Genomic DNA, 69,359 nt, shown 5'->3' on the forward strand with positions numbered 1-69,359 from the left:
TAATTTGAGGTTGTCGCTGCCTGCATATCAGTTTGTGTCATGGAAAGGAATAATAATCATGTTTCTGATTATTTTAAGTATCAGATAATTACTCTATTATTCTTTAAATCACCAACTAATTAACAGTATAGAATTAAGCCAAAGAGAGAGTTGTCGACAATCATGAAAAGATTTACGTCTATAATTTCCCCACCTAGCCACTTATTACAAGAGCAGTTAGGGCAACTGAGCCGTTTCATTTCTTTATAGTACAAATATATTAGGTGTTCTTCGAGAATAAAATGATCAACAACTGATTCGACGTCGACCGAATCGAACCCCAGAAGCTTAATGCCGTAAACCTAGCTAGGCCGATTAAGGTTTCTATCTCCGGGCTCACAGTGGTCCCGGATTCATTCAGTGTAAGAAAAATCCCGGCGACTACAAGCCTGCAGTTGTCTTGAGACGTGAAGAAGAAGATAGATTGTTCCTTGTGAAGAAGCAAAGTGGAACCACATCCTCGTCTTCTCATTCTAACAATTTCGTTATTTTGTCATTGTCGTTTAGTGAAACAATAAGTTTGTAGGTGGGATTTTTAAAATATACTTTAAATTATTTCTAAAGCAACCTAATCAGCTATTATTGGAGACCTCCTTTTTCCCTCCTATCAAACGATGCAAACCAAAATTTTTTGTATGTTCTTTCTATATATTTTTTTAATTTTTTTAGTGGTTACCCTGCTTTCCACCTCCCACAGAGTTGTACTGCACAAATTTTTAGTTCTCTTTATTAAATTGAATGAGAAGATTACTTCAATTACTTATATTACGAGTTTAATTCTTTTTTTTTAGACATATAAAAGGTCATCCCTCACATAAAATTCTATCCTTCTCCAAGGCTATGTGACAGAATTCCATGATATTGTTTTGGCACACCACACAATTAACATTGGATGGATAGTATTTTTGTTTTTTTGCATTGTATGGATAGTTCAACATTAAACTTTAAACTAGAAACATTTCAAACATTACTTGGTTGCTTTAAAGTGGGTATTAGATTGGATAATTCGTAGATATGTTGAACATAGCGGGGAATAAATTTTTTATTTTGATGAGGTGATAAGGGATTAGACACGACTAGACATAAAGTAGACTTATGTGGAACTACTCATGCGGAACTCACTATTAAAAATTAAAAATTACCTCTTGAAAATTACAATAACCCTTTTTCTTTTCAACAAACGTCATTATGGAAGATGGTGAGCTTAACCTCACAATGAGTTAGTAATAATGTGATCCAACTTTGTTTTTGATGAGAATCGAACCTAAGACCTCTCACTTAAAGTGAAGAGAAATGTCACTGGATCGTAGTCTTAAGTAGATACTATAATATTTGTTCGACACCCTTTCTCCAAGCATTTGCTAACGAATTTGTCATCAACATCTAGCATCAACAAAGTTTTTTTTTTTTTTTGAATTATAATTTTCTCCCATGAATGATATGAAGACCACATTTTTCTTTACCTATGAGTGGTATCATACGATAGGACATTGTATTTGATTGTCACAGTATTTCAAGACAGTTGGTTAGATCAATGTTTCTGTCTCCAAAAGCCCGAGTTCAAAGGAATTGAACATTGTCCCAGGATTTGAAAGGTTGTCAAAAAGGAACAAGTGGAGACTGAGATAAATTTTGGTAAGAGATTATAGTACAAATGGATTTCAATAGGGGCTCCAAGTTTTATTGTACAAATGGCAAAAGTCCTCAGTGGTGACTGATTTAGTTAAGAAATTCATGGGACAAACTTCATAGTTTTCGCAGACTGTTATGCTCGCTTATCGAACGAGCAATTTGATCTCAGAAATGATCATGATAGACAGAAATCACATGAGAAACCGAGGGAAACAGAGAATCAGAGAGGTTGCCGAGCCATAAGAGAAGAGCTGGCGAGGGGTACACAACAAGGATCGGGAAAAAACAAGGATGATAAGTCAATTGGCGCGGATTACACAAAAGAACTGGCAAACAGAGCAATAAAAACTTGGTTGCAAACAGGATTATTGTGTGCAAATGTCAACAAGTAGTCTATCTTCGAACAGTTGATAGGATGCCCGAAGTTACAGCAGCCAAAGTTTCACTGAGCTCTTACCAAAGCAGCAGGGACGAAGCTTGGATCTAATTGGCAAGCCGAAGTTTAAACTGATGATTGCTGGTACGGTTTTTTACTAGGAGATGGGGCAGCTCTAAAGAGGCTCATCTAATCGGAAGTACGATGTTGTGATCAACTGAGCAACAGGCATTCATTGGTCAAATTGTGAGCCTAACTCGTATGCAAAAGGGAAGGTTACAGACATAATTGCATCATCTCCGATTACTCACAAAATGGCCTTTTAAAGTATAAGCAGGATGCAAAAGCTTAAATAACAAATGAAATGCAATGTTATACTCAGCATTGATATACTCAGTTGCTAGATTACTAAATACACCTAGATCAAACAATCGTATTGAATTCATACTAAACTAAATGTGACATGAAAGAAAGTTGGAACCTTTGAATTGTGTACGAGGAAGAACGAAAACCTGGTCATACACTTTCGATTGTGTAAACCACCAGTTGCATTGCATCCTTCCTCTCCCCATGTATTCCTATACACCCCAATGCTTAGTTGTTCAATTTCACCTAGTTGTATCAAATTTCCATATCAAAAAAACCCATCTTCCTCATCTGAATCCTCATTCTCACTATCAAGCAGATACTCCTCACTATCCGAATCGTCTTCCACCCAGTCTCCTCCTTCCAGTTCCCCTTCCGAAAAGGCGGAAATCCTCAGTCCACCAGACTGAGAACTTCTCACTAGTTCATCAACCGCATTGTCTAATCCACTCCCACCATCAAAACCGAAATCCGAAAACAGCCCATCACCATTTTCCTCCTCATCCCCATCAAAGAACTCACTTATCCTCCTTCTCGGTACCAAATCTTTCTCCGAAACCTCCCCATTTTCGACACCAACCCACGGCACCCAAACATCAGCATGCCTTCCCAAAGCTCTATCCATGTCCCCAACCACCACAGTCCCCAACTTGGCCTCCCTAGCCTTCCTCAACATATCCGAAAAGTCCGAATCGTCCGAAACCAAGAACAGCCAATCAATCCCTCGGCTCATAGAATGCTGCATTTGCCTCTTCAACGCCCAATCCGCCGCCTGCGGCTTATCCTCCACCGTCTTCACAAAAACCCCCGCCCTCCTCAACTCCGACGCCAATCCGTACCCAACCTTCGGCTTGATCAAAGACCTCGCCGCCTCATTGTACTTGTGATTCCCAGAAACAAACCTCTCCTTAAAACGCTGGCGTTTCTTCCCTTTCAAAGACCCCATCCGATTCAGCTTCTTCTGCCTCTCCCTCTCGTGCAGCTGCTTGAAATGTTTCTTTAAATCCAAATTTGTCTTGCACTTCCGCCCGCAGACGCCGCAGACGTACGGATCCGGCGGCGAAACCACACCCTTGCGCTCCAAAATGTCCAGTTGCTTCCGGTCGCGGCGCTCCTCGATGACCCACTGCGGCAAATGAACAAACGCGTGGCGGTTGGCGTATGCCGACGCGTCGACCACCTCACCGAAGCGCTGGGCGAGCTGTTTCAGCGCCATGGCCGCCTGGTACGGCGGCCCGCGAGGGGGTTTGTTGTCCAGGTCCCACAAGATCACAACTTTCTTCTGCTTCGGCGTGTATATTCCCTGCTTGTTTTGCACCATGTCAATTTCGGAGCTTGCGGATGACTTGATGACAACGCGGCGGCAATTCCTGGTGGTTGAGGTTGCGGCGGTGGTGATGATGGGTTGGGATAGAAGCGCGCGTTTTGAATGAAAGAAAGGGGAGCGGGAGGAGTGGAGAGAAATTGGAAGGAAGGGTTTATAGGGGAAGGTGTGGATTGGGTTGCAGAGGAGCTTCATGGTTCATTTATGGCGGCAAATCTGTCACTCTGTGAGTGAGTGAGTGCGCCTTCTGCTTCGTTGCTAGGATTGTTTGAATGCTTTCTGTGAATTTATCGTGGATAGAATACTTCAGAAAGCTCAGATGATCCGTTTGGGATTTATGGGTATATCCGAATTTGATCCAATGAGATTCCAACTTAGCATGAAAAATGAAGCCCACATAGATAACAATGGGCTTTCCTTCAGTTTGCGGCCCATTAGATATTATGGCTTTTAAAAATAAATAAAATAAAAAACTCTCTTTAAACCACAAACGCAATATTACTTCTCAAAACGACAACAGAAGACACGAAAGATTTGACCCGAGACAGTAGGGCCTTGTAGTCTCCACCAGGATAATCAACGACTTTCAAGGGCATTTTTTTTTTTCATCTTTTTATTTATTTATATAAGCGATAACGAGAGAGTGAGCCGTCAAAGAAATTACTTGCACTGCAAGACTTGCAGGGAGAGAAGTTGGGGTATTCCATGGTTTCTACACATTGACTTGGTTTCACTTATCACGTAATGAGTAGAATGTACCATTGCCACTCTTCAGTTGAACCAAATTGCCTCTTTCTTATTTTCTTATATTTACACATGTCATATTTTATTGCGTAAATTACATTTTACTTTCTCAGGTTTGGAGTCGATTTCAATTGCTTACAACATCTTTAAAACATTTTAATTTCATACATTTACTTACCATTTTATTTCAACTATATACATCCGTTAAAAGATCCGTTAAGTAAACCGTTAAGTGATGACGTAGCAAATATGTGATTCATATTTATGCTGACGTGACTGCTAAATTTGTATCAAGTGACAACAAAAAAGAAAAACAATTTCTATACATTTAAAAAATAATAATTTAATCAGAATTAAAAAAAAAAAAAAAAAAACTTCATCTTCCCCACCCCTTCTCCTCTGTCGACAGAACCCTAAACCCCAAAAAATCCAATCCAGGCTTGTCCGCTCCTCCCGTCTGCAACACCTCCTCTCCTCGCAGCATGTCGTCGAAGAAGCCCCAAGACGCCGACTCCTTCGCTGCTCTCTCAAAGACGTCTCCCACCTCTGTCGTGTCTCATCCTCCTCTTCTGGTTCCCTCGAGACCCGCGGCCTCGTCTCATTGTAGGGAGGTGTCGACGGAGCCTCCGCGTAAAACTCATTGTACCCTCTCTGCGCATTCCGGCACACTCTAGAAAGCGGTCCTCCTCCACCTCCACCTCCACCATAGAAACCATAGTCCTGGCTTTAATTCAACCACAAAAGCCAAACAATCAAACAGCTTACATACAAAAGTGTACCATCAGATGTACAAAGATCAAAGCTTCAACATTTTAATCAAAATCCCATCTGGGTCTGATCAGAATGTACCCAAAAAATTAAAAAAATTAAAAAAATTCAAGGGAAAAAACAATAAATGCTGATTACAATGTACCCAAATTTCAGATTTGGTACAACGTTTTGATTAAATTCGGATAGGTTTGATTGGGAAAGCAAAAAAATACCTGAGGAGGAGGACCAGATGAGTTGGAAGACTGAAGGTGTTGAAGACCAGCTGACTGAAGCTACCTCCCGTTGGACGAAGTCTCCAAGAAGTTATCAGAGTATTGCCGCTGGCGGTGCACCCCCGCCGCACCAGATCTTTGCCCTTGCCTCCCAACTCCGTTCATCTCTCTCTCACTTCGACCTGATCCAAATCTCAATCGGACCCTTCAATCAAAAACCCAGATCGAAACCTCAACCCCTCTCTCTCTCACTATCTTCAAGCACACAAAAAAATCTCGATCATTTATTACTGCAAGGGAGTCGCCATGTTCGACAACAAGTTCCTCGACGAATTCGCCGCCACTTATCTGACCCCCTCCGAGAAGGGAGACAGGGGGTGGGGGTGATGAGGTAGGAGACGGGTGGGTTTTGGGGTTTTGGGTGGGGTGGGGTGGGGGGTTGCGGGGGAGGTGGGGGTGGGGTGGGATGGGGTGTTTGGGTTGCAGGGAAGGGGAAGAGCTCGGGGAAGAAGATGGGTAGTTGGCTTTTTTTTTCTTTTTTTCTTTTTTTTATTAAGAGGGTAAATTATTATTAGGGGTAATATTTTAAATGTATAAAAAATTATTTGTTTTGCCACATGGTACAAATTTGTCAGTCACGTTAGCATAAATGTGGATCACATATTTGCAATGTCATCACTTAATGGTTTACTTAACAAATTTTTAAATGGATGTATGAAATTAAAATGTTTTAAAGATGCTGTAAGGAATTGAAATTGACATTAAACCTGATGGGGTAAAATGCAATTTACCCTATTTTATTTGTATTTCTTGGCATATTTAAAGGTCGTAACAACTGAGTTTTCGTGGCCTTGAACCATATATGTATCTATATGAAATATTGCGTTGTAACTATTAACTGCTAGAATTGGACTAACTAGAGAAAATGAAAACAAAAATGGCAGCGTAGACTCAAACCAGCCAAAGCAAATCAAACCAAACGGCCTCACAATGGTTTGATTTGATTTGATTTCACGAATAGTTTACTTATAGCAGACTAAATCAATATGTTATATAGTAATTGATTTAGCTGTAATTTAAATGTGAAATTGATCCAAGCCAAACTGTGCTTACCCTACTTCATTTACTTGTAAACATTAATATGCGTACTGATTACATAGTGATGCAGTTTTGACGTTTAGGATTCGAAGTAAGATTCTTTCCTTTCTTTTTTTTTTCTTTTTTTTTTTCTCCTCTCTTATTTGAACAATCACGGTTAAATCGCATCAACATTTTATAATTTCTTGTTTTCCCAAGTTCTAGATTTATCCTCCCAAGAGACCCTAGCCAATCCTAGCTTGTGGCAACTTTGTCTACGAGAAGAGAGACAAATGAAATGGATGAGCTCTTACTTACATGGTTTTGCCTGCGAACGTCGTGCCATAAAAAAGCCTTTACTATTTGCAGGTCATTATCCTTAATGGTGGCTTTCATTCTTCTCTTTTGCTCTTTTATCATAATGCACTTTCTCTTTTCCCTTTTCAAAACTTCTTTTGCCATTTTCAAGTCCATAAAACAATCTTTTCATTACCCATTCCATTAATTATTTCGTTAGCGTAGTGACATTGACTAGAACATATGTGCTCCATACCTTTGAATTAGAATTTCACATCCTCACTTTAGAGCACTTCCAGAGTGGTGGAGGCCTCCTAGGGCTATCCACTATGTTATCCACCCAATGAACAATAATTGCCCTTAATAAATAGTTACGGCTTTTTGCATCTCCACCTCTACATTGAATAACTCTGTCAATTGGTAATAAATTTTTTTAATATGAAAAGCCCCAAAATATTGCAATCTAGAACAAATCCTGCAAATTTCAACAACAACTAGTAGGTTTAAATTAAAAAAACTAAAAAAATCAACCCAGAATCGAAAAACCCACAAAGGGTTAACAAAGATTTAGAGAAAATAACCAAAAACCCACATACCTTTTTGGTCTCAAATTCATCAAAACAGGTTGAATCATCGGGTTGAATCTCTGCTGGAAAAAGCAGAGAAGCATAAAGCAAACGGCAGAGCAAGCAACAGTTAAAATCCAGAGCTTCGACGGAGCCCCAAACACCACCAAATCAAGGCTAGCCGACATAAAATCTCTCCACGCAGCCTCTTCTTTCACTCTCCTCCATTCCTCAGAGAAAACCCAAATCCAAAACCTTATGTAAAACTCTGTGAGAAAAGATAGAGAGAGAGAGAGAGCCAAAGCGAAAGAATGACGGCATCCCGACGCCATGTCAGCCCACGTCAGACTACCTTCGGGCGCTCAGGCCTGCTTGGGCTCACTCGCCAGCACACGCTGGGCTTCATCACTCGAGCATTCAAGCCTTATTCCTCAGCTTGTCCCTCGGGCTGGAGCTCCCGCTGGAGCTGCTTTTAAGTACAAGAGAAATGCCAAGGAGACTTTCTCAAAAGTAAGACTTTTGTCACCTCATGTTTTTTGCACAATATTTTATAATATTAGTACGGAAATTGATGCTAAACTGTGACTATGAGTCTCACTTTAAGAGAGTCTTCTTACCATTTATCTCAGTACAATATCGCTTATATAAAACATTTCAAATTTTTAAAGACTTTTTAGCTAAAATATTCCCTGAGATTAGCATAACTTTTCACTTTGGTCCCTTAGATTTGAAATCGATAGAAGTCGTTCCTGAATTTGTCCACCATCAATCATTTTGGTTATTTCGTAAAAAATCTCCATTAAATAAGGATAAAATGATAAAAATACCCTCAAATTTTGTCAAATCATTTTGGCCCATTGTTTATTAAATTGAGGGTATTTATGTTATTTTGGTCCTTATTTAACATAATTTTTCACGGAAAATACCAAAATAATTGATGGTCGATAAACTCAAGGACCACTTTCATAAATTTCAAATCTCAGATACCAAAGTGAGAAGTTATGCAAATTTTAGAAACCACTTTGACTAAAAAGCCTTTTTTATATTTATTTTAGGCATGAGAGTTGCCTAACACCAATTCAATATGCATTGGTTAAGTCCTAGTGGACTGTGGATTAATTAGTACTATCCACGCAGTGTGCTTAGCATAAACAAAAGCCAATCATCCTATTAAGGATCCATCAACGGTCAATTTAATCTTTGATTATGTCCTCCTTGATTCATGGCAGTTTCGTCAGAAAGCAAGTTATATAAATAACATAATTGAGATGATTAGTCACAAGATAATAACTAATAGTTTATGTCACTAATTTCAAGTATTCTGATGAATGATAAGGAATTAAGTGAACAGCTTTGGTGGGTGTTCTGTAGTTGAGTAGCTACCAATCCGGTTTGCAAAAACATGCCTGAAATAATGAATAATAAGGCCCCATTAGGGTTATATTTTATGCAGACCATTTGTTTTTTATTTTTGGTTAGTAAAGATAAAGTTCTTTTAGTCTTTACGCAAATAAAAAACTGATTCTTGAACCCCTTCACACTCATGTCATGCCAAGGTACTGCAGAAGAAAAAAATTGCAAAATTTGATCTAATTTATCGTAATCGATTAGTTAACATATTGGTTAACCGTATTCTGAAACGCTGAAAAAAATCATTGACTTATCAGGTTATCTATCAAGTTTTTTGAAGTTTTAAGATTTTGCATGTTCTTAACTTTTTACTTTTACACAATTTGATTAGCTTTCTATGCAAATGTGTAACGTTACATATACATCAACAGATGACAGTAACTCATCTTTCATGGTTTTCCACTTTTGTTGCACCAATTTGATTAGTTGCCTATGCAATTTGTAATTTTACATATATATCAACGACTGACAATCACTCACACGCACGTAAACACTTCTCACATAATGACAAGAATAAGGACATCGATTTCAATTTTCAAGTTCCCTTTTTGACACGATTATATATAGAATGAGGTAGTCATTAGTGGGCAGCTGGATGTACCATGGATATCGAATCCATTCAATGACATTTCCGCTTAGAAGATTTAGTTGTGTTTTGAATTAGCTAGGGTTATCACCGTGAATATATGGTTGACCACTACTTAAAGAAAGAAAGAAAAAAAAAAGAAAAAAAGGAGGAGGTCAATATGTATTAAGTACAATTACGACTTATTTAGAAGTACTTTTAAAATGATTGAAAATAAAAATACAAATGAATTTTGAAAAACAGTTTAAGTGCTTTTGAAATAAAAAAATAATTTTACCAAAAGCGTTATCAATTATTTTAAAAGTACTTTCAAACGAGACTTTATACAAATAAGTGCAATGTAGAAAGAAAGAAAAAGAGGAGGTCGATATATATTACATGCAATTATACAAATTAGTGCAATGCATGTTGAATATTGAATCCACTAACCCATTATGCATGCTGGATCAAAAGACAAGATGGTGGCTAGTAGGAGGTGTCCCCTCATTCTAATGGAGGTTGTGGAGTCTTGCCAACCTTTTTCAAAAGCCAAAAATAACCACAAAATAAGACAAATAAGTTATTTTATGTGGACTTTTCTTTCTAATTTTAATTCCACTACAAATAAAGTACTTTATTTGTGAGAGATTTTTTAGTGTGTTCAGAACATAGTTCGGTACACCCAGTATCATATTACAAATTAATAGAAACTTATAAAAAAATTTCCTCCCCATATATATTATGACACTTGGTGTTCCAGATCATATTTCCGGTACACTGGAAAATCTCTCCTCCTTTGTAATCTTTGATTACCTTTTACCTTCTGGTTTAAACCTTTTAAACGTGGCTTAACTTTTGAGCATGGAGATAAGCATATATTGTAGCTATGCTAAGCATAAAGTTAGTAAAATCAAATTAACTACCAACTGCTACAAATTTCTACAGTTGAACTCTTTTCCAACTTCATTTTAACAGCCTCAGCCCTTCAGGTACCCAACGCCTCAATGTCCCCTCTCCTCCAAATATACCAGCCAAGAAAATAATAACAAAAATACCACTAGAATATTAAACCTCCCTCAGCAAACAGTTTGGACCTTCTCACTTTCTAGAATAGCATGCTAAATGAACATACGCACATATGATACGACCCTAAGCATCTTTCTATGCCGACAACTTAAATTTATCGTCTTGCCGGTTATACACAAATACCAACATATTTCAAAAACAGAAACGATAAAGTCATGATTTGAATAATGTCTGACTATTCACGTATGGGATACACATATATAATTGGTGGAGAGATCTTTCAGCGTATCGAGAACACGGTTTGTTTGTGATAACATAATCGGTTGGAAATTTGAAAAGAAAAAAAAAATCTAACCAATTGTATTATTGATACTTGGTGTAATAGTCCTTGTTTCCGGCACACTTCATACTTGGCAATCTGATACGTCTAAGATCATAAGCATTGGTAGATTTGAGAAAACCTATCATATAACTAGTTGTACACAATTATGAGCATATTTTGAAATTGATAAGTCATAATCTGGACGATACATAGTTGTTCAAGTATAACTGGTTATCCTCTTATACCATTTGTAATGTGATAATTTGAACGATAAATAGTTGTTCAAGTATAAGATAACATGTTTCGAAATTAATAAATAAAGAAATAAAAGTCTCTGCCTTTGAAAAAACGTTTTGCCCGTCTCTTAGGACTCGTACGACAGATGCCATGCCCACATTTTGACCCCATTAATTTTCTTTTCTTTCTTCTCCTCCTTCTCCCTGCCTTTCTTGAACCAGTCAGTCCACGCCCTCTCCCTTCCGGCTCGTCCGCTTCTTCTTAAAATCTCTCCGCCCTAAACAAAAGAAAATATTTTGCCGAAAACACAAAAATTCTCGTTAGCCCATTTGAGAGAAGATCGAAACACATGTTCGGATTGAAGCATGCCGCGGTGGTTGCAGTCAGCGCAGGAGTTGTTGCGGTGTTTGTTTTGATCGTATTATGGCGATGGAATTGTTACAAGAAACGTAAACAAAATGCTGGCAGCGGCGGCATGACAACGGCGGCCGCAGCGACGACGGTTGTTAGAGCACAGAGCCTGCAGGATGGAATTGCAAGGCTTCATCACCACCAACCAAGCAAGAGCATGTCGACCGGGAACAACTATTACCGCCGGGGGGTTTCTGGAAAGCCGCTGTTCAGCTGGGGTAATCATCCGACGTCCGTCACGGACGCCGTGGAAAACGGGTGGTCACGATTCGGCTTCACAAATTATCAATCTTCCGGTTCGACAAGGTCGAGACTTTTGGGGATGTGCGTGACCGGCGATCAAGTTAGGGAGGCAGAGCCGGAGATAAGCTGGGAAGTGTGTCAAGGATCAGCCGATTTCATGCAGAAAATTCGACTCAATCCTGGGTTGAAAAAAGTGCTCAATTTAAGCGCTTCTAGTTCTGCTTCTGCTGCCGCCTCTGTGATGAAAACTGCCCTTCCTCTGCCCGGCCCTCCTCTTGGAAACAATTCCTTCCCGCAAGAAGCTTATTTCGAGATCACAATTTTGAGTTCGCACGACGGCGATGAAACAAGTCAGTCGATTGTTAAGGAAGGAGAGAAGATTAAACTGATTCAGGAGAGATACGATGAGAATTCGAGTTTGGATTCTTTGGTTCATGTGAGGAGTAGTAGTGAGAGCATTAGCAGAATTGAGGAGTTGAAGATTAGAGTAAAGGATGATATTCATCATGGTAAAAATGAAGCTGTGTTGCTGTCGATTGGACTCTCCGTCGGCGGTGCTCTTCCTCTCAAACTTCCGGGAAGTTATCGGGGAAGCATTGGATTCGGCTCCAATGGCTCTGTCCATCTTGATGGTAATTCATGAATTTCCCTCGTCTTTTTCATTGATGTCACTGTGCACTTGCATTGTGAATTGTCCTAGGTTAAAATACATGAGTGCGCAAATTATCGAGGGTAGTGATTTTCACATTCTTGCTTTTTTCATTGCATTCTGAACTGAATATTTTACTAATTATTGTACAGTAAGGCATGATAACTTTATATTTTACCTAGAAAGACTGATGAACTAATCTAACCATACAAGAACAAAATAACTTAATATCCATGACCCAACATATTACCTCTTCACGCGCAGCAGGATGTCATGAAATTTGGAAATTAATGTCAGTATGGACCCCATTACATGCTGCCATATACTTGGTTTCATCTGAGTAGGTTTTTAGTTGTTGCTAAAACTTAAAACATACAAAAAAAACTTATTTTCTTACATATAAGGAGTCATTCTTCATCGTAGAGAAATTAGATATTCGATTCGTACATAAGCCATTTCTTTTAATAAATATCTTTATGTTTGTGTCGGGCTGGCAGTAAGAAGAAATGACTTCTTTACTGTAAGGAGCGAAACAATTATGAAAACAAAGAATAGATTATAGAGCATTAGGTGTTTGTTGCATCACTATTCCTTCACCCACAATTTTGAATAATATTTGGCTACTCAAAAGATGAGTAGAAATTCTTACTCAAAATTGTTCATTTTCGATTTATAAAAATTCGTGTTTATGATCAGAACAATATATATTGTAAATCACTCCATAAAAATCCCGTCTACAAAAATGAATTAAAACTAAGGTCTTTTGTCATCAAACTATATAAAAATAGATAAACGGAATTGGTAAAAGCATTATGAACCATCTATGTATTTGCCACAATAAATTAATTAAAGAACCTTATTTTATTTTATTTTATTTGTAGATATAATCTTTATAAAGTAATTCATATTATGAACGATTCTAATCATAAGTACAAAACTATGTAATTCGAACACAGATGATTTTGAGTAGGAATTCATACTCATCATTACAAATTTTTAAAATATTTCTAGAACATTGCATTCCCTTGTTGCTTGTGTGATTATTTTTAGTAACTTGGGTTTTTTTTTTTTCCAGGGATTAAACTTGTGTTTGCATCAGAAAAAGCAACATGGGTACAAAGAGACAGAGTGATTGGATGTGGGTTTGATCCCAGACAAAAGAAGGTATACTTCACTGAGGAATCAGAGCTAGTGCATGTGGTCCACTGCAAGTCAGAGGAATTCGGCACTCCTCTATATCCAACCCTAGCAGCAAACACTGACGTTACTGTCCTGGTCAACCTTGGTCAAAGTGCCTTCAAGTTTGCCCCGGCCAATGCCCAGAGGACAGCTAACCCTTGCTTTGTGGGCCCTCTTGTGAGATCCTCTGCTGCTGCATTCTATGAAGATAGCATGGAGCTTTTCTCCATGGACAGATCAATTGACTCCCAGTGGCTCAACAGGTGCACAACCAAGGGCAGCCGAAACCCTAGTCACGAACTGGAGTTTGATGAGGAATCTGATGCTGATTTGTTTGAGATTGTCTTGGAGAGTAGTGGAAGATCACCACACACGATATCGTAGGAGCTTATTGACATATTAGTAATATATCGACACCGATATTTACACAGCATCAACAATGATACGATGTTAATATCATGATCGATATATAAGGTCACTAACCAGTGCCATAGATATCAGCAAAGATAGATTTTAGAAACAGGGTTCATATCCTTCTAAAGATTTATTCATTTGTTTACTTTTTGCAGGAGACCATTTGTTCCCCTTTGTGTATATTTCGAACCTTCTTATGTTCAAGTTGTATCTGAGATTTTGATATGCCTTTTTTTGATGAAATTGAAGGTCCTTCTATAACAAAAGCCACATTAATTCATTGCTTTTCACTTGCAAATTAATTGTTGGAATTCAGCATCTCCAAACGAGTTAGCAAAATTTTCTCTTAAAAGTGTCATTTGCTAATCCATTTGGCACTTTTATAGCACTTTACAATCTCTTTACTAAACAATATTTTTGAAGAAAGTATATTGTGGGACCCAATTTGCTAACTTGAAGAAGTATCAACTGACTTCGTAAATTCTTCAGTTTGATAATTGAGAGTTACTACAACGTCTGGAAATGCATTTTTCCTGCATGGCATGACAAATTTAACTTTGCTACCCAATTCTATCTCCATTGGACATGCTCTTAGGATTATCGTCGGGTACACCAAAAACTACTCCCCGTCACCAGATACTTCTCTTTATATGCATCATCACAAGTGACGTGTAAGTGTTAAAAAGAGAGGATAATCTTTGTAGTAGGAGCAAGACTAGGGTTAGATTGCTTGGCCATCTCGTTATTTATGTAGCCATTAAGGTTATGTCACATCATAAGTTACTTGCGATGTATGATTTTCTTGACAACACGCTGACAATTTACGTGATCAAAGTATTAATAACTTCAATCATGTGAACGACGAGACAATAGTCAATAACATGTTCGTATGCATCGATGCATGTCGATGTTAAATAGTCGGACCAACTAAGCAACCGGATCAATATTTTTCCTCCCTTGATAGGGAAGTGTACTTCTCGTAGTGGCAGATTACGTGCAGCTGCTGATAGCGTGAGGAAGCGAAGAAGGATGCTGATTCTCATCAGTCACTAGAAGGATGCTAACGAGGAAAAGGACTTTGAATGGCCAGTTGGACCTTGGAGTACGTTACAGACATGCAGTAGTGAACGAGAACAACCGAAGTAGGGAAAGAAACAAAACACACGAATTCTATGAAACAAAAATCTAACCCCTAACCTCCCAATTCTAAATATAGGCCCCATTAAATTATCTAGAAGGGAGTAGAAATGAAGAAGTCCAAATTCCGTCACCTTCTCCGATTGTGACACGGGTAGTGATTTTCACACTCACTCCTCATCTTGTTCTTATCTCTTAATTGTCGTTTCGTTTGTTTATTCCGTAACTGTTACAAACTATAACACATGCCATGGCTACATCCGGAACACTAGTCAATATCATGGCTACATCCGAGAGAGATGAAAAAAAAGTGAGTTTTGAAGTATTAATTTGAATTTTGAAGTGCGTCAGAGCTTCCAATAATACAAAGAGAATAGCCACAAACATAATAGCATGTCCACTGCCAGAACTGCAATGACTATAAAACATTAAAAACAACACCGTATCATATTTGCAATTCAAATGAGAACTAACTTATAAGGTTGATCACGTCTAGCAGAGAGATTTAAGCATGACCTTCTTGACCAAATCAATGAGTTTATAATCATATCTAGTAAAAGCACAATACATCATAGAACAGGTGGATATTGCTTTGCCTGCTGTCGCACTCTTTGCTTGTACTCAGCTGGTTCCTGCACGTCAGGATAGAAATCGTCAAACACAGTTCATACTTCATGAACAGTCACAGGAGTGAATGAGAGATGGCTAAAGATCAAGACAAACCTGGATAAAGAGTTGATAACCTTCAGCTTGTGCCGGATCAGCAGGATTAGGCTGGCCTAGCAAATCCTGAATGCCTACGAGGATTTGCTTCACTGTGATGGCCGGTCTCCAACCCTATAAAAAGAAAGTCATGTTAGGACGACTTCATCAATGAACACAATCTCCATATACATGCTATAGCAGGAGATATTGCTTACTTTGTCCTCGTTGAGAATTGAAAGACAAACAGTTCCAGAAGGATACACATTAGGGTGGAAAAAGCCATGTGGGAACTTGCATTTCGGGGGCTTGCTGGGGTAATCCTCAGTGAAGTTAAGTGTAAGTGGAAAGTGGCCACCTTCCCAATCAGTCTGCAATACCAGCAAGATCAATACCGAAAACAATATATTGCAAAAATTCCTTGTAAGGATGTTACGCCAGCAATCAAGCAACCACTATCAGTCTATCATAAAAATAAGCATTCCCGTCAGCATTATGAAGCTCTTGAACATTGTTCTGAGAATCCTGCCTAGGCGCTAAGCGGTTGGCCACCTCCACAATTATTCCCTAGGCGTTAAAGAAATAAGCAAGGGCACTAGACCTGCCTAGAGGCCCCCTAGCATGCCTAGACCTGCCCAGTTTCAATACGTTCCTCCCTCCAGTATTCATTGATAGACCCTCTAATTGATTTCAGATATTAACACTGACTAAAATATAAGTGCCGAAAGCTAAATCCTACATATATACACTATCCGAATTGCGCATTGTATCCAAGTGCCGATTTTACCAGAATTGCAAGCCAACAGGCAAAACTAAAAAGTAGTACGAAAAACCAGTACACCAAACAAATTCTGGAAAAGAAAAAAAACCCACATGCAATTCTCTATAGAAATTTATGCAGTCAAACATAATTAAAACAAAAAAGAAAAAAAATTAGAAAAACCCCATAAAATCTAAAACCCTAATGCCCCGATTGAGGGGGGAACTGATCAAGCGAGTCAAATTCCGAATTAAAATCCCGAAATCCCCAATCTTTCAATTGTCCTACAAAAATCTCACCAGGAGAAAGAAATAGAAGAAGACTCACAGATGGTTTGCCGGGGATGATGCACTGCCACACCATCAAATTGACGGAGCCATCCGAAGCAGTCTCCGGCTTCGCCACAAAACCCTAATTTAATTAATAACCACGAAAACGACGACGTCAGGCGATGCAATTAACGGCGAATGAAAATTAAATCGAAAATAACATTGGAGAGAAGCGAAGGACGATGGTCGGTACGGACATGTGGGTGGTTCTTGCGCCACGCTTTTCGCTCCTCGGCGAGACGACCGCGCGCGATTCCTCCAGACATTCTCTTTCTGTAGGTTTCTGATACTTCTAACGTATGGCAATCAATCAGATCAGATGGACTCAGTCTTTCGATTGTCGACGGAGTCTATGTTGTATGTCGGTCAATGATGTCAGAAATCCCGAAATTATAGATTTGAGTAAATTCTCTAGAAACTTCCAGGCTGCGCTCAAAGCAATAGGTCCGTACTCTACAAGATTCCTTACGCGGCTTCTAAAGGCGAGCGCGTTTTCCTGTTCTTTTTTTCGCCTTCGACCCCAAAAGTAAGTTTATTTAAAATCTAGCCCCCCCATTACTTTTAAAAGCAGTTGTCCGCATGCATGCCAAAGCGAGAGAATTCTGGTGTCCGTCAGTCAGTCATATGATCCTACAGCACAAATTCTGCAACGGTTTTTAGCACTGATTTAAAAATCTTTGCCTAGCGCTTATGTTTTAAGTGGTTGGTCATCGTCCTAATTAATATCAAGACGTTTGAAAATTAAGAAATGGTGTTTAGACCTACTGAGATGCCCGCCTATACCGTCTAGCCCGCCCAGACCTGCCTAAGTCGCGACTCACTTAGACAGAAAATAAACAACTTTCATTTTACATTTTTTTTCTTCCATAAATTGTAAATGAACACACATTATATCTTGTTCCCTATGTTTTCATTATATTCCAATACTTCGTAATATATATGTCATTCTATTTTGTAGTTTATGATGAAATTATATATATTTTAAGTATAACCAAACACTTATTTATACAAAATATAATAGATTTACTTTAATCTGCTTAGCTGATAGGCCTTAACCCGCCGTCCGACTAGCGCTTAACATTTTTTAGAACCTTGGTTTTTAGTGATGCAACTGCGTTGAAAAGATCTGGTATGTCCAACGGAAACAAGATAAGCAGAAATTGATTTAGTGAGACCTCTTCCAGATTTTCCAAGTACGTCAAATGAGTTACGACTCTCATCCAATAAACACACAAAACTAATATTTCTCCTTCAATTTAACAGTCACACCATCAGAAATTACAAACTTGTAATTAGAGGTAACGCAATACTGTAACAACCTCATCACTCGTGGATCTATATATAATCAACAAGCTAAATTCTTATGACGTCATTTGTATTCCTTCTTTTTCCCAAAATGGCGTCTAATTTTTCCAACTCTTCCTCCTCTATCCCTCTTTCTACGCTACCTAATGTTTCCAACTTCCTTACAATCAAACTGGATCGTAAAAATTACCCTCTTTGGCAAGCCCAGATGCTTCCCTTGCTTCGTAGCATGAATCTCATCTCCTATGTTGATGGCACTAGCAAATGTCCTCCCGCCTTACTCAACGATGCTTTGGGCAATCTTACTGATAATGTGAATCCCGAGTTTGAAGCATGGATTCAATAGGACGCTATGGTTATGTCCTGGTCCAATAACTCTGTTCATCCCACTGTGCTCGTTGCCCTAAAACCAGTTCCCATTTTGCATGGACCTGTCTGCGCGAAGCTTATGCTTCGCAGTCCACTGGTCGTCTTCTTCAACTTCGTAGTGAGCTGATGAATGCTCACCGTGGTGACTCCTCCATTGATGAGTTCGATAAGTTCCTTGATCATGTTAATCACCTTGCTGACACCCTATTGTCTGGTGCTTCAATTTCTGATTCAGACTTTGTTGCCAGAATTATGAACAATATTGGACCTGCCTATGAAAGCAATGTGGCTTCTGCTCAGGCTCGTGAAGAAGTCATCTCTTACAGTGCTTTGGAGGTCTTTCTGCTTAGTGCTGAATGTCGTTAAAAAATGCATGTTGTCTTCTCTGCTGATATAGGACCTACTGCAACTGCTACTCGTGGCACGGGTGGTTTCCGTTTGTGGGTCAGGCTAAGGTGGTATTTGTGGTGGTCGTGGCTCCCATTATAGTGGTCATGGCTCGAGCTCTAGCTCTCACTCCCATTCTAGCAGTGATGGATTTCTTTCAATTGCTCATTCTTAGAGATGTACTACGTTTTCCCCTTCTGGACTTATTCAATGTCAAATATGCAATCACCATGGACACTATGCCATTGACTATTTCAGTCGCCTCAATATGGCGTACGAGGTTCGCGTTCCTACAACACCACTTCACGCTTATGCAACTAGTGCTTCTCCTTCCGCATCTGCCACAACTCTTGCCCTCCAGAATTAGTTGTTTGATATTGGTGCGAATACTCATAAAACCAATGATCTTGCTCATGTGTCTAATTCGCAAACCTACAATGGAACTGATCATGTCTATGGTGTTGTTGGCGGCACAGGTTTGAAATTTTCTAAAGTAGACACTTCTTGCATTCATGCACCTAATACATCATTTACCTTATCTAACACTCTATATTGCCCAAATGCATCCACCAATGTGATATTTATTCATCGTTTTACCAATGACAATCATTGTTCCCTAGCCCTCTATCCTAATTCCTATCTTGTTCAGGATCTCAAAACGGGGAGGACGTCTTTCCAAGGCCGGAGTAAAAATGGATTCCATCCATTTTCAAGTGTTTCTTCTCAAAATAATGGTGTTTTTCCTTTCTTAAAAGCTATAGTGTCGAATGTTGTTTCTAGATTAAGTCATCCTTTTGCTTCTATTTTAAAGTCTTTAATATCTAAGAAGAGGCATGCTAGGGAGACTAAATTTGGAAACTAAATTATGTATCACCAATTACAAATAAGCACGTTAATCAACAATAAGAATAATTTAATCATCAACTTCTATGTCATTTAGTTTACAAATTTAGTCTTCCTGACATTACCCATATAAGAAAAAGTTACCAATCTCTGGCCATGTAACTCAGGATTTTTGTCATTCATGTCCAATGGGCAAAAGTCACTGGTTACCATTTTCTTTATTAATTCAATGTCATCTTTTCCATTGGAATTAATCCATTCAGACGTGCTCTATGGGACATGCTTTTGCCCTATGGAGACATGGTAAGTTGATAAAGAAAATGGTAATTTGTGATTTTTGCCCATAGGACACGAATGACAAAAATCTTGGGTTACATGACCAAAGAGGCAGAGATTGATAATTTATTCCTAGATATTAAAAATCTTAAAATAGAAGCATAAGGATGACCTATTTTAAAATGCCAAAGAGCATTCGACACTCTAGCTCCTAAGAAAGCAAAAACACCATTATTTTTCAGAAGAAACACTTGAAAATGGGTAGAATCCGTTTTTACTCCAGCCTTGCAAAAGCGTCATCCCCGTTTTGAGATCCTAAACATGATAGGAATTAGGATAAAGGGTTAGGGAACAATGATTGTCATTGGTTAAACGATGAATAGATATCATGTTTAGAAATTCTCAAACATGTGCTGCCAACAACATCATTGACGTGTCAATTCCATTGCAGGTTCGCGGATTAGACACTTGAGCAAGATCATTGGTTATATAAGTATCCGCACCAGAATCAAACAACCAATTATGGAAAGGCATGAGCATTTGGCAGGCGTGGAAAGAGGAGCAGCAGTTGCTTAGGCCCGAAGACTTTGTGCAAGAACACAGCCCTCATACGCCATATTGAGGTGATTGAATCAGTCAATGGTAGAGTGTCACTGGCGATTGAATATCTGAGAAGGAGCAACGCTAAGAAGTCCAACACTGTTGGAACGGGAGTGAGAACTAGAGCTAGCCACAAGGACGAATCGAGGAGCCACAACCACTGTTATAGGGGCTACGACCACCACAAAAACCACCGTAGCCTGGGCCACGACCACGGAAACCACCTAAGCCATGACCACCACGAGCAGGAGCTAAAGCAGTAGGCCTAGTATCAGCAGAGAAGAAAGCATGGATTTTTTATGACGTTCAGCACTAAGCGCAAGGGCCTCCGAAGGACTGTAAGAGATGGCTTCTTCACAAGCCTGAGCAAAAGCCACAGTGCTATCATAAGCAGGTCCAAAATTGTTGCGAATGATGGCAACAATTTCTTAATCAGAAACTAGAGCACCAGACAATGATAGGGTGTCAGCAAGGCAATTGCCATGATCGAGAAACTTAGTAATGGAAGAGTCACTAGGGTGAGTGTCCATCAACTTACTAGGAAGTCGAAGAAGACAACTAGTGGACTGTGAAGCATAACGTTCATGCAGACAAGTCCATTCAAAATGAGAACTGATTTTTCCTAATTCGGACAACGAGCATGATGGGATGAACAAAGCTATTGATCCAAGACACATCATAGCGTCCTGTTGAATTCATGCTTCAAACTCGGGATCCACATTATCAGTAAGATTGTCCTCAACATCCTTGAAAAAGACAGGAGGACATTTGCTAGTGTCATCGACATAGAAGACGAGATTCCAGCTATGAAGCAAGGGAAGCATCTGGGCTTGCCAGAAATGGTAATTTGTGCGATCGAGTTTGATTGTAAGGAAGTTGGAAACATTGGGGTTCCAATATAAAACTAATTGGCAATATGGGGAGTACCCAACCTCTTATAAACCCTTGCATGGTTTCTTCTTTCACTGATGTAGGTCTCTTTTACCTTCACATCCTCACACGTCCCCTCATGTGTAGCGAATTTCAAGCCAAACACGTGGACAACACAAATTGGGTAACGTGAAGCACGTGTGGCAGTTGAGCTTCACATGTGGAACAACTTGGGAAGCAGTCGAACTAAAGTTGGGGTTCTACCAGAAAACCAATTGGCAATATAGAGAGTAGTCGAACCTCTTATAAGCCCTTGCAAAATTTCTCCTTTCACCAATGTGCGACTCTTTTACCATCACATGATCAAGAGCATGCATACTCACACAACAATAATATCATTTTTTTTTTCTGGCAAATGCTGCACTGGCATTGAACATTGCAGACAGTCCACAAGAATAGAGAATCACGTCGGGAGTTTCCAAAAAGTTTGCTATTCTTGCCTCGCAAGCAAGGCGGGCATCTGAATCTGATGCAAAATAAAATGAAATGAGATGAAATAAATAGATGTATGAAAAGAAAAACCTAATTCATCTCAAGTAGTGAGGAATACCAACTGTTTCATAAAATCCACGAGGACTGCCAGAATCCTGAGATCAGACAGAGGTACAAATGCTCTGCTAAAAAAAATATACATAAAAGAAAATAAAACTTCGTCTTACAAGCAGGTTCTCATGTCCTTTCAATGCCAGATAATTTGCTGCAGCGAAGTTCACGACTTCTTGCCATTGATTATTGTATGTGGTCCTGCAGGACTGAATAAATTCTTCTCTTTAGTGGGATCCCTTAGAACAACCAAGGCGGGGGTAATTAAATTGCTTAACACTCGTTAGTTTTGAAAACCTTAATATTCTCACTAACCCTTCCAACGCTCTGGGATCATACAACTTCTCTTGAGAGATAGGAGGAATAAGAGGTTCACATACACCTGCAAAGGTCGGTTAAGAAACCAGGAAATCACAAGCATATCATACTAAATCATTTGGGACGGAAGTTAAATTGTGACAAGTACAAAAACATGTATGTATATAAATGGGCAGTGAGACGATGGAGAGAGCGTAGAACCTGATGATTGAGAGGGGGTGAGACGGCAGAGATGGTGACGGTTTGGGGCGACGGAGCAACGGAAGAGGATTCACATGTGGTTGTTTCTTCCTCTCCCTTCTCTTCTTTTCGTGTTTTGTTTTCTTCGATGGCATTTCTGATAACAAAAATAATGTCAAAATATCAGGACTTTACTGAAACATGCAATTCTAGCCTGTATCAAACTCCCAATTACTATGTTTTGTATAATTCAAGTTCTTATGTTTCCTCGAATTTTACCCTAACTCTGACTTGAATTTAGGATATAACTAAGCAAGTCCAAGGATATCCGGATTATGATAACATTCCATTCGTATTTGGATAAATGTTACCTTATCACAACACCTTAGCGAACAAATTTAATATGAATACAACACTAAAAGAGCATGTTCATGTTGTAACGTGTGGGTTTACTTGTCGATACTACATTTAGGTTTTGATATCAATTGCGTCGTCCGGTCATATTAAATGTGACGATACATCAATAGTTAATAAAACAAAACAAACACATATTTGACGTTGTAACGGACAAATCATACATACCATGGGATGATGTTCCGAGTGGACAGATTAATTCCTCCAATAATGCGCAGTTAGTGTTGGGGTAAAGTCAATTTTGATGGACAGGCGTGTTAGGATCCGAAATTCATGGTTTACATAAATTTAAGCAACACATCACATTTCATCTACAGTTATTTCCAACAAATCAAATATACACACACTCATGTTATCGACTAAACTTCATGCTAATCTCGTTCACAAGTCAAAACGCAATTATAATTTAATCGTATCAGTATGGCATAAACTATCGACACCCGAATACGCTGCCTTTCTTTGTTAGCCTGCATCACAAAACTGATCAACCATCGAAGGGCTTCGTAAAGATGCTGGACGTGCTCCTGCACCATGATCATGTCCATGTGGATGCGAGAGCGAGAGAATTCTGGGATCCACCAGTCAAATATGATCCTTCAGTACCAGTTCTGCAACGCTTTTCAGTGATGCAGCTGCCTTGAGCAGATCGGATTCTGTATGCCCAGCGGAGACGAACAATCTAATTCCTAATGGAAGACGGCATTTATCAAGTGTTGACTTTTGGGAGGTGACCACGAAAATGGAATGCTCCTTTAACAACTGCAAAACCGCAACCCTTACGGTTAAGAAAGAAGAGTAGCAGAAATTGATTCAGAAAAGTGTAATTAAGATAACCATTTACTTACACTGTCAGCAATATTTTGAAGGAGCTGGAGTTGCAGTTCATTCTTCAAAGAGTCTGCTTTCTCTAGTCTGAGGAAGACAATCGGTGATTCTGGACTGCTCGCAAATGAGAGGCCCCGTATACCTGACAATCCTGCACATCACATCATATTTCTCAATCAAGAGCATCACAATGCAAGGCAGGCGGTAAGTGCTCTGACAAAGTAAAGGAGATACCAAGGAAATTGATCAAGGGATGAGTAAACCACAACACATGGACATATATGCACATGAATAGGAGATCAAGAACACACCCTTCCATAATACGGCAATGTTTTTCTTCAGCTTCGTTATCAGATCAGGGTTTTCCTCGAGGATATCAATAGCAGTAATGGCAGCACTCGCAAGATATGGGGGCAAAGAAGCAGAAAAGACGTAACCAGAGCTACTCAATCGCTGCCAAATACCATATCCAAAATTTATCATTTAGATACCTTTTGAATATTTTTGTTTAATATATGCACGTATATAGAAGTGTTCGTGAGCACATAGTTATAAGAATTTATTAATATAGAAGGATAAGAAAGTGATTTTCTTGTTACAAATTCCATCTGTCAACACAGACATCATATAATAACTTGTTAGTAGTATGTATTCAGTAACCTACTTGGTGATCAGTGACCCTAGCACTTCCAGTGCAGAATCCTCCTTCTGTGGCTAATGCGTGTCCCATTGCAGCAGTAATAATATCTATTTTTTCAACCTGCAAAACCACACCACCAGAAATCACAAACAGGTAATGGATCAATACTCAATAGTTACGAGAGATTGGGAAAAAAAAAAAAAAAAAGAAGGGTTTCTAAAAATACCGGAATCCTACAGTATTCAGTGAGACCTCTTCCGGATTTTCCAAGCACGCCAAACGAGTTACTCTCATCCAATAAAACACGAAACTTATATTTCTCCTTCAATTCAACAATCTTGTCCAAGGGGGCTATTTGGCCAGAATTCTGCAAATTTTATTAAAAGAAGCAAAAAAAGTCATATAATATCAACACGCTAATGACAGCGTTGAAGGCAGAAAAGACAGTTTGCTTTTCTATTTGCCAGTGATTCATGAATTTCATGTAGAGATAGAAGTTTTCCTCAAAACGTAACATGACGCCAAGATTTTATGTAAAACCTTGAAAAAATTACAACCATACCAGGAGGATTGATTTCAAGAACCATCTTCCACCGCTATTAAAAGGGTGAAGGTTTCATAAGCCCTAAGACCTCTAGCGGAGCCAAGGTGGATGCAATGGGATTCATTGACCCCAAAAAAGTTTGTTCGGCCACTATTTTTCTTTTGGTGCAAAGAAGAGAATAAATGGGAAGAGGCATTGCTTTGGTTTTTTGAAGAATAAAGAAAAAGGAAAGGCTGATGACTTTGGTTTTATAATGGGAGAGAAGGCAGAGCCTTTTGTTTTGGCAGCATCCAATATGTATTAAGGCATTTGTAATGCCTTTTGGTTTTGAGCAGCAGCAGAGAGAGAAGACCTGTCTGTCGACAGCTCCAATTTGTGAGCAGAGGAGAGAGATGAGAGCCATACGAGGGAGAGCATTCAGCTCTTCCATTTGAAAAAGAGTGCAGTCGGGTCTACCATTTTGAGAGAGAAGCAGACGCAGAGAGTGAGACAAACATGGGGCACCATTTAGAGAAGGCAGCAGCTGATTGCTTCATTTTTTGCTCTCCCTTGAGCAATCACTTATATTAGTGCTAGAGAAATTTGTTATGTATTTTCGTATCTACTTGTTCTTTGTTTGAGTGAGAGCTATGGGTGTATGTGGGATTTGGGATTTGGGATTTGAGTTTGAAATCTATTTTTAAATGAAAGTATGATCGATTTTTGAAAGCTATTTTATTACCCCATCGCTGTAAATTCCTGGCTTCGCCACTGCGTAAGACCATTAGCTGTGTTAAATTGTGTGTGCTGAAGTATAAGCAACCTATTTTGTGAAAGTGGATGATGCTGGATTGAATCATAAAAGAGTTCACAACATATAAAAATAATAATCAAATAAATTTTGATATTATCGAAGAGAATGGGATACCTGGTATACAGCTTCAACTACAATGTAGCGCCGCAATTTCTTAACTCGCTCACTTTTCTTATTTGAAGTGAGTTCCTCCAGAATTTTCCTTAAATCTTCCATGTCATTGTGCTTGAAATACTTGATTGTACTCCTAGAAAGATGAAGACCATTTTGTATTCCCCAATGGACACCTTCATCTCTAGAAAAATGAAAAAGAAACAGCCTTACATGAATATATGTGAATAGAAATTTTCATGAAATCTTTTTAGCAGCATAAGGTCCATCGATACTAAGGCACAAGATCAAAAGTATAGACTCGTGTAAAAATAGAACGAAAACATACATAGTATTTGAAAAATATGAAAGCAAGAGCTAGCGTATTGAACTCCATGCATATGAATATGAACAAGGTCATACAAACCGTGTGGGAATAAAATTTCACTAAAATTTATTCCATGTCATGCAAATACATCAAACAAAAGAAATACTGTCACAGCTTTACATCAGCAAAAAGGAACAAAAGTAATGAAATAAAGGCAGAAGTAAAACATAACTTTCATGATTACCACTTCGATAATTTCAGAAGTCATTTCATCGTCAATTTGAATCATAATCAAAGATAACTGTTAAACGATCCAAGCATTTTCTTAACGTATAATACATTTGCAATGAAACAAGTTCTACACTGGGAGGAAAAGACTGCAATAATTACGATGATCAAGATTATGCATACTATTACTCACACAACAATAATATCCCCTTTCTTGGCAAATGCTGGAATTGCACTGAACATGGTAGACAGTCCATAAGAATATAGAATTGAGTCCGGAGTTCCCAAGAAGTTTGCTATTCTCGCCTCACAATCAAGGTGGACATCTGATGCAAAACAAAATGAAATGAAATAAATAAATCAATTAAATGTATGAAGAAGAAAAATCAACTTTATTTCAAGTAGGTGAAGAATACCAATTGTTCCATAAAACCCACGAGGACCACATGAACCAACACCATATTTTTCCAATGCAGAGGTACATGACTCCTGAGATGACACTGCTATAAATGCTCCATTTAAGAAAATATACATATAGAAAAATGTATTCAGTGATACTATGAAAAGCTCCGTCTTACAAGTAACTTCTCATGTCCTATCAATCCCAGATAATTTGCTGAAGCAAAGTTCACGACTTCTTTACCATTGATTATTGTATGTGGCCCTGCAGCACTGAATAGATTATACTCATTTAGAACAATGAAGGGACTGGTAAATTTTCACCTTAATACACAAATCATTAAACATCCACTAAAATGATTTTTCCTACACAATATTTGTACGAACACAAAATCTTCCACAATGAGGGAAAAATGACTAAACATAAGTGGAACCATCATTGAACTCCAGGCTAAACATACATAAGATAGGCAGGACCATTTTGTATGGGGAAAACATGCCCCCCTACTAAAGGAACTCGTCTAGCTCTCTCTTCAGGAAAATTAGGGAACTGAACATACGAATCAAAGAATACATTTTGACCAGAAAAACATGGGATCAATTTATGATAAGATTAGAATTAATCTCACGAACCTTTCCAACACTGGGGGTTCATACAGCTTCTCTTCAGTGATAGAAGGAATAAGAGGTTCAGGAACCCATTCCTCACATAGCTCATCTTTTTCCTACATATATCAGATACACCAGCAAAATTCAGTTGAGAAACAAGGACACACCTCAGATACGAATCACAACTCAAGCACATCATACTAAATCATTTAGAAGGAAAGTTAAAATGTGACAAGCACTATACACGCACAGAGGTATCATTACATTTCCATTCACCGAGTAAACTTGTCAAATCTGTAAATCGCATATTTTTCATATAAATAGGGAGTCCAATCTAGTCATAACAATGCCTTGGAATTTCCCTCACTAGTTAAGGTACTAAGAAACCGTGACAGATCATTTGAAAAAAAAAAATTGATGGAAAATAAAAATGAGGCATGCATGCAAACTGGATGTTTAGTAGTTAGGCTCCACTTACCATGAAAGAGTAACCAGAGAGAAGTTTACTGTTACATTTACTGTTATATAACATAGAAGATTGCAAAAGAAAACAAAGATTTTGGGTTTAAGCCTCAGATGCTCTCCGTAAGGCGTTAACTATACAGGGAAAAGGAGTCTAAGACTAGATAAACCTAATCAATAGAGATGGACATATTATCTCAAAGAGTACTAAATAATAGTATCATCTATCAGAGAGAGTCCTATTCAAGGAGACAAAGGGTTAGGGTTGCAATCTGTAACACAAACCTGCTCTGTTAAAGGCCGCCTAGGCGGTCTGTAACTGTTCTGGGAAAATAAATAAACGATGACTAAGAAAAGCAGAACTTCTACAAATAAATGTCCTGCAATAAAAAGGTTAAACAAAACTTTATTAACACAAACATTACTTTTCGATAGTAAGCAATAATAGCCATAAAAGGGAGACAAACAATAGAGGCAGTAATAAGGATCCGGTGAGCTACCGCCAATTGGAAATCCGAAAATAACAGCTCGAGAAGAGGGAGCATCTAAAGTTGCCGTCACCCAATCTACAGTAGCATTCACTATGTTCAGAATACTTGATGACATTTTACTCGATATCTCGATTCAATTCACAAATGGGCCTCAAACATCACTTGTCTAGAAACTAAAGCACTTCCATCATCGAGACCAAGTTCGCTGCACATAAATACCGATTATTCACCAATTACTAATCCAGTAACAAAAATTTACAATGTTATGAACTAAAACCCTTCCAAGTTTTCCTAATGAGCTAAAACTAGCATTAGCAGAATTGAAAGTTCAAAACTCCGCAAAAAATCAAATTTACATATAAATATATTTTCTTTATCATCGTCCACGGAATTGCCAGAAACACGGTGATCAATTAGATCCAACAGCCAACAAAACCCTAAAGTCGCCTCCTAAAATAAATAAACCAGAAATTCGGGGCCTTTTCGGTTCGCAATTCTAAACAATTCTCAAAACTGTGAGCTGTGTTCTGATTAATATAAATATCATTCGCGTAATCTATATATATATATATATATATATATGTGCGTGTGTGTAAATCAATGGACGGAGACAGTGAGGAGATGCGTGAGATTAGTACCTGACGATGATTGAGAGCGGGTGAGACGGCAGAGGTGGTGACAGTTGCGACGACGGAGCAACGGAAGACGAGGATCGGATGTGGTTCTTCTTCCTCTTCCTCCGCTTCTCTTTCTCTCTCAGATTCAGATGAAAATTAGTGGCACGGGGGTCAACCGAGTTGATTATTCGTTTGCCAGACAATATTTTTTGTGTTTTTATTTTTCGTCGTTGGTATTTTTGTAGGGACCGTTTGGCGCGTACAAGGACAGAAAAAGAATAAAATATATTAAAGGTTGACGATGCCCCACTAATCTCATGATTTAAATTTGTAAATCATTGTATTAGCAGGCATCTAACACTTTAACTACCGGTAGCCATAAGTATATATTTACGTAGAAATTTATAAATTAGCCTGCTGCAAGAACTGCTGGTAGTGAAACTCAAATATCAGTGAAGCGACACATAAAGCAGGGACCTTATAAATTGAATCAACCCTCATTGGTACCTTGTCACGTCTCTTAGGTACCATTTAGTACGTGGGATGAGACGCAACGTAGTGGGACGAGACACACTAGTCCCACGTTTGGTGCGCCAATTTGCCCACGAAACACAAAATTATAACTTTTTGAACAACAATACCCCTCCTCTTTTTCATTAATTTCACTTTGAAAATTAATCAAAATTCCAGAGATCTCTTCATTTATGCACAATTAGCATAAAATATTCATTAAAAATCAAAATTTACCTCAACAGATAAACTCAAAAACTGAGTTCTCTTGTTTTTTCTATGATATCAAGCTTCTTTGATGGCACTTCAAATTTTCTGGGAAACTGAGTGACAATAATCCAACAAAAAGCAACTTTCTTTGCGTTTGATTTCTATATTCAAAGAAGAAAAACAGCAAAACGAAGAAACCCAAATCGGATAAAAGGTTCCTGAGAAAGCCTAAGAGAGGAAATTTTATGGGGAAACAAACAGAAAGAACAGAAGGGTACCAAGGAAAGCCTGTGAAAGGACAAGAGTTATGAGAGGAAGTGGAGGAAGAAGAGGAAGAGATGGAAACCGGTAATGGGTAATCTGCGAAGGGTACAATTGTCATTTAATCATTTGTTCTATTCCAGCCTGAGCGTACATTAAACGTAGCTTGGAACCTCCGTTTCGTTCCTTTCCGTTCAGTCCCATCTGCGTACCAAACGGTACCTTAGTGAACAAATCCCACAAAACATAGTTTTGTTCTATCAACATTGCACTAACACTTAATATTCCTAACAAAACCTTAAAACCTAATGCTAGGCTTTTCCCAATGCAATGGGAGCTGGATGTGTGATTGGAAGTGAGAGTGCAGCTTTATATCAAAACTCGTGGATCCACTTACCGACTTTATCTACGTCTTGACGCAGTTAATAATAATACGCGACGATGTAACTATAATTGCTGTAAAAATATCTCCAGTGGGCTGTTATCGACTAGGGGCTTTTCTTGATTGGTTGGATTTGCAGTATGAGGGATGGGCCTCCATTGCACCAAAACTAATTGACCCAATAGCATAGGCCGAGCTAAGATGATAAGAAGCCTGAACTAGATTTCTTCTCGGCCTAAAATATACAACTTTTGCCTAGGCCCATTGCACCAGTGAAAACAATTGACTTTGGAAAGGATTAGGATTCTCTCTCCTTCTCTTTCCATCTCCCTTCATCCTTTTTTCTCACATTCTCTATTTTGTCTTTCTTTTTCTATAAAAAAAAATTAATATAAGATATTGACGTGATTTAACCGTGACCATATAAATAGAAGGGGAAGGAAAGGAAGAAAAAAAAAAGAGAGGAGAGAATCCTACTTCCTTTGAAAAACCATGACATGAAGATATGGCAAGAAAAAAGATCACAATTCTTAGTGATATTGGGAAATGGGAAATCGAACTCTTCACTTATATATTCATAAATTATTGAGCTATAATATTTTTGTTAAAAGTATTAATCACCCATCAAAAAAAGATTTTGTATGTGCTTATCAGGTAGTTGAACTAATCTTTATCTTGTCAATCAGGTTTACGGTGGAACTTCAACATTTTTCGTCTTTTACAAGATTAGATTTCTATTACCTTTACAAGTTAGAGCACAACTCTTGTTGAAGAATACGTAGATCTCAAATCGCAGATTGATATAATGACATGTAATTATACTTAACTGTTCTATTTCTAACACACCAAGCTTTTTTTGTGATAAAATTTTTACCCTTGTCATGATGTGCTTGTAAAAATACAAATGAAAAGATAATATTAGTATAATTACTAGTAAATTACTGATTTATCTTTTCTAAACTCCGACTGTCTGACACATCCTAGCTGTGCAATTTTTACATATCCAAGCAAAAAAGTAATCAAATTGCATCCTAGCTAATTGACCCAATAGCATAGGCCGAGCTAAGATGATAAAAGCCTGAACTAGATTTCTTCTTGGTCTAAAATATACAACTTTACTTGTCTCTGCCTCCTCTCCCCATGCCTTGGCCCATGGCACCAGTGAAAACAATTGACTTTGGAAAACTACGGCATGAAGAGATGGCAAGAAAAAGGACCACAATTCCTAGTGATATTGTGAAATTGGAAAACGAACTCTGCACTTAAATGTTCGTAATTTATTAAGCTACAAGTCTTTTGTTGAGAGTATTAATCACACATCGAACAAAGATCTTATATGTGTTTATAAGGTAATTGAGTTAATCTTCGTTTTTTACAAGATTAGATTTCTATTGCCTTATAAGTTAGAGCACAACTATGGTTGAAGAATACGAAGATATCAAATCGCAAATTGATTGAATGACATGTACTTATACTCAGCGGTTCTATTTCTAATTGCACCAAGCTCTTTTTGTGATAAAATATTTACCCTTGTCGTGATGTGCTTATAATAAATACAAATGAAAATATAGTATCAGTATAATTAGTAATAAATTACTGATCTATCTTTCTAAACTCTGACACATTCTAACTATGCAATTTTAACATATCCAAGCAAAAAAGTAATCAAATTGCATCACCAATCATTAACATTTTAACGTGAATGGATACCAGTGAAGAGGATTTGCCCACAACCCCAAAACCCACCTAAAAAAAAAGATGCATAGTGCCATCCATTAACCATTTCTAACTAAGACCAAACTTTGATGGAAAGCTAATGATGAAAAATTTGCAAAACTCCACATGCTTTGTCTCCTCCTCCACTCCCAAATGCCCTTTCTCTCTTTTTCTTTTTTTTTTTTCTCTTTTTTTTTTTTTTTTTTTTACAACTTAAAGGGCATGAAATTGCAGGTTTTATCCAAGACAAAATATGATGGGATTGCAAAGCACAATTAGGATTTGGATATTCACTTTGAGAAGACAAGAGGGCCACACTAATAATTGTGCTATGTATGAAACCATAATTCAACTACTAATGTACATAATCTCACTGTTTAGCAACTAAGAAGTGACTGATTAGACTGCGTAAGATAGTCCAAAATCAGGATAATTATTGGGGTTAATGATTTTGTAAATTAAGAGAGGACTCGGAGGAGGATTGGTTGTGACTTGTGAGGATGAAGAAAAATAGGGAGATTGGGATAAAAAGAAAGGATTGGGAATACTATGTGATGTAAAGGTGGTGGAAGCATGTGATGCAAAGCTCCCACATCCACATGGTAGAAAGCACACGAATATAAAGGTGAGGGGGTGAGAGGGACACACAGTAAAATTAGGCTGCTGCAACCTATGAAGCATATGGATGAAAAATAAAGGGATTTTATCACAGATAATTTCTAATATTAACCTACACTATTAATATGTTTTTTAAAATTGAAATTCAATCAATGTAGTTTCTAAAAATAGATGTTGCAAATCAATGTCGTCACAAGATTTACGGGTGTTATCACAAATGATTCTTGAAATTGACCCACACTATCAAGATGGTTCATGAAATTGAAAATCAATCAATGTAGTCCTTGAAAATAAGTATCGCAAATCAATATGGTCATTCTGTCACAATTTTATCAAAAATTTGGTTATGTGCTAATGTGGTTTTAATAATTTAATAATTAATTAAAAAAGTTGTCAAAACACCTTTTTGCACAATGAAATCATCTCAAGGCAAAGCTTGCTATTCTTCTTGTCACCAAGATCTCCCGGGAAGTGCCCATTAAACGTATTTTTAATTTAATTAGACTTGTAGGACCCATTTATATGTCACATAAACATATAACATAATTTTTTACAAAATTATGATGGAAGAACCACATTGACTTGAAACACTTATTTCTACGACTACATTGATTGATTTTCAATTTCAGGGATTATTTTGATGGAGTGGGTCAATTTCAAGGACCATTTGTGATAAATAAAAAATAAAAACTTATGGGGCTCATTTATGTGCCACATCAGCACATAACAAATTTTTTTACTGAATTGTCACAGAATAATCACATTGATTTGCAACACCTATTTTCAGGGATTATATTGATCGATTTTCAATTTTAGATATCATCTTAATTGTGTGAGTCAATTTTAGGAACAATTTGTGTGAAAATAAAAAAAAATGTTAAAAATTATTGAAATAATTAAAGAATGCATTTAGTTTTCTCCAACCATGTGGCTGGCCAATTTCAGTTCATTCATTTCTCTCATATCTGTAGAGAGGCGAATTTTATTGTTGATACTCTTGCGATCGTTGGTCAAAATGCTTATGGTGCTTTTAGGTGGTTGCAGTCTCCGGAGAAAGCTGAGTTAGCTTGCCATGGAGATTGCTTGTCTTAATGGTGCTTTTCGTTGTAATTTTGTTTTCTTATGATGGTTCAAGAGTGTTGGAGTTTCGTGGATTGATACAAGCCGTAGATGTTGGTGACTCATTGCTAAAAGGTTCAACATCTTTTATGATAAAACCTTACGCTTGAAAACTGGTTTGGTCTATCCGACCAGTAAAATAAATCAATGTAGGTCCGTTGCATAACAACGAAAAGCTAGCTAGTGTTGGAAACTTTATTTTGATGGGGATGCATGTTAGGTGCCTTGTTTAAATGCAAGTAACACATCATGTTTCATCCACAGAGTCATTTCCATATTGGCAGGTGAGTTGAGTTCTTGTTACCTCAAATTCCTGGTTTAGCACTCAAAATATCATTATCCATCAAAGTAAAGTTGTTTAGACTTCAAATTCGTTAGAGTGAGGTAATTAAGCTACCTTAATCCATATTTTTCGATGTTGATTAAGATCATCTTCTAGGTAGGAATATTGAGATTAAGATCACCACAGTTAATCAACAAACTGTACTAGTGGGACCTTGTTCTAGTTGCTTGGTCTGCATCCAAACCCAACGGTCGAATTCAGAAAATTGAATAGTTGGGAAGTTAGGTTTGGAACAGATAGAGGAAACTTCAAACTTGTGTGTTGTGATGATCATTTTATTTTATTTTATTATTTTCCCCTTCTTGCCTTCATTCTCACTAAAGGAGAAGTTGTGGAACTGCAGAAACAACTGCTTTTGCTTAACTTGCAGTCTACCACTTCAGAAAAAAGCACCAACGCTGCTGCTACAAAGTGCTGAATTAGGTGATCCCGTAAAAAAACGCTTCTACGATTCGGTAGTACTTTTGAGTTAGTAAGAAACGCTTTTGATTGTATGAAATTGTTTTTGGTAATTTCAAAAATAGTCTAAAAGATAAAGAAATGTACCTACACCGATCACAATCGTGACATCCCGATTAATAATACAGAATACTGTTTTAGTAAAAATATTTGTCTACATTATGAGGGCGAGTTTTGTCGCAACGGAAAAGCTATTCCTTTATGATCGAAAGATCACGGGTTTAAGTCGTGAAAACAACCACTTTACAAAGTAAGGATAAGGATATGTACGATAAAATTCCTTCCTTCCCTCCCCCGACGAAAAACAAGAATCCTTGTTGGCTTAGGATCCCTCTTATTTGTCCACATTATGCCATGGGACTGTACACATTTGTGTTCAAACTACTGTACTGCAAATTCCTACAAAAATGGAAAAATGACATTATATCTCAGTTTTGGCCCACCAAAAAAAATGTTTCGCACGCTGCAGAATATGGGGTGGTGCCATGGATTTCTGACTAGGATAATCTAGCCGACCTCCTTTGTCTAAAACATTTCATGTTTTATATGTATGTATTGGATATTTTGATCCCGATTTCCATGTTTGGTTCTTTGATTTGATCAATTTAACCTAATAATACAACTATCACAATCTCAGTTTTCCGTTAAGGTTGATTGCGCTTTTAAAAAAGTAAAGTTGAGTCTATTGACTATATTTCGACATTTTTTGTGTCATTAACCCTAATATCGACATAAGTTGAGACTTAAACCCTAATATCAAAGTTTATGCGTAAATCCTAATATCAAAGATGTACTAACAACAAATTTGCATTTTTAAATCAATATCTACCATCAAAATCAGAATGCAAACGTTCAATAATTCTTACCTTTGAAGCCATTGGCTCTTTCTCATCTACTTTGGAACAGTTTCTTTAAATCCATCAAAATTTATAAATCAACAATGCAACCACCCCGAGGGCTTTTAACCCCTGCCTAAGTAATGTGCATTACTGTTTACCAGACTTTAGACTGCTGAAGCTGTTCGACCACGATCATGCAAACGCTATCGCTAATAGTACAAAGAGAAACTTGCATGTAATGTGTTAAATTTTTTTTCATACTCTCTCGAGTCTTGTTTTTGTATTTTCCATCACACGAAAAAAGATTTAAATACAAAATCTTGGATGCATACGTGCATGACTAAATGCTTCTTCAAAGAGATTTAAGTAGGCCTATGAAGCTTCACAGTTCTCTGGGATTGGCTTTGGGCTTTTCCTGCACAACTTAGGTGGAAGGTGAATAAGGCCCCCTTCCCCGGGAAGGGGGGATGCATACGTGCATGACTAAATGCTTCTTCAAAGAGATTTAAGTAGGCCTATGAAGCTTCACTGTTCTCTGGGATTGGCTTTGGGCTTTTCCTGCACAACTTAGGTGGAAGGCGAATAAGGCCCCCTTCCCCCGGGGGGGCAGGGGGCGGCGAGCCATCAGTGAGATATCACTGTAGAAGAGCTTGAATTTTAACCTTGTGCCATGACCTACGGGCCATTAAGTCCTTTGTGGTGAAATTTGTTTGATTTAGACTCATAATTGAAAATTCTGTCAAACTCTCTGCTAATTATTAGCATGCTGGCCACACAGATGAGCCTAAACCAGAACTATTCATTAATTATTAGAACGTGGGCTGACACGTGAGGTTGACTTTATATTTTTAGCCTCACATGTGAACTTCATATGCTAATAATTAACAGAGAGTTGACGAATTTTTTAACTTTGAACCTAAATCGTAACTGAGCTCACCGCATGAGCTTAAATTCTAATATATATATTTTTATAATAAAGACTATTTTCTGACAATCATATCACTACGCATATTAATCCCATTAAGCCATTTAAGTATGAACTATAAATAGGAGACGATGCGCTGGCTTTTTTAAGAAGTCACACCGGAACATGCTCCCTTGAAGTGAGTTTTTTTTTTTTTTTCTTAGCTGCCACAAAATCTGTAAAATGTTGGGACCATCATCATCGGGGTCTATGAATGTGTGTTGTGTTCCGAGCCCGAGCCATCTGACTGGAGAGAGCGTGGGGCCCAGCAGGGTTATGGACTCTAAATTGCCATGTGATGTGGGAGACCACCAGCTGGCTGCGTCTAATTTGTGTGGGACTGTCCTTTCCGTCCACTCGCTTTACTCCACCGGGTCCTCCCTAATGCCTCCTACTACCGCCTTTCACACTCGATCGCCCCCCATTGTCTATAGACGCACTTGGCCTGCTGTGCCCCCTAGATATAAGATTTGGGACATTTGTCAATGTTCAGGCTCCGCGTATTAATAACTGTACACGTGTTATAATTAGAATGAATTTGTTATTTAAAGATAACTTTGACGTTAATCGTCCGAAGCATGAATTGTTTATTTTTTACAAGAATTATATTTTGTATGAGTTGTCCATGTGCCTGTGAGTATTTTTTTGGTAAATGAGGGTGAGGAAAAGATCGTGCATGTGAGTATTTGATCCTTGACTTTTATCATCTTCTCAAAGAGTTTGTTAATGTTTGACAAAAAGAAAAGGAGTTTGTTAACTTCATTCGCTCTTGTGAACTATGTTTTCTGCGTCTTCATTAAATGTAGACAAATAACCGTGGTATAAGACCAACTCCAATGGTGGGCTAAAAGCCAAATTACCTCCCAAAAGTTTCCTCCAAACCCACTCCAACCCAAGGGGAAATTTTGGGGTAAATGCTGAATGTTAAACCAATGCCAAATTCCCCCCAAAATTTAGCCCAGAAATCGGAGTGGACTCCACCCAATATTTATCGGAATTTAAATTTTTTTAGATTAAAATATTCATAAAATTAATTTACGATAGTCTACATATTTATTTTTATTTTAAATTTAATTTAACAAAAAAAAAAGCCTAAGTTCATTCTTTAATAATCCCGGATTAAAATTTTAGGTTAGAACGATTGAAGTAGAAAAGTTGTTTCTGAGCTAAAAGCTAAATTTTTTGAGCTAAAAAATTTAGCTTTTAGCCTAACTATTGGAGATAGTCTAATAATAATTATTTCTGATTATATTTAACAAAAACAAAACTTAAAATACTTGTGTTATAAAAATATTTTACCTCGTCGAGAAACGAATACTTTTTCACATGTTCAGTTCCAAACTAGCCCCTTTCATTCTAGTTTGCCCAAACTCCGATTAATAAAAGTTGAAGACTCAGTGTCACGTGGCTCCTGTGGCTAGAGTACGCTGTTGGCCGTCGCTTTTACTTACCAAATTCTCGCCCCAAAACGGCACCGTCAAACCAACCCATAACAGAAAAAGGGCAAAAGTGACAAATCACACCCGGAACAGTCCCTCGCGGTATGGAGTGCGACGAGAGAGGAGAGACCGTTGCAAAAGCAGAAGAAGGGGCATTTTGGGAAAGAGTGGGACGAAAGTTTGGGGAAGGGGGGAACTGTGTGAGTAGTGAAGCGGAAGGAAAATGATAGTGGTGGTTGTCCCCCCAGCAAGCAGTTGCCCGCCCATTTCCCCAACTACCCTTACGGTCCCCATTTTTCTCGTACTATTTTTACTTTCTCTCTCTAACACTCCTTCCTCACAACCAGCTGTTCAGCTTTCTCTCTCTCCTCTCTCTCTCTCCTTTTCTTTTCTGGTTCTTGTAGTTGTCGTTTCACTTTCCAAGTCTCTCAAATTCTCTCCCAATTTCTCAGGCAATGAGAACGGTTTGATCTCTCTCTCTCTCCTCCTGAATTGAATTCTCCAAGTGTCTCTCTCTGTGTCTTTCTCTCTCTCTAGCTATCTGGCTATCTTCCCCTGTGGCAATGGAAGCAGCAGGGGAGGATTGCTGCGTCAAAGTGGCGGTGCACATCCGGCCGCTCATCGGTGACGAGAAGCTTCAGGGGTGTAAAGACTGCGTCACTGTCGTCCCTGGGAAGCCGCAGGTACTCCCTCCGCGCTTTCACTCTCAGCCATTAATTCTACTGCAGTCTCTCTCTCTCTCTCTCTAAGTAACTAATTGTGTTGTAGATTAACTAACTGAATTCGAAGAATCGATCTTTTGGGAGATCTAGATCCAAATGTGCTTACTGGGTGAGCATCAGGATTGCATGCTTCACTTGGCAATTCATCTACTTTATTTATTTTTTTAGTAAACAATTCATCTACTTTATTGAGTTGTAGAATTGTGTAGAACTGGGAGTTATTTGATTCGAGCGATATTCTAATTCAATCTAAACTACGGGGTTGGGGATTTGATCACACTCTCGAGCCAACTTAGAACTGGGAATTATTGATTGGTTGACATTGGGAGCTAATGAGTAATATCTACATTTTCTTTCATTTCAATCCCGAAAACTCGTGACTTTTCATGGAAATCAAAATTTCTTTATCGGGTTTGTTAATATTTTGGAAGTTTTTCTGTTGGTTTTAATCATTTATGAGCAAAAAGGACCTCTTTTTGTGAAATTAAATAAATTCTCTTAATTTGGTATTTTAAGTGTATATGTTGGGTTTCAATCTTATGTACTCTCGGATTACTGGACATTTCAAGGTTCTTAACACCTTGATCAATGCTGACACATGCAACGGATCAAAAGCATGAGTATTTATGTTTAATCTCCATGCTGATTGCGACAATGCTGCAGGTACAAATAGGCACGCATTCGTTTACTTTCGATAATGTGTATGGGAGTACGGGTTCCCCCTCATCTGCAATGTTTGAAGAACGTATCGCTCCACTGGTTGATGGTTTGTTTCATGGATATAATGCTACCGTCCTAGCTTATGGTCAGGTAGTTATATTTTTCGCGGAGAGTGAGATTGCGTGTCTGCAGTTTACACTCATTTGTTAAGCTTTCTTACAATTTACTGGCCTATGGGTTAACCTTTTAAATCTACTGCAGACGGGTTCTGGAAAAACATATACCATGGGCACTGGTTTTAGAGATGGTTGCCAATCGGGAATTATCCCGCAAGTTATGAATGTATTGTTCAGCAAAATTGAAACTTTGAAGCATCAAACTGAATTCCAGCTGCATGTTTCTTTTATTGAGGTTTGTCAAAGTGTACACCATGGGACTATTTGTTATGTACCTGCGTTGCATTACTGAAATCTAACTTGGAGATTTTGATGCACAGATTCTAAAAGAAGAAGTACAAGACTTGCTCGATCCTAGTTTTTTGAGCAAACCAGAAGGTGCAAATGGGCATGTGAAAGTAGCATCCCCTGGAAAGCCACCAATACAAATTCGAGAATCATCAAATGGTGTTATTACACTGGCCGGATCCACTGAACTCAGTGTTAGTACACTAAAAGAAATGGCTGCTTGCCTCGAACAAGGATCGTTGAGCAGGGCAACAGGGAGTACAAATATGAACAATCAATCAAGGTAAACTATGTGCCTTCCTTTTCATTTAAGTTATATGTATTTCTCCTTAACTGTGGAATGTACACCAACTGGTAATAGTTCTTCGCTACGTGAAAAGGACTTAGTTTTTTTCCAAATTTTTTGTTAAATGCGTAAAGACAATATTATTTTACTTGTAATGCTTGAGAAGGAGTTGGTATGTTTTTTTATTTTTAATTTGTTTTATTATCATCTGTCTGAGATTCTATTGTCTTCCACAATGGATTCTTCAGTATGTGCCAGTGGTTTCAGCTAATGACTCGTTCCTTTTCTTTTTATGTTTATAGTCGTTCACATGCCATCTTCACCATTACATTAGAGCAAATGCATAAGGTCAACTCGGCATGTAATGGAAACAACGGTCTTAATGAGAGTATGAACGAAGAATATCTATGCGCCAAGTTGCATTTAGTAGATCTTGCTGGGTCTGAGCGAGCCAAGAGGACAGGTTCCGATGGCATGCGTTTTAAGGAAGGTAAATGTCATTATCTCTCAGTTTTTGTATCTAAAGTGCATTTCTGTTATACATTTTCATGTGAATATTCTTTTATATTAAGCAGGAGTTCATATTAATAAGGGTCTTCTTGCCCTTGGGAATGTTATCAGTGCACTTGGTGATGAGAAGAAGCGCAAAGAAGGTCTTCACGTGCCTTATCGAGATAGCAAACTTACTCGGCTTTTGCAGGTTTGGTTCCATTAAAAAATTTGTAAAACTTTGTGGTAAAGTGTTTGACAAAATGTTCTTGACTAAAATTATACCAAATAAAATGTCCATGAAGCTCCTATGAACTTTTTCTGTTTTTATTATATTTCAAGTTTATACTAAATATAATGATTTTTGCAGGATTCGCTTGGTGGTAACAGCCGAACTGTTATGATAGGTAACTTTGTTAGGTTAGAAAGTTTAGTTTTGCTTAATGACATGATACATGATACCTGTCTTCATGATACATGATACTACCATGTTTTTCCTTATATCATACAGCCTGTATCAGTCCTGCTGATATCAATGCTGAGGAAACCCTGAACACGTTAAAGTATGCAAATCGAGCTCGCAATATCCAAAATAAGCCTATCGTAAGTTGTTCAGAATAAGTGCTTATTCATGGTTTTCATTCAGAGTCGTTACCATTGTAGATACAGAATTTCTGCCTTTTGTAACGGTGCCATTTATGTAGCTTTTCTGATTTGTTGTAACAGGTAAATAGAGATCCCATGTCCAATGAGATGCTAAAGATGCGCCAACAGCTAGAGTTTTTGCAAGCTGAACTTTGTTCACGTGGAGGAGGATCTTCTTCTGGTGAAGTACAGGTACGACTTCTTTGAAGCTTTATGTCTGATTTTTTCCATTCACAGTCAGAGTTACCCAGCTGTATTATAGCCACTATTGTTATATGAAAGGAAAACCGCAAATGATAAAACTGTGAATAATGTTTTTGTTCCTAGGATAGATGTAATTGTTATTTCTTTCATATCTTAGGTATGAATATATAATTTTCTAAGTGATTTTACCAATTATCTAGGTTCTTAAGGAAAGAATTACTTGGCTTGAAGCTGCTAATGAGGATCTTTGCCGGGAACTTCATGAATACCGCAGTAAATGCAATGGTGTAGAGCAGTGTGAAAGAGCTTCTCAATATGTGGTACACGCCCTAGTAGACATTGACACATTTCTTTCATCTTGTTTCTTTCAAGTACTAATATATTTAATTTTGACTTGTAACTTGTCTTGGTTTCTTATTTCACTTTGTAAAAGTATATATTGAGCGAATATGGTCAGCTAGAAAGATACATTTACAAATCTAAAACATCATTTTACAGGATGGTAGCCCCTGCTCTGTAAAAAGTGATGGCCTAAAAAGGGGTTTGCAAAGTTTAGAATCGGCGGACTATCAAATGGGTGAAGCAATAACAGGTATCACTTATCTCTCGTTCAGGACTTTGCCAACAACAGTTAATTCATGATTAAGTCATCTGCAAGTGTGTAAATTTTGTTGTTTTTGTTGTACTATGCATGTAAGCACCTATAGGCTAGCTCATGTGCATCGGTAGTGTTGGGGATGTTCTTTAAAATGAAGATGTTTTTACTTAAAGCTATTTTATATACGGTAGGATTTTCTATGCTAGCAGGTGATTCCCAGGACATTGATGAAGAAGTAGCAAAAGAATGGGAGCACAACCTTCTGCAAAATACCATGGACAAAGAGCTGCATGAATTGAATAAACGTCTGCAGCAAAAAGAGGTACCATTTGCGTGTGTGTATTGCTTTGTGTTAAATCAAAATCAAATTAATGTCTTCTCAGAGTTTGTGTAACATTGCATTTGACGTTGGTGCAGTCGGAGATGAAATTTTTTGAAGGGTCCGACACTGAGGCACTCAAGCAGCATTTTGGAAAGAAAATTTTGGAATTAGAAGATGAGAAAAGAACTGTGCAGGTTACATAAAGCCTTTATACTCGATGGTCTTATTATTGAGGGAACCGATATTCAAGTTTGTTCTTGTTTTGTGCTGCAGCAAGATAGGGACCGTTTGCTTGGTGAAGTTGAAAATCTTTCTGCCGGTGATGGACAACCACAAAAGTTGCAAGATGTTCATACCCAGAAGTTAAGGGCACTTGAGGGACAGGTAACCATATTTCTTCTTATGACTGGATCGCTATTTCTCTTTGGATAAGCAGTGGACTTCGTTGTAATCCAATTGTGGCATCTTATTTGATGTTTTTATACCAGATTTCAGATCTTAAGAAGAAACAAGAGAGCCAGGTTCAACTTTTGAAGCAAAAACAAAAAAGTGATGAAGCAGCAAAGCGGCTGCAAGATGAAATCCAGTCTATAAAGGCACAGAAGGTTTAGACTCATCACTCATATTTTTTTCCTATTAAGGCTAATATTTTCTCTGCATCTACTGATATTATTTTAAATAATAGGTTCAACTGCAACAAAGGATAAAACAAGAAGCAGAACAATTTCGGCAGTGGAAAGCCTCTCGAGAGAAGGAAGTGCTGCAGGTATTTCCTTCCTTTCTTTTTCTTTTTCCACTGAACTTTTAAAGTTAAATGGAAGCTCACAAGTGGATTTTCATTTAAAAGGAAACATGTATTCTATGAATTATTATTCTGTATTAATTAATCTATCCGATGTAGTGAGCGCGAATTGGAAATTGCAGTACGACGTAGAACCCAATTACCTGTATATTTACTTATTTAGTAGTATATGTGTGTCTATAATTTTTATGAAGTGTAAGCACTTTATATTTGTATTTACAACGGTAGAGGGTGGAAATGAGTGCGTCCATGTTTTAATTATTTTCTAGTCTGAATTGGATTTCCTCTATTACTTTTTGCTCCCAACTTTGATTTACGTTTTCTATAATAGCTACGGAAAGAAGGCAGGAGAAATGAATATGAAAGACATAAGCTGCAAGCGTTAAATCAACGCCAGAAAATGGTGAGTATATCTCAGTTGCTTATTTCCCTTATTAAGACCAAATCAAATTGGGAATATTATCTCAATTGCTGCCTTCATCACAAGCTCTTTGGTACGAGACATTGTATTATGGTAGTTGAATTAAATACTGTCCATACTTTCAGGTTCTTCAAAGAAAGACTGAAGAGGCTGCAATGGCTACCAAGAGGCTGAAAGAATTGCTAGAAGCTCGTAAATCTTCTGCTCGTGACAGCTCAGGTATGCCATTGCTGCCGTTCTGGACATTCGTTGCATTCATAATTGCATTTGTTATCTCCAAGGAGCTATCGAAATATGAAATTCACCTTCATATGTAATTACCAAGTTTCTAAAATTACCTCATCTGTGGAGAAATGCCTTTTTATAACATAGGGTCTTCACGCTTCACACTTCACAGCACAGGTCTTCTCCTTTAATGTTAAACTTTCTAATTGTGTAAACTTTTACCAGTTGTTGCCAATGGAAATGGGACACATGTACAGGTAATGGTCTTTGATTCCTCTTCTTTTCGTTCGATTTCTGTTCTACCCTTTGGATTTTGAATCATTCTAACTCAAGTTGAACCACTAGGGCAATGAGAAATCCCTGCAACGGTGGCTTGATCATGAGCTTGAAGTTATGGTGAATGTACATGAAGTTCGTCATGAATATGAGAAACAAAGTCAAGTGTACGCATAAATATATGTTTGTTTCATACTGCATTTATGAGATATATTTTTGGAGATTTTAATTATAAAAAGCTGTGATATCCAGACGAGCTGCACTGGCAGAAGAGTTGGCCATGTTGAAGCAATTAAACGAATTTGCTTCAAAGGGCCTTAGTCCTCCAAGAGGAAAGAATGGCTTTGCCCGGTATGTTTGATGTTAAACACTTACGTATTTATAATTCTGTCATCTTCCACATTTTATAGTTTGCAATCTGATGTAATGGTTAACATGAAACATATAGAATCATAGAAAATTAAAATTCCTCTCTCTCTCTGGTGGTTTATTTATGTATTTTGTTTGTTCAGAGCATCCTCCATGTCACCTAACGCACGAATGGCCAGAATATTGTCACTTGAGAACATGCTTAGCATAACATCGAACTCAATAGTAGCAATGGCATCACAACTTTCAGAGGCAGAAGAACGGGAGCGTGCCTTTACCAACCGTGGGCGTTGGACTCAATTGCGCTCAATGGCAGATGCAAAGAACTTGCTTCAATATATGTTCAATTCTCTTGCAGATACAAGGTTTTTTTTTTTTTTTTTTTTTTTTTTTTTTCTTTTTTGACCTAATGTTCTGGTGTGGTTTTACTTTACCTTTTGTTTTTGTTATGGAATTCTAAGTATCATTTCACATGTTGACAGGTGCCAATTGTGGGAGAAAGAAATGGAAATCGATGAAATGAAGGAGCATCTCAAAGAACTCGTAGGTTTGTTGCGGCAGAGTGAGACACGAAGAAAGGAAGTTGAGAAGGAACTGAAGGTGAGAGAGCAAGAGGTTGCAACTGCATTGGCAACAGCTGCCTCGGTGAGAATATTAGTCATTGTTGTACTCTTCTTAACCTTGGCTCAAGTATGTGAAGGATTTTCTGTATATCTTTGTTACTTTTAGGCTGTCCATGATCAGGAGAACTCACACAATTCACTGAAACACTTTGCTGATGACACGAATGGTCCCTTGTCCCCAATCTCCGTGCCAGCACAAAAACAGCTGAAATATACAGCAGGCATTGCCAACGGCTCAGTCAGAGAATCGATAGCTTTCATAGATAAGACACGAAAGGTCAATTTCATCCTCCTTTAAATTTTAGAGTTGTGACTTGTTTTCTGTTTTTGGCTTGGAAAACTAAGAAAGTGGGAGTTTCTGTTATTACAGATGGTACCCATCGGGCATTTGCCAGCGAAAAAAGTCGCAGTTATAGGGAAATCTGGGAAGCTATGGAGGTGGAAGAGGAGTCATCACCAGTGGTTAGTCCAATTCAAATGGAAATGGCAGAAGCCTTGGAGACTCTCGGAATGGATTAGGCACAGCGATGAAACTATCATCAGGTCCAAACCTCGCTTACAAGCTCGGTCAAATGTGATGTAATGTTCTGCAGTCATCTGCCTATTGTTGCCCAAATTTCATCCTTGGCCTATAAGCATTGTCCCAACGCATAGCATAGGGAAACCAAGAATCAAGTACAGGTACTATAATGTCACACAAATTCTGATTGAGAATCTCATGTCATCGAAATTACTTGTTCAACAAGATAACTTAGCACATCGATTAATTTGACTGTTTTGAATACTGCAGTGTGCTATAAGTAGCTGTTGAGGATCTTTGCTACTGTCAAGGATGGGATCATTATGGAAAGCATGGGGTTTTTATTGAAAGTTTTGGAATGGTTACTGCGCTCGGAGCATCTTGTAAATTTGTGTTGATGCTGCCGATGATATACTGTGTAGTTAGAAGATGACGCAATGGTGCAAGACTGCAACTGGTGATATACTGGTGAACGGAGAAATCGAGCGAGCTGTGTAATGTTATAGTACATTTCTGTTGATAACAACACAACATGAGAGGAAACATCCTTCGAGTTTCAGAAATATGTATAAAAGGTCTCCGTCGTTTTCTTTTTTAGAATGTCGTTTGCGTGTAGCGTTTTCTGTTGCATCAAAGTTTTCGACGAAAGGGAAAACTCTTTTGTAGATTATTTTTTTTCCTTGTGTAAACACTGCAAGAGATTGCTTCTATTGTATGCATATCTGTAATAAAACAAATGGAATTGAATGAACTTCGCCGTCTTCTTTCCCTTTTCATTTATATGGCATTCGAAGATAACCCAAACTACAAGTTGAGGCTGTTTGAAAGTTCCCTTGAAACGTATGAAATCATTCTTGGTTTGATGTAGCCGCGTAAGCCGAAGCAATAAGAAAAGCTTCGGTAGGGCAGCTCTCACATCAGATAAGATCAGCATGGGGTTGATGGGACCAAAATACAGGTATTACAAGATTCTGTATTAACCATACAAGGGAATGCATTTTATCGATGTACTCCAAACCAACCGATACACAATCTCAACATCCTTAACCAAAATATTCATATATTCGACTTGCTGCTAGTCTATACCTGACAATGCTGACCATTTGAGAGGAGCTGGAACCAGTAGTAGCTACTCTGGAGACTCACAGAAGTTGAATAATAGTACAGAATCACACGCGTTGAGAGTAGCATTGCAGAAGTGGGCTTGTATCCATTCTAGGAGCGTGCAAGTCAAGTTTGGCAGCACCAGTATGCGTAGTGCTCGTCTTTGCGGTGATTGCTAACAAGACCTCCGCATTGTAAACAAATGAAGCTACTCCCATCTGAAAATGCATCCAAAACAATCTGCATCCTGCCAGTTTCCGCCAGTATGGAACTTCCTTGACCATCAGGTCCAAGACCAACCGATGGACCACCCACGTTATGTGCTGCTTCTGGTTCAGTCTTCAAAGGATGAGCTTCGGCAATTGCACATTCGGCAAACAAAGAAGCTAGTTGATCAGCAGCAGCGCTTTCTTGCAATCTACTTCTGTACAGCTCACGAGCACGATGCAAGGACTGAAATACAGCCTCGTCCCCACCTCTTGTTCTCATTGCCATAACAACCTGTTCCAAAAACAAAATTAGCATGTGATGAAGGTTCTCAATGGACACTGCTTCTCTTGATTCTAAGGCTTCTAACAACATACACATGTCATCCCTTCGTAGCAGCTCAATGATTTAACGTTAAACGTAAATGCAGAAGCATCTACATACATTCATTAGACATCTATTGGCGGTACCAACGTCTAGACAGGACTTCATCACACCAGCCTAAACCCCACTGAGATAAAATAAGCAAATGATAAACAGTACATCCCTCTATATCAACCATTCGGGCAAATCCCAAATGCGAGGAAAATCCTAAATGCAACGTTGACTTTGGTGTCATGAATTTATTAGATAACATTTGGATGTGAATTCGTAGTGTGATCGAACAATCAGACGTTATTAGTCAAAAACCGTGAAATGAATTCTCTAGCCAAGAAGCTTAATCTTTGTTCAAGAACCCCTTGAAGGCAGTGCTTCGCAATCTCCAAAATCATGACACTAACGCCATAACTATCGACCAACACTACCATTTTGTCAATCTTTAAGTAATAAGTACTAGACCACTAAGGAGTAAGATAATTATCTTTCCTCATCCAACTATCTACGCGAATCGCTCCTGTTTAGCTTCGAAAATCCTAGATATGCTAACATGAAAATTCACTTTTGTTCCAATTTATAAGCACTATATAATGTTCTCTTTATAGTTTACACATTCATACATGATTCCAATCATTTCTCAACAAAAAAAAAAAAAAAAAAAAAAAATCAGTACAAAATTGGCAGGCAAAATAGTATAAACCCTAAAATTCAAAACACAGTAACAAGAATTAAATAAATGTCACTCAATTTCTATGAACGATGCGAATCAAACCGAAGAAAAATTGGAGGAAGCTGATAAATTATAAAAACAAATAAACAAGAAAATGATGAAGTTGAAGATTACCGCTTGGAGGGCCTGGGAAGGCTTGCCTTGATTGAGGAGCTGGCGAGACAATGTGAGCAAGTCCCTGGCGACGTCACCTTGGCCGGTGCTGGACGGCAGCTCCGGCCGCCCAGCCGCCGTCGTCTCCACCTCCATTATCTCCATATCCGTATGGTTCATGTTGGCATTCTCTAATCTCCAAATTGTACGCCGATTTCGTATTTGGGTTTTAATTTTTATAGTCGGAAATGTTTGACGAAAGAAAGCTGGAGGTTTCTAGCAAATTCTTCAGGTTAAAGATGTCGGCCTTCTCGCCATCTCTCTTTCTCTCAGAGCGATCCCAGATGTTTTGATGTTGTGGGCTTTCATTTCAGATCCTTTCATTCTGGCCTTTTTGTTTATTGGGCTTCTTGGACCCATAACAGCTTCTAGTCCAATACACATTTTCAAGCAATTCTTTTTTGGCTATGTTCCTTTAAATTCCTCACTTTGGTATCTGAGATTTGAAATCAATAGAATTGGTCACTGAGTTCATCTACCATCAATCATTTTGGTTCTTTCGTGAAAAATCTCCATTTAATATGGATAAAATGACAAAATTATCAAATCATTTTGGCTCATTATTTATTAAATTGAGAGTATTCTTGTTATTTTGGTCTTTATTGAACAAAATTTTAGCGAAATGACCAAAATGATTGATGAATGACAAACTCAAGGACCACTCTTATTGATTTCAAATTGTAGGGACCAAAGTGAGGAGTTATGCCAATCTCATAAACCATTTTGGCTAACACGGCCTTCTTTTTTTTTGGGAGGTTGGGGGGGGGGTGGTGGGGAGTTCGATGGAGTAGAATTTTCTCCCCTCCACCCTCATTTTTCTCTTTGTTTTTCTTTCTATAAAGAAGTAAACACAAGATGTTAATGTAGTATAATAGTGACGGTTCAAATAGAGGAGAAGGGAAATAGAGAAGAATTTGAAGGGAAAAGAATCATACTTCATGTTTGACCACTTTTGTCCCACATCTAATCAACTTAGCAGCCAATTATGTTTGGGGCAAATATTGATGTTGAACCCACTAGTAGTGGATTGTTAGAAGGACACTATTTGGTTACTAAAAGTTCAACGGCCGCTCCTGCTAATGCCTAATCACATTTGGACACGTGTTCAATTTGTATTACAATTTCAATTATTTAGACATGCATCCAAATATAATTGAAATCTAGACGTATTCAAGTGAGAAATTCCCTATGACTTTGAGTGGGACCAAGGCAAAATTAGGTGGGTCCATTCATTCACCTGAGAGCTTGAGCAGAAGGGCGATGTGTGGGGCCTCAAGTGCATATATGAATCTTGAACGAAAAATAGCACGGATGTAATCAGTTGAAAACTTTCGACCAAAAACAAAAATCAGTTGAAAACACAATCATACGCTGCATTCATGTTCACCACCTAATTTCTCTGAACTATAGTTAACTCTTCATCAATTGAATTTACAACTTGTTAGACTGTCTCTGCACTCACACAGCTGACAGTCCTTGTCATTACCTTATAATTTATGACAAGTCCGACAACCAATCATTCATACACCTTCCTTGTAGCAGTATCTCAACCCAATTAAACATTATGACGTGTTTGAACTTTCTCACTAACAGTTCTTGAATGATTTGAGATACCGCAATAGTGACGTTATGGTTTCAGTTTTCACAAAGAAAGTGGCAGTGCAAAAGTGACCATTAATAATTAATTTATCATAATCATGTGTGATGAATCTATTTCTCTCCTCTACAAAATAGTTAATACTCGTAGGCGATTGATCTAGTTAGCTACCATGTGTGTTCATCCCACTTCATTTTCAACCTCCTCCATGGATGATATTGTCTCCTCTTTAATCTCCTGTAACATCTTCAACACCTGCCACATGGTCGGCCTCTGCTCCGGTGAAGTTGAACTGCAAGCGATCGCCACCTCCAGCAGCATTGCCATCTTATCATGCCCATCATTTTGCTCATCTTCCCTCAAGGATCTTACCCATTTCATCGTATCATTGGGCGGCAAAACCAAGTGCTGTGATGGAGGCTTCCCTGTGAGAAGCTCCACCAACAAAATCCCAAATGCATAGACATCGGACTTTGAAGTTGGTTGCTGCTGTTGATCATGATGATCGTCATCATTTGATGAGTTCGTGCGAGCCTCTGGGGCTTTGTATGCAGCTGAATCTGGATCCTCCTCAGACGTTGGGGTAGTTGTGGCGAGAACAGAGAGGCAATAGTCGGTGAGACATGCTTCGAAGTCGGAGCCAAGTAGGACGTTAGTGGACTTGAGATTGCCATGGACAAGTCTCCATGCTTGGTGGATGTAAGAGAGGCCTTGTGCTACGTCCTCTGCTATTTTCAAGCATGACGTCCAGTGCAGCGGCTTTGCCCTAGTTGATTTTCCTGCAACACATTGATCATTAGAAACTTGGTTTAAGGTTAATCAATTAACGAAAGTATTTTATTTCAGTAAATTACTACCCTAAAAAACAAGAAAATGTAACGTTCATGCACATGTTGCATGCAACGCGTGTCCCACATTCACGATCATGTAGCAAATGTAAGACAGTCGAGCCATCAACAAGTGCCAGAGAGTTTTAGCCTTGAAAACACTAATGAGACATGTAATCTCAAAATGTAAATATGCCCGAAACCAAGAAACCATGTTCAATAGGACAACTCTCGCATTAAGTGAGGGAATCTTAAAACAGTAAGCAATAGGCTAATCAGACCAAATTAAGCAGTCAATTTTTGTTTTCTCAACTGACATTATGGAACCAGCCAAAAGAGGAGGAAGAAAAAATTGAGACATCCAAAATCTGTCAATTTCTTATGAGGAAAAGGTTAAGCAAGTAAATGTGACTTGGGATTGCAAGCCAACATACAATCAATATAAAAAGAGTGCATCACCATGATTCTGTGAACACTATACAAATATAATCATTATGTCAATTCCTAGAGAGAGACTACCCTACACCCTTCCCTTGGCATGTTACCGTGCCGTCTTATTGAAAAGTTAAAATACATGACACCGCATTATTAGTTTGAACCTCAACTCCAGGAATAGAAAAGTTAAAATACATGACACCGCATTATTAGTTTGAATCTCAACTCCAATTCCTGACGATGTCTTAATCAAAGGAGATTCTTAACCATCTAGAAACATGTCTATAAACACAAACAAAAATACAACTGGTTACTAAGCAGATTGTCCCATTTTAATCACAAGCAAGATTCTCGGCGTCGATAAAGCAAAGAGGTGAAGAAACAACCAAATCTAGTACAATCACCATGTTCTATAACCTAAAAAGCATGTAAACATAGGGAAAGGGATCCTCTAGATTTCTTTCTACTAATTCATCAAGTTCGGAAGTCCGAGCTATTGAAATTTGATCACATGAAACTTTTAAGTAGGCCTCTATATATATAATTATTGAATCAAATCCGATCCCCAAACTTGGTGAATTAGAAGACGAGATTTTGGGAGATCCCTTTCCTAAACATGGTACTAAAATGTTGTAGTTAAGTACGCTTACGTGTCAAACTCCTATTGGCTTCCCTAAATTCTTCATCCACAAAGTAGTCAAAGAATTGAACAACAGTCGAAGCGAGTCAACCCAACTCACTCGCTCACTCACTCAACTGAAAGATTTGAACATTACCGTGAACGAGAGAGAAGACGCTGCCGTTGGGCTGGTAATCGTACACCAGCAGCCGCTCGTCCTTCGCCTGAAAATACGCTCTCAGCGGCACCAGATTCGGGTGTCTCAGCGCACCCACCGACTCCAGATGCCGCTCGAACACCTCTCTGCTAGTCCCACCCAACTTCCCGGCATCGAGCCTCTTCACGCTCACTATCAGGCGGTTGTCCAGCACCGCCTTGTATGTCGTCCCGATGGTCCCCTTCCCCAGCAGCTCCGCCGACGCCCGCATCAGCTGGTCCAGCGAGTACAGCTGCGACTCGCCCGCGCAGAACATTAGGCTCCCGCTCTTCACTACTTGAATCCCCTGCGCCCTCTTCACCTTCTGCTCCAGCTCCTCCTCTATTTCCACCACCGCTGCCGCCGTATCCTCCGCTGCAGTTGGTCCCCCAGAATTAACGGCATTTCGGGTTTGGGAATTCCTCTGTTTCTTCACCGCGATTGCGAAACAGAGGAGCGAGCAGATCAGGACGAAGACGCCAGTGGAAAACCCGATAATGACGGCGGTTCTTCTTGGGATTTTATGACTCGGCTGAGTCAACTCAACGCCGTGGATATTTTCTGCACTGCTCTGCCCGAGCGCCCTCGTGGGCGGCGGAGCTTCGTGAACATGAGTTGCGCCGAAAAAGGGCCTCGTCCGGTTGCATTCCTTATTCACAATCTCGCCGCAGAGGCCTGGGTTCCACGAGAAGGATGATGCACCGAACCGCAGCAGAGTCGGAGTGACGGGGATTGCGCCGGTGAGGTTGTTTCCGGAGACATTGAATGTCTGGAGCGTGGACTGGTTTAGAGGCGGGACCGGTCCACTGAACCGGTTCCAATCCAGCCGGAGGTAGTACAGCCGGTCCAGACCGGTGATTAGAAATTTGGGTAGTGTTCCGGTGAGGTTGTTGTACGAGAAATCGAGGGTTCGGAGGCGGTGGAGGGAGGAGAGCGACGGCGGGAGGGAACCCGCGAAGGAGTTGTGGTCGAGGAAGAGGGTTTTGAGGTTGGTGAGTCCGGTGAGGTCTGGAAGCCGCCCGGTGAGCGAGTTGTTCTGCAGACTCAGGACTCTGAGCTGGTCTAACCGAGTCAGGGTGTCGGGCGCGAAAATGCCGCCGAGGTTTTGGGACTGGACTATGAGGCGGACTATTTTGTACCGGGCGGCGCATTGGACGCCAGTCCAGCGGCAGAAGGACTGGACGGCGGTGGCGTTGGAAGAGAATGGAAGGGCGCCGTGTAAATCCGCTTTGGATTTGAAGGCGACGAGGGAGAGCGCGTCGGGTGGGAGAGATGGTTGCGTGCCTGAAGGCTTAGAGGAAGTAACAGTGGAGGTGGATAGTGAGAGAAGAAGTAAAAAGATGTGCCATTTCTTGAACATTGTTGAAGAAACGGAGCGTAGCTGTGTGTGTCTGTGGTTTGTAATTTGCAGAGAAGGCATGGAGAAGAAGAGAGAGGGTGAGGGTGGAAGGAGAAGGTGACAAAAGCATGCAAGGAGCAGATGTCGGACTGCAAAGCCCAGAGTCACGTGAAAGTAAGTTCCCAAGGCCAGAGGGTAATATGGGTGAAGAGTTATGTGACAATATTTCAAACTAATCAATGAATAGTAATTACTTTTTTATCTCTACCTCTTAATAGATAATAAAATATTAATATTTTTTATATTCTAAGATAATAAAAAATAATTTTATTTTAATTTCGAATAAGATTTATAATCGATCTCATCATGTCCATGTGTTATTATCCGAAGGTATAATTTTTGTAGATCAATTTTGATAAAATTTTTAACTAATTATGTCGCACAACGTGTCCTTCCATGTTTAAAATTGTTGAAAATATTAAAATGTGGTGTAAGGTGGGAGAGAATGGTAAAGTATTTATAGAAGGAAAAAAAATAAATTTTTTTTAATTTTTTCGAATTTTTAATTTTTTTATTAACTTAATTAAGCTGAATGGTCAGATTACTAAAAAAATTTGAAATCCAACAGTACAAATTGTGACACGTGTTCCCCGAAACATTTCTGTTTTTTCTTTTCTTTTTTTAATTTTTAAAATGAAAAAAATTTGGATCGTTGATCTGGAAATCAAATGGTCAAGATTCAACTGCTACTTAGTGGGTTGCAGCATGGGCCCCACGGCCTGAAATCTTGTCAATAATGCGCCCCCACACGCGTGTGATATGCATGCGCCTAATGAAAAAAAAATTATAACGTGGTTGACGTCAACCTTGCATCACTTCTCCTCAGGCGCTCGGGTCTTGGACTTGTGCTTGAGCTCTCCCACAGGTTCCCCCTTAGCCCAATTGCCCGGATGGTCTAGCATCACTTTGGGAGGGATTGCAAATGGGGCTTGTCCACATGGCAAAAGAGCATGGTGGAAGTGCTTTCATACAACGGTATGTGAAAAATTTAAAAGAATAATATTTGGTTATTCAAAGATAAGTAGGAACTCCTACTCAAAATTTCTCAAAATTGTTCGTTGTCAATTTATAGAACTTCGTGTTTATAATCAAAACCATTCATCTTATAAAGATTGCATCTGCAAAAAATCAATTAAAACTAAGGTCATTTAGTCATCAAACTGTTTAAAAACAAATGAACAGTATTGGTAAAAGCATTACGAACTGTTTATGTATTTGCTAAAATAGATTGACTAAACGACCTTAATTTTAATTTTTTTTTTTTTTGCAGAGATAATCTTTACAATATGATTCATAATATTAATGGTTTTGATCATAAGCACAAAACTCTATGATTAAAACACTAAGAGTTTTGAATAGCAGTTCCTACTAGGGCTAGGTTCGGTCAGTTCGGTTTCGGTTTGGTCTTCCTCTAAAAAATGAAAAAATTTTGAAATATGAAATTTTAACATCTCCAACATAACATAAGAATTTCAACTATAATCGAAGACAATGAAAATAAACATTTAAAGTTTAAGTCTTCCAAAGTCCAAAGTCTAAACTTAAAATAAACATCAAAGTTTAAGTCTTCAAAAAGTTCAAATTTAAAATAAACATCACATAAGTCAAATAAACCTTCAAGGTTTCATCACTTCATGTCTTGTACAAATAAAATCTTCAAGTCCTCAAACTCAAGCTCAACACTTAGGCGACCTAGGAGGCAATATAGCATACTACCTTTGCTTTTATATAATCTTTCTATATAAAAGCAAAGGTAGGACGCACATGCAAAAGCTACGAATTGTCTTTCAAAAACCTGCAAAGGCTTAAACCCTTATACTACAACAGTACAAGTGTTGTCTTCTTATCAATCCAATTGTTCAATATCTGACACTCCAATTAAGCATGCTTCTGAAGGAAAACAATAAAGGCCGGTAGATATATAAACTTACAAATACAAAAGAGATGACAAAAACTCCTCTGTGATATCAAATGCCTAGAGACGGCACGAAGGAGTATATATCCAGTTATAGATAAGTTGTTGACAATTTTAAGTCCCATATGGGTTCCTCTCAGACTCCATGAACTAAGAATAAAAATTAGGTTTTTAGGGGCATATTTTTGTGAGTAAATTAAAAGAGAAGGATTTGGTGATATAAAATTGACCATTTCAATTATTTTCTGGGGCATATTTCTGTGGGTTTTGGCTTGGTTTCATGGCCTTAAAGTGAAAGCTGCAAAGAAAACCCTAGAGTGAAAGCTGCAAAACCAAATCTAGCATACCCAAAACAAATTGCAGAATCAAAATTTCTCACAAATTAATCAAACCTCAACTAATAGTGTTTAGAAATGAAGTTACCCAACCAAATCCAGCATACCCAAAACAAATTGCAAAACCCATGAAATTGAAAAGCTACAGAACCCATGAAAATTGAAAACAAAATCTGCAAAACGCATCAAATTGAAAACAAAATCTGTAGAGCATGAGAGAAATTTCCATGAGACTAACCTTGCAAAGGAAGGAAGTCGTGGGTAGAGACTCAAAACGACGAGAGGAAGTTGTAGGTCACGGCCACGGGTCACTGGGAGCGAGATTGAGAGTGAAATGGTGACACTTGCACGGTGAGATGTGAGATGAAGGAAGAAGAAGACGAAGAGGAAGAGTGGCGGAGTTGGGAGTGGGAAGGAGAGGGTCCAGAGTACAGAGGAGACGAAGCGGAAAGGGATCGATGTTATTGTTTACGGTTCCAGAATTCGGATTGAACGACGAACCAATACAATACTGAAGACTGAATGATGCCATTTCAAGGAAAAAAAATATCATTAATTTATACTTCGGTTCGGTTCGATTTTCGAACCCTAGAACCGAACCAAACTGAACCAGATTAGGTTCGATTCCGGTTTTTTCGGCCTCTGTTGGGTTTTACGGTTTGGTTTTTTTCAATTTCCAGTTTTTCAAACCCACCCCTAGTTCCTACTCATATTTGAGTATCGAAGTATCGTTCAATTTAAAATGTGTGCATCATATTGTTTGTTCAGCGAATTATTGATCATCCTTTCATATTTTAATTAATTTGAAGATCATTTAGTTATTTATATGTATAAACAAATGATAGTTTTAATTTAATGGTTAGATGAATTTAATGGTTAAGATTTGTCTAAATACGTAAAAGTGCACAAATGTAGAGATTCGGGATGAACCGTACAAAACATAATATAATTTATTGCATTTGGTTCTTTGTCAATTGATTTCAATTACCCTAATTAACAAAATTATTAGTGCCTGACAAGACAACTGATCAATGTGCTTAGTTGTATTTAAGAATATTAGTACAAAATACATGATTTAGACCAATATTATATAAACAGAAACATTGTTAAGTATGAATTTCCACATACTCTTCCTCAATCTTTATGTGCACATTAAAGTGTAAGAATACGTGAAAGTGTGTGTCAGTCAAACAAGCAACATTTTTTTAAGAGAACCTCGGGGTAAAAGTTTATAAATACAAAAAAAATGGTTACACATAATTAGGCTATAAAGCAAGAATAATAAAATACAAAAAAGAAGAGGGGGATATGACCAAATTCCTCTAAAATAAAACTTCAAAAGTAAGAACATGTAGGGCAAGCTGTAAAACAGAAATGAAAATTTACAATGATTAGGTAAAAAAAACACACATTAAAAATTAGGAGACAAATATATATGCTGATATGCCCAAGAAATTTGAATGCAAAAAGGAAGAATTTTTAGAGGATGAGCTACATATCAAACAAGTGAAGACGAGAGTAGTCCCAAATAATGTTTAAAATTTCTTATATTTCCATGAAAATCTCCACAAAATAAGAGAAAGTTATGGAAATGGGGGTGAAGTCTAAAATTCATCTTATATCAGAGAAACTCTTAAGTTTAGGCTAAAATCGACATATATCATAGATATTTTTGATAAATATGTTAAATTCGGAAAAACTCTTATATTTCGTCCAAACCAATGTTTAACAATTTCTAAAGTTTCATTTTAAGCTTCCATCATTTCCATCAAAAACAACTAATATCAATATCGATATTTCTATAAATTTTCATATTGATATTTTCATCGATACTAATATTTTAAACACTAGTCCTAAATTAACTAATTTATCAGCAACTACATTTTTTTCTTGAGATGTATGAGAACAATAGAAAACCATTTGCTGCAATTGGAAAATACACTATTCCATCGAGCCCAAACAATCAAGGGAGAAGAAAAAGAATCATAAGCAAAACGCTATGCTAAAATTTAGTTAGATCTAATTTCAACCAAAACTTCTTTTTATTCAGTTACGAAAAAAGTTTTCGAACCCCTAAATTTATAAAATCCAAAGAATGCGTTTGTTTGGCTTCGTTAGTCTTCACTGGACTACACTAAATACTAGTGAAATCTGATGTTTGTTAAAAGCAGGCTTAATTTTAATGAGACTAGTTCGGATTAAACCGGACTACACGCTTCACTAGAAGGTCTTAGCGAGACCACCAAAAATAAACGGACTGCTAATCCCGACTCTGCAACGCTTCACCCCTGCTTCGCCCTCCCATCTTCTCACTCCTCGCGTCCACAACCCCTTCAAACCCAGATCCCGAAAAATTCAAAACAAAAAAATAAAAAATTATGCAGTCTTTCCCTTTTCAAAACCAGATCTAACTCCCAAAATTTGAACCCAGAAAATCAGAAAACCCAAAAAAGCCAGAAACCCAGAAGCCAGAAAATTCAAAAAAGCCAGAAATGCAGAAAACTCAACCAAAGCACAGAAGGGAATAGAGGATAAAGAAACCCAGAAAATCCGAAGACCAGGCAAAGGAAACAACAAAGGGAACAGCAAAGATAAAGGCCAAAACAGCAGCCAAAGGACAAGGGGGAATAGAGGATAGAGAAAAAGGTTGCTCTTTGGTATGATTTTTTGAGATTTGCAATGAAATTTCTGAGATGAAGTAAAGAGGCAGACAGAGATTTGGAAGAAAACGTCAGTTCTCTTCTTGTAAAATGCAATGGCAGATTACTTTTGAGTGAAACATTAATTAGGTTTTTAAAAATTAAATAAATACAAAATAATTTTATAATATAATATTTATTTTGGGATTTATTTTTGTGTTTTTGTTTATAAGAGCAACTCCACTCCTAAAGACTTTGCGCCAGAACCCAGCCCATTTATCCACTTCAGTGAACAGTAATAGACCCTAATGAACAGTAATAGGCCAAAGCATCTCCATCCCAAAAAAAATGTGCTGGTACCCAATCCATTTATCCACTCCTAAAGACTTTGCGCCAGAACCCAGCCCATTTATCCACTTCAGTGAACAGTAATAGACCCTAATGAACAGTAATAGGCCAAAGCATCTCCATCCCAAAAAAAATGTGCTGGTACCCAGTTCATTTAAAATAATAAATAAAAAAATAGTTTTAATTTCGGATAGGATTTTTAACCAATCTCGTCACGCCACGTGTCATTATCCGAACGTACTATTTTTTTTAATAGATTTCCGCTAAGATTTTCAACCAATCCTAACAACCCACGTGTCACTTCCTGTTTACAATAATTTAGGCAAGATTTCGATAAGATTTTTAACCAATCTTGTCACGCCATGTGTCATTATCTGAACGTACTATTTTGTAGATAAATTTCTGATAAGATTTTCAACCAATCCCGACACGCCACGTGTCACTTCCTATTTACAATAATTTAGCCAAGATTTCGATAAGATTTTCAACCAATCACGTAGTGCCACGTGGCATTGTCCAGAACCTCATCTTCTCTTTTTTTGTCCATATAAACCCTACATCCCTACATCCATCCTCACACTAAACTCAATCCTTTATTTTAGCTCAGAATTCTTCTTTATCGTTTTCAAATCTTGAGTTCTTACAATGTCTTCTTCAAGGAGAGCGTATAAACAGTTGCAAGAGCAGCAGAAAAGGTTGTTGGCACAACAAGAAGAATTGGTCAATCTTGACCAAGGTGGAGGTGGAGATGAGGCCTTCGCAATGGAGGAGGATGAGGATGATCACCATAGAAGGCAGAGGGCCTCACATTCCCGCCGTATCATGGAAGCTATGAGTCAGATAGCCAAACCCAGACGTGCTGCAAACATCGATAGAAGAAGGGAAAGACGAGGTAAAGATCTCTTGGAAGATTATTTTATTCCCAACAGCGTTTTCCCTGATCATGTTTTTAGACGTCGTTTTAGAATGCAACGAAGTTTGTTCGATAAAATCATGAGTGATGTTTGCAACCATGATCCATATTTTGTGCAAAAAGAGGATGTTTTTCATGTTCTAGGTCTTCTTCCTGAGCAAAAAATTACGGCTGCCTTGCGAATGCTTGCATATGGAGTATCTGCAGATCAAGTGGATAAGATCGCAAGGATGGGAAAAACAACAGTTCTGGAGTCCCTGATGCGGTTTTGCTCTGCAATTGAAGCCCTCTACACCAATGAGTACCTTCGGCAACCCACGCCAAGGGACATGCGAAGACTTCTGAGGAAGGGTGAGATCGAGGCTTCCCTAGCATGATTGGAAGCATCGACTGCATGCACTGGACATGGAAAAATTGTCTAAGTGCGTGGCAAGGAGCTTATGGCGACAGAAAATGAGCCAAAAGCATCGTTTTGGAAGCGGTGGCTTCTTTTGATACATGGATTTGGCATGCTTTTTTTGGTGTTCCAGGAGCTCAAAATGACCTAAATGTCTTTGCCCAATCTCTAGTGTTTGACGAACTGCTACAAGGAAATAGGCCGAGATGCACATATTGGGTTAATGGTAATAAATATGAGGGACCATACTACCTTACAGATGGTATTTACCCAAGGTGGTCAACATTTGTCAAAACAGTGCCACATCCGCAGAGTGAAAAAGAGAAACACTTCGCAAAGTGTCAAGAAGGGTGTAGGAAGGATGTCGAGCGTTGTTTTGGTATACTGCAAGCTCGTTGGGCCATTGTCAGGGCTGCAGCTAGAATGTTTGATGTCGAGGCTCTTCGATCCATCATGATGACGTGTATTATTCTCCACAACATGATTGTTGAAGACGAGTATGATTATGATGCCGTTGATGAATACAAGCCGGATCCGATGAATAACTCAAGAACACAAATCTACTATGCTCATGACCGGACCGAATATCTCGTGCAACACGAGCCGTTAGAACGGGATGGACGTTACAATGAATTGATCGTTCAACGGTACACTTCATTGCAAGAGCCATACTGGCACATAACCCGCCAGAATGACTTGATTGACTATCAGTGGAGATTGCACGAAGGCGAAGATAATTAAAATAAGGCTTGTGGTTGAAGAATAAAGTGTATTGTTTTTTAAGTAATCTTATTTAGTGTATTTTTTTTTTTTAAGTTTAAATGGTGAGGTTATGTAATTTTATTTGGTGTTATTTTTTTAAATGTTTATTTGGTGAGTTTATGTAATCTTATTCAAATATTTAAATAAAGTATAAAAATTACATAAGAAATTAAATAAAGTTCTAAAAATAAATAAGAAATTAAATAAAGTTCTAAAAGTAAATAAGAAATTAAATAAAGTTCTAAAAGTAAATAAGAAATTACATAAGAAATTAAATAAAGTTCTAAAAATAAATAAGAAATAAAATAAAATTCTAAAAATAAATAAGAAATTACATAAGAAATTAAATAAAGTAGTACAAATAAATGCGAAATTGTACAAAGTCTGTGGAGTTAGGATATGTGGTGCTAGGATCTTGGTTGCTAGGATTTCTGTAGCTGGAACCCCCTTGACTTGTTTCGGCATCTCTTGCACGCCTCCTTCGCACGACATCTCTTTTTTCTGATGTCCAAAAATATTTTGAATTCGGAGACAGGCCTACTAGAGACTTGTTCATAGTGTCACGATCTGTTTGAGCCATCCTTTCTTCTCTAAGCATCTCATTCTCTCGATGAAGTGCTTCTCTAATCATCTCGTTCTCTCGATTAACTATTTCTCTTTTTCTCTCAGCCGCCGCATCACGAGCCTCAGTAGCTACTATTATTGATGCCATAGCAGTAGCTTTTTCCTCATCTCTAACCTTTTCCCATGCCATGTTCAGTTCACCTTGACGAGTAAGTTCCTCCATATATTTAGTATAGTCATTTTTGGAAGAACTACCTTTTTTCTTTGATGCCTTTTTACCTTGAGGCCTGAGGGACTGACGAGTCGGTTGGGTCTCTGGTACTTCATCAGGCGTCCGTTCCGTGTCTTCAAATGTGTTGGCTTCTTGTTCAGCTGTGTCTGCTTCTGGCGAACTGTGTAGACCCATACCGTGCATGACAACTTCTGGAACGGTTGCCACAATTTTGTATCTAGGGCAATCTTTGACAATTTGCCAACATTCCCATTTGTTGAATGATTTGTTATGGTTCTTTGCATTGTAGAGTGCTTGTGCTTGTAGTGTCTATAAAAATGTGGGATAAGATAGTATTAAAAAATACGGGTGTAACACAAATAAATAAATTAAAATATTGATGGACGTGGAATGCATATAAATTACATAAGAAATTACATAGAAATTACATAAGAAATTAAATAAATTAAAATATTGATGTGGGTGTAACACAAATAAATAAATTAAAATATTGATGGGCGTGGAATGCATATTACATAGAAATTACATAAGAAATTAAATAAATTAAAATATTGATGTGGGTGGAATGCATATAAATAAATAAAAATATTGTTACCTCATCCGCTAAACTTGTCCCACTACGCAGATTACCAGAAGCATGAGAGATGGCGTTTTTCCAACAAGTAAAGGATGCGTTGAGTTTTTTCCAACGACCTTGAAGACCTTGACTAGATCTGGTATCTTTTCCATGTACATCGCAAAACGATTTCGTAATTTTACTCCACATTTCTCACTTATCCATCTCATTACCCGTAATCGGGTCATGAGTAGTGCGAACCCAACATTCACACAACGTAACATCTTCACTGAGCTTCCACGAAGTCATTTTTTTCTCTCAAAGTGTACAAAATATTCAAATGTAGAAAGTGTAGAAAATATTGAAATGTGGTGTAAGGTGGAAGATGAGGATTAGGTATTTATAGAAAAAAAAAATTAATTTTTTAAAATTTTTATGTATTTTTTAAAAAAATTTCACAATTTTTAATTAATTTTTAATAATTTTTAATGTTGTAATTAATCTGGACCGTTGGATTTGAAAAATAATCAAATCCAACAGCCAATCAGCTGCCACGTGGCCAACGATCAAATTTCTAACCGTTGGGCTTTTTTTTTTATTTATTTTATTTTTTTTATTTTTGGTGAAAAAAACATGGACCGTTGATCTGTGATCGGACGATCCAATTTAAAAGTCAAATTTAAATTTTTTTTACCGTTGGAAATCCAACGGCCTACAAAAACTAGCCGTTGGAAATCCAACGACTCTGAGGAGGGCCACGTAGCCATCAGTTGTTTGAAGGCAAGTTGGCCTGAACGCGGGCCCCACCGCTTGCAACACTGTCGCCTACTCGCGCCCAGTCGCGAGTGTTGTGCACGCGCCAGCCTTTTGGACCGGCTTTTGGGTCTGTCCGAAATGGGCTGGCCTGCTGCCTGGCTTGGGCTGGGTGCCAGGCTGTTTTTTGCAGGCTGGAACTGCTCTAAGGAAAAAGTAAATTAAAAACGATAAAAAAATTATTTGGGTCCTAAAATATTTTAGTCCATAGTTTAGTCTGGCAATCATCAAACACTTCACGATTCTTATCCAATTTAGTCCAAACCAAGCCAGTCTAGTTTAATCTCAAAAGCTAGTCTGGTACAACAAACGTACTCAAAATGTACTAGTTCTTTTGATTTAATTTTCCGACAAATTGTGCTATGAAAGAAGCAAAAACGTGGGAAGAACCTGGGGTAACCTGAACTAAAGAAGGAAGGCAAACAAGCATGTTACAATTAAAGAAGAAATTCGAATCAATGATTTTCATATTCTTGTCTTTTTTATTCTGCACTATTCCTTTCGCATTAATCTCTTAACTTATTCAATTTAAAAATTAATAAAAAAAAGGAAGACAGCAGCGTGCGAAATCACTTCTCTGACCATTTCTTACCTGACAAGAAAAGAAAAGAAAAATAAAAGAAAAAGGCTATTGTTTTAGACACGGATTCCTCATTGCATGTGTGATTTGCCCTAACCTATTACCTATGTGTCCGTCTAGTAGACTAGTAGTCTATCACCGTGCTTTTTGTCCAATAGGCAATGTTATTTAAAGGAGAAATTTTTAATTGTGACAGAACGTAAATAGTGTAAAACGTGTTTTAATAAAAATGGTAGCAAATTTTATTTTTAAATTATTAATTTTTTAACATACATATCTCACAATTTGTATAATAATACTTAATGTATCATCTCGTATACCGTTTACACTAAAAAAATGTCTCCATTTAAAGAGCGATGCATTGCACTCTGCTTTGATTTGCATGCAAAACACGTTACTGTTTCTTTCTTCTCTTATATGGACCGCTGTCAGCCTAAGCTTAAAATCACTAAAACTTTGGGCCTAGTTACTACATGTCATAGGAGCTTCCTTTGCAGCCCAAGTATCTTTAGGAGCTTTAATAAAAATGACTTGAGTCAATAAATATTTAACCAAATACCATCATAAAATATTATTTAATCAAAATGGTTCAAAGTTTAATAAAAAATCATCCAAAAATATTGTCCATGGGTCAAACTTACAAGCCTAACCCGTTACAAATCTACACTTTCGTAAATACCCCTAAATGATTCGATATTCTCCTGACTCTTCACCAACTTCAACCCCGTCATAATAACTCTCTGTCTTCCTATCAAATCGAATTCCCTCATTTCAAAAACAACTAAATCAAAGTTCAAATCAAAGTTGAAAAATGAAGCATTCATCGGAACAAAGCTGCCGAAACAAGTTCGAAGAAGTTTAATGTCATAAATCAACGAAAAAGTGTTTGGAAAAAAAAAAAGGAACCAAAACATAAAACTGTTTCTGGAGAACCCAAAACATAACATTGTTTTTGGAAGAAAAATCAGATACAGTGTTTGTTTTGTCTATGATCAAACAAACACTGTATCTGGAAAGAAAAGAACCAAAATCCAGAAATAGTAACTTAAATTCCAAAAACAGTGACTTAAATTTTAGAAATAGTTACTTAAATTAAAAAAACAGTGACTTAAATTCCAGAAACAGTCTATGTTTTAATCTTTGACTGTTTCTTTTTTTTTTTTCATGCATCAGTTAATTATATTTAAGAAACAGAATGCTTATTTTGCTTTTGAATCCAAATACAGTGAATTCACTATTTCTTTTCTAGCTTACATTTAAGAAACAATGTGTCTATTTCATTTGGATCTAGAAACAATAACTTAGATTCCAGAAACAGTGTTACCTAAAATCCAGAAACAGTTTATTTTTACAGTCTAGAAACAGTGACTCGTCATTATTATTAAATAGTATGCAGATCTCAAATTTATTTTCTGGAGAAACAAACGATGAACTCCACACTAACAAAGAAAATTTGACAAACAGTATCCCGAATGCACTATGAATAATAACGACAATCACATTTTAACAAAATAATACAAAATATAAATTAAATAGCATGAGGATCTATAGTTTTGTTTATCCAAAAATAGTGACTTAGATTCCAGAAACAGCGTTACTTAAAAACCAAAAACAGTTTATTTTTACAGTCCAGAAATAGTGACCCGGCGTTATTATTGAACAGCATGCAGGTCTCAAATTTATTTTCCAGAGAAACAAACGATGAACTCCACTGACGAAGAAAAATTGAAAAACAGTACCTTGAATACACTATGAAAAATAACGACGATCACATTTCAACGAAATAATACAAAATATAAATTAAATAGCATGAAGATCTATATTTTTGTTTCAAAGAAAAAGAAGAAGGTCTACAAAACAATGATGAACTCCATTAATGACGAAAATCTAGAATTCAACCTAAAAAAGTTAGGGGTAAAATCGACAAATCATAATTTATTATACTTGGGCCATTTTTAGTTGGACTATTTTAATATAGGCCTTGTACTAATCATTAAACAAAACTTATAACATAGTTTTTTTTTTTATTAAAACTAAAACTTTTCAAGCTCTTTTCATTAGTAAAAAGGAAGGTATATACATATAAAGGGGGAAGACAAAAAGATTAAGGCCTTCATAATCTCATAATTATCCTCCTCTCATAAGAATTAAAAAAAAAAAAAAAGACATTAACAAAAAACCTAGAACTCACCAACGTAGTGGGACTGTGGATGGTTAGTAATTTTATTATTTTCTAACTAAAACAAGTAAAATTAAAATATTAAAAAATAATAATAAGACTAAAAAAAAAAAGATGAAAAAAAAAAGATATACTTGTGGCAAGAGGCTAGTATATATACTAAAAGCCAATCCAAGAGGTGTGGTTATTAATCCTATTGAGGGGTTAATTTGGTGTGGCATCAACTCCTAGCCATGCTACAAAGCAGCAGGTCGCTACTCCTTGTGAGGAAAACGAGGATGCTCTCTTTGCTGGACAGCATGTTCGATGGAGGCGGCCCAACCATGGGGTATTAAAGATTAACTGTGACGGTGCCTGGTGGGGGAAGTCATTGAAGGGAGGATATGGTTGGGTAATAAGGGACTTTGCAGGGCCGTTGCAATTGGCAGGCGAAGAAGGAGGCTTATTTTTCAACATCGCGGCTATGGTTGAAGTTGGGGCGATCCGTGCGGCATTGATGGTATGTATAGAGATGGGTTATGCTATGGTGGACGTTGAGTCTAATTCTTAGTTGTTAGTTTGAATGCTTAATGGGGAGTATGCTGTGGTGGACGTTGTGTCCGAACTAGGAGAGGTGAGGTTTATGTTTGTAGAGTAGAAAGGAAATGTCGTTGCTCATGCTGTAGTCTCATATATATGTTATCTCACATGGAGGTGCTTTCCGTTGAGATACTCTTGGTCTGGAGTTCCTATTTAATATTTTGCTAAAGATGTAAACGTTTCTATTCGTATGTAACAAAATTGATCTCACATTATTTCCACTCAAAACTCTCTTTCACAATGAAAATTTACTTAAACCTTGTTATAAAGAAAAATAATACATAGACTTAACTGTTATTGCACTCGATTATTGCCTTATATATAAGAGGCTTTTTTATCTTGATTCTTACAGCCCTCTTCTAATATTATAAATTTTCCCGGAGCACACATTCATCAAGTACACAAAATTTCAAGACTATGTTTTCGCACCATGATATCTCTTTGGATGTGAAGCCTTGAAGTGCCACCGCCCCTTTATCTTGTAAACCAAGCAACATTAGAATATTTTCCATCCTTATCCCCCACGACGTTTTCCAGTAGTGCTCCTACCCATTTTAGTGACCTGATAACAAAAAGAGATTCTCAGTTCCATATTTGTTTCCAAGCACTTCCAAATTTGCACCATCCCAACCTTCATCTTGGAAGCATTTGTTCTTTAAAAATAAAACTCGACGGGAAACATATGCCAAAGTGACGGCGTAGTTGGATAAGAGGTGTACAACGAGCCAAACAGCTGAGATCATGTAATTGGTACACTATTTTTGCTTCCCACTTGGTACACTACTTTTGCCTCCCACTTGCTGAATCCAATGCAGCTCTCCAAATCTCCATTAACAAACAAATAGTAATTTAACAGTATAAAACTCAGAAAAGTGAACAGATTTTAACATTCGAAATTAATTACAGAGGGGGCATATAATTGGTGGTGAGTTCATTGAATCGTCTGCCTTACCTCACTCACTCAGCTAGGGCATAGGGGACATTTCCCACCTAACAAGCACTTGGCTCATGAAAAAGGTGTCCCTAAAAAGTGGCATTGCTAATAAGGCCTTCAAGGCTTGCAGGTTCTTCTAGGATTGTGACAGGGGCAAAGCACCATCTTCTTTCTCTGTGTGGACAAATTTTTGGGACCATAGTTTTTGAAAAAGCACCTTTCTTTTCTTTTGCATTTGTCCTTCCCCCACTAACTACGATTGTTAACTTGTCGCAAAGCGTGAAAATTTTGAATGAACCAATTAAGTGAATGGCTAGATGTGTGATAAAAAATTTAATGACTAAGAATCCAACGGTTAAGGATCTGGTGCATACTATACTCTGATCCATACTGGAAAAACCTCATAAAGTGTGTTATATAGAAATGCTCTTTGTAGGACCTCCATCCTTTTAACAAATAATAGTTTTGTATCAATAATGTCGATAATGTATCAGTAACACCTGAATATGTTTTGCTATTAAAATGTTACCTAACAATGTTATCCATAGTATAATCGATGTTCTGCCATTTAATAAAGAACAGATGTGCTATGCAAAAAAAGAACTGATAGAGGTGTCTTGTCCTATCCATTCGTCCAAAAAAGATTAAAAAGAAAAGCTACAACAATCATTGGTTTCTTAATGATACAAACAATATTGGGGGAGGGTGGAATCAAACTTAAATTCTCGGGTGCATGAGTGACCAATTGAGCTAGAAGCCCCTTACCAATCACTGATTTCTTATGATCACAAATCATCAAGGAAACATCTCATTAATTCTCATGGTAAATGTACGTACCATGCATTATGTTACACTGAAATGAGTGAAAAGATTGAATCACCATGTTTACACTGAAATTTTTTATTTCCATAAGGCTTGGAGAAGATGAACAAAGTAGGTCAAGGTGAATACAAAGAACCAAAACGAGGAAGCTTACATGGAATGTAAGTATAGGGCCCCATGAAGGGACAGAACCTTGGGTGTGCAAAGAAATCTTCACATTCCTCTGTCGGTCTTTGAAACGGAAGATCGGGAACGCAGTTGTTTGTAACGTCGAGCACTCCTTTCCCGATCAAGCTTCTACAAACAGGACCAACATTTGTGAAATAATTATCGGACAGCGAAAAGTTTGCCAAATTCTGCAGCTCATGACATACCACCTCAGGCACCATGCCATGCAACAAATTCCCAGCAAAATTCAGCTGCTCCACGTTTTCGAGGCAGGCCAATGAGAACGGTAATGGCCCGGTTAACTGATTGTTTCCAGCGTCAAAAAATACGGCCTCTTTTAGCAACCCTATCTCATAAGGCAAGCATCCTGTGAGCTGGTTGTTTAGGGGTAGAACCTCGGTCAGAGCAGCGAAAGCTTTGGAAATGCCCGATGGAATCGAACCTGTGAATTTGTTGTTTGCTAAGGTGAGGAGGAGAATTTGAGAGGTGCCGAGATTGTCGGGAAGATTTTGCATGAAATCGTTGTTGTTTAAAAAGAGGGCGTCGAGTTCTTGAGTGAAAATTTGTGGCGGGACGGTCCCAGTGAAGAAATTGAACCTTAGCATGGAAGAGGGGAGGTTGGCAATGGCGGAGGAGACAGTGCCGGAAAAGTTGTTGGAGTCTGCATGGAAGAGGGCAATGTCCGGGAACCCATTGAGAGAAGAGGCCCCAAGTTGGAATCCGTTAAAGTTTATCGAGGCGAGGGCAATCGCGGAGCTGTTGTTCGGAGGGCTGTCACAGTAGAAGCCTCTGTAGCTGCAAATGTCGGAGCCTACCCAAGTTTTGGTGATGTTTAGAGGATCTGAGGTGATGAGGGACTTGAAGTTTTGGATAATTGGGTAGACTAGTTTGAGCCTTTGATCTGCAAATACAAGTTCTTGCGTGTCTGGGAAATTTGTAGGAGGTGCTTGCGGTGGCGGTGGCGGTGGTGGTGGTGGTGGTGGCGGCGGTGAAGGTGGAGGTGGAGGTGGTGGTGGTGGAGGTGGAGGTGGTGGTGGTGGTGGAGGTGGAGGTGGAGGTGGAGGTGGTGGTGGTGGTGGTGATGGTGGTGATGGTGATGGTGATGGTGATGGTGATGGTGATGGTGATGGTGATGGTGGTGATGGTGGTGATGGTGATGGTGATGGTGGTGAAGGTGGAGGTGGAGGTGGAGGTGGTGGTGGTGGAGGTGGAGGTGGAGGTGGAGGTGGAGGTGGTGGTGGTGGTGGTGGTGGTGGTGGTGGTGATGGTGGTAATAGTTGGTGGCTTTTGTCTCCGTTGACTCTTTTGCGGTGGCCAACTAAAACGAACTTGAGGGTTTCTTTGTTGGAGTAATATGTTGCAGGAGAAGAACTTTCATGCAACGAAAATGCCACCGCCACATAGCCGGCAATACAGAGATAGGTTAGAAGAAAAAAGAAGGTTGAGAATGAAACTAGAGCTTTGATGGAAGCAGAGCTTCTCATCCTTTCCTCAGAGAAGAAAAGGCTATAAT

At 38.1% G+C, this 69,359-nt stretch overlaps 8 protein-coding genes and 2 long non-coding RNA genes across 18 annotated transcripts; 2 read left to right on the top strand and 8 right to left on the bottom strand.

Annotated features, from left to right (window-relative positions):
• Positions 1-2,323: 2,323 nt before the first annotated feature.
• Positions 2,324-4,059, bottom strand: LOC137718465 (C2H2-like zinc finger protein). The gene has a single exon (XM_068458022.2). The coding sequence runs from the start codon at positions 3,930-3,932 to the stop codon at positions 2,682-2,684; it is 1,251 nt and encodes a 416-aa protein (XP_068314123.2). The 5' UTR covers positions 3,933-4,059; the 3' UTR covers positions 2,324-2,681.
• A 658-nt stretch (positions 4,060-4,717) lies between these two features.
• On the bottom strand, positions 4,718-5,938 carry LOC148695224 (uncharacterized). Its single transcript, XR_015965487.1, has 2 exons — positions 5,465-5,938; positions 4,718-5,201 (listed from the first exon to the last, which is right to left on the bottom strand). It is a non-coding gene; the product is annotated as an uncharacterized LOC148695224 (long non-coding RNA).
• A 5,119-nt stretch (positions 5,939-11,057) lies between these two features.
• Positions 11,058-14,126, top strand: LOC137718838 (uncharacterized). Its single transcript, XM_068458371.2, has 2 exons — positions 11,058-12,250; positions 13,343-14,126. The coding sequence occupies exons 1-2, from the start codon at positions 11,314-11,316 to the stop codon at positions 13,828-13,830; spliced, it is 1,425 nt and encodes a 474-aa protein (XP_068314472.2). The 5' UTR covers positions 11,058-11,313; the 3' UTR covers positions 13,831-14,126.
• A 1,171-nt stretch (positions 14,127-15,297) lies between these two features.
• LOC137718175 (SUMO-conjugating enzyme SCE1) lies at positions 15,298-17,238 on the bottom strand. Its single transcript, XM_068457676.2, has 5 exons — positions 16,986-17,238; positions 16,787-16,870; positions 15,918-16,070; positions 15,721-15,834; positions 15,298-15,629 (listed from the first exon to the last, which is right to left on the bottom strand). Exons 1-5 carry the CDS (start codon positions 17,052-17,054, stop codon positions 15,567-15,569), a joined length of 483 nt encoding a protein of 160 aa, XP_068313777.2. The 5' UTR covers positions 17,055-17,238; the 3' UTR covers positions 15,298-15,566.
• A 4,874-nt stretch (positions 17,239-22,112) lies between these two features.
• LOC148695225 (uncharacterized) lies at positions 22,113-22,690 on the bottom strand. The gene is made up of 3 exons (XR_015965343.1): positions 22,561-22,690; positions 22,357-22,423; positions 22,113-22,250 (listed from the first exon to the last, which is right to left on the bottom strand). It is a non-coding gene; the product is annotated as an uncharacterized LOC148695225 (long non-coding RNA).
• A 520-nt stretch (positions 22,691-23,210) lies between these two features.
• Positions 23,211-30,006, bottom strand: LOC137718312 (long chain base biosynthesis protein 1). Of its 4 annotated transcripts, none has more exons than XM_068457835.2 (13): positions 29,001-30,006; positions 28,372-28,567; positions 28,157-28,251; positions 27,434-27,525; positions 26,980-27,073; positions 26,818-26,890; positions 26,595-26,727; positions 25,870-26,050; positions 24,645-24,785; positions 24,443-24,538; positions 24,090-24,231; positions 23,799-23,929; positions 23,211-23,712 (listed from the first exon to the last, which is right to left on the bottom strand). In XM_068457835.2, the coding sequence occupies exons 2-13, from the start codon at positions 28,475-28,477 to the stop codon at positions 23,536-23,538; spliced, it is 1,461 nt and encodes a 486-aa protein (XP_068313936.2). In that variant the 5' UTR covers positions 28,478-28,567; positions 29,001-30,006; the 3' UTR covers positions 23,211-23,535. The 4 variants fall into 4 exon arrangements, with proteins under 4 accessions (XP_068313936.2, XP_088554758.1, XP_088554757.1 ...); XM_088698632.1 differs by having other exon boundaries at positions 26,980-27,065; positions 29,001-29,195; XM_088698631.1 differs by lacking the exon at positions 28,157-28,251.
• Positions 30,007-37,813: 7,807 nt separating this feature from the next.
• LOC137717658 (kinesin-like protein KIN-4A) lies at positions 37,814-46,216 on the top strand. Of its 6 annotated transcripts, none has more exons than XM_068457081.2 (26): positions 37,814-38,522; positions 39,225-39,371; positions 39,483-39,632; positions 39,718-39,968; positions 40,274-40,461; positions 40,547-40,671; positions 40,831-40,867; positions 40,972-41,063; positions 41,187-41,297; positions 41,510-41,629; positions 41,808-41,901; positions 42,114-42,229; positions 42,325-42,423; positions 42,503-42,613; positions 42,718-42,834; positions 42,915-42,995; positions 43,363-43,434; positions 43,578-43,671; positions 43,903-43,934; positions 44,023-44,120; positions 44,206-44,304; positions 44,466-44,687; positions 44,805-44,967; positions 45,052-45,222; positions 45,316-45,626; positions 45,736-46,216. In XM_068457081.2, the coding sequence occupies exons 1-25, from the start codon at positions 38,403-38,405 to the stop codon at positions 45,526-45,528; spliced, it is 3,123 nt and encodes a 1,040-aa protein (XP_068313182.1). In that variant the 5' UTR covers positions 37,814-38,402; the 3' UTR covers positions 45,529-45,626; positions 45,736-46,216. The 6 variants fall into 6 exon arrangements, with proteins under 6 accessions (XP_068313182.1, XP_068313183.1, XP_068313184.1 ...); XM_068457082.2 differs by having other exon boundaries at positions 37,929-38,522; positions 42,117-42,229; XM_068457083.2 differs by having other exon boundaries at positions 37,939-38,522; positions 44,805-44,922.
• Positions 46,217-46,283: 67 nt separating this feature from the next.
• LOC137717659 (uncharacterized) lies at positions 46,284-48,298 on the bottom strand. The gene is made up of 2 exons (XM_068457085.2): positions 47,999-48,298; positions 46,284-47,070 (listed from the first exon to the last, which is right to left on the bottom strand). Exons 1-2 carry the CDS (start codon positions 48,155-48,157, stop codon positions 46,696-46,698), a joined length of 534 nt encoding a protein of 177 aa, XP_068313186.2. The 5' UTR covers positions 48,158-48,298; the 3' UTR covers positions 46,284-46,695.
• A 1,393-nt stretch (positions 48,299-49,691) lies between these two features.
• LOC137718534 (putative inactive receptor kinase At5g67200) lies at positions 49,692-53,287 on the bottom strand. Its single transcript, XM_068458086.2, has 2 exons — positions 51,673-53,287; positions 49,692-50,413 (listed from the first exon to the last, which is right to left on the bottom strand). Exons 1-2 carry the CDS (start codon positions 53,129-53,131, stop codon positions 49,815-49,817), a joined length of 2,058 nt encoding a protein of 685 aa, XP_068314187.2. The 5' UTR covers positions 53,132-53,287; the 3' UTR covers positions 49,692-49,814.
• A 14,344-nt stretch (positions 53,288-67,631) lies between these two features.
• Positions 67,632-69,330, bottom strand: LOC137717609 (uncharacterized protein At4g06744-like). Its single transcript, XM_088698637.1, has 2 exons — positions 68,053-69,330; positions 67,632-67,975 (listed from the first exon to the last, which is right to left on the bottom strand). The coding sequence occupies exons 1-2, from the start codon at positions 69,328-69,330 to the stop codon at positions 67,892-67,894; spliced, it is 1,362 nt and encodes a 453-aa protein (XP_088554763.1). The 3' UTR covers positions 67,632-67,891.
• Positions 69,331-69,359: the final 29 nt, after the last annotated feature.

This window comes from Pyrus communis, chromosome 8, assembly GCF_041283825.1.
Source record: "Pyrus communis isolate YQ-2024b chromosome 8, ASM4128382v1, whole genome shotgun sequence".
Classification (NCBI taxonomy): Eukaryota; Viridiplantae; Streptophyta; class Magnoliopsida; order Rosales; family Rosaceae; genus Pyrus; species Pyrus communis.

Bases quoted from the DNA above. Each gene is read 5' to 3' on its own strand.
- LOC137718838 (XM_068458371.2), top strand. From the start codon at position 11,314: ATGTTCGGATTGAAGCATGCCGCGGTGGTTGCAGTCAGCGCAGGAGTT. The intron at 12,251-13,342 runs GTAATTCATGAA...TTTTTTTTCCAG, and splicing joins TGGCTCTGTCCATCTTGATG to GGATTAAACTTGTGTTTGCA.
- LOC137718175 (XM_068457676.2), bottom strand. From the start codon at position 17,054: ATGTCTGGAGGAATCGCGCGCGGTCGTCTCGCCGAGGAGCGAAAAGCG. The intron at 16,071-16,786 runs GTGAGTCTTCTT...CTGGTATTGCAG, and splicing joins TCATCCCCGGCAAACCATCT to ACTGATTGGGAAGGTGGCCA. The intron at 15,630-15,720 runs GTTTGTCTTGAT...CCTGACGTGCAG, and splicing joins GTTATCAACTCTTTATCCAG to GAACCAGCTGAGTACAAGCA.
- LOC137718534 (XM_068458086.2), bottom strand. From the start codon at position 53,131: ATGCCTTCTCTGCAAATTACAAACCACAGACACACACAGCTACGCTCC. The intron at 50,414-51,672 runs GTAATGTTCAAA...AATGTGTTGCAG, and splicing joins CGTCTTCTCTCTCGTTCACG to GAAAATCAACTAGGGCAAAG.
- LOC137717658 (XM_088698634.1), top strand. From the start codon at position 38,403: ATGGAAGCAGCAGGGGAGGATTGCTGCGTCAAAGTGGCGGTGCACATC. The intron at 40,868-40,971 runs GTAACTTTGTTA...TATATCATACAG, and splicing joins CAGCCGAACTGTTATGATAG to CCTGTATCAGTCCTGCTGAT. The intron at 44,121-44,205 runs GTACGCATAAAT...TGTGATATCCAG, and splicing joins TATGAGAAACAAAGTCAAGT to ACGAGCTGCACTGGCAGAAG.
- LOC137717659 (XM_068457085.2), bottom strand. From the start codon at position 48,157: ATGAACCATACGGATATGGAGATAATGGAGGTGGAGACGACGGCGGCT. The intron at 47,071-47,998 runs GTAATCTTCAAC...TTTTTGGAACAG, and splicing joins CTTCCCAGGCCCTCCAAGCG to GTTGTTATGGCAATGAGAAC.
- LOC137718465 (XM_068458022.2), bottom strand. From the start codon at position 3,932: ATGAAGCTCCTCTGCAACCCAATCCACACCTTCCCCTATAAACCCTTC.
- LOC137717609 (XM_088698637.1), bottom strand. From the start codon at position 69,330: ATGAGAAGCTCTGCTTCCATCAAAGCTCTAGTTTCATTCTCAACCTTC. The intron at 67,976-68,052 runs GTATGTCATGAG...TCCTGTTTGTAG, and splicing joins ATGGCATGGTGCCTGAGGTG to AAGCTTGATCGGGAAAGGAG.
- LOC137718312 (XM_068457835.2), bottom strand. From the start codon at position 28,477: ATGTCATCAAGTATTCTGAACATAGTGAATGCTACTGTAGATTGGGTG. The intron at 26,728-26,817 runs GTATTCTTCACC...GTTTTGCATCAG, and splicing joins TGGGTTTTATGGAACAATTG to ATGTCCACCTTGATTGTGAG. The intron at 26,051-26,594 runs GTGAGTAATAGT...TCATTTTTCTAG, and splicing joins AAAGGGGATATTATTGTTGT to AGATGAAGGTGTCCATTGGG.